This window comes from Pseudochaenichthys georgianus, chromosome 9 (genome assembly GCF_902827115.2).
Source record: "Pseudochaenichthys georgianus chromosome 9, fPseGeo1.2, whole genome shotgun sequence".
Lineage (NCBI taxonomy): Eukaryota > Metazoa > Chordata > Actinopteri > Perciformes > Channichthyidae > Pseudochaenichthys > Pseudochaenichthys georgianus.
Genome location: NC_047511.1, coordinates 27,472,888 through 27,541,580, shown reverse-complemented (window position 1 = coordinate 27,541,580; position 68,693 = coordinate 27,472,888). Strand labels below are relative to the sequence as shown.

The following is a 68,693-nucleotide window of genomic DNA, read 5'->3' as shown; positions in this document are numbered from 1 at the left end:
TACCGAAGCAAGTTAGCAACACACGTTGAACAGCCTTTTAATTGTAAATTCCGTTCTCTTAATGTCATTTCGTCCAACATGTTGAATTAGAGAAGAGGGGCTTCTAAACGGGATTGTATGCGGGGGGGTGGAGGGAGTTAAATATTAGATAAATATAACTTTGGTGCGTGTAAGAGTGAGTGTTTTTAGCAGAGCCATATTGTGTCCTTGTGATTCTGTTGATTATTACCTGTCTGTATAATGTTGCAGCTCAGCTGATTCTGGATTGATGGCAAAGGGAGAGGGACTTAAGTGAGAGTGAAAACACAAGGTAAGTTTAATACTGTTTTATATAAGTAAACACCTTATCTCCCCAAGGCATTTCCCATCCAATAGGTGTGCTGTGTGTATAACCCTTTCTCCTGTCTGTTACTCCCTCTTTCAGCACAAGAACCAGAGGGGGATTCAATGGAGCCTGAATACCTGCACTGAGACCCTCACCCTGCACCCTGAGTCTCAACTCTCAGTGTTTTTCAAGCCTTTCCCTGTTTTTTTGTATTAAACAAAACATTAAGCTTTCCCAATGGTGTAGTTTTCGTTTTGTGAAAAAGTGCAAATGCAGTGTTTGTATATAATTACATCACATATTGTGTTGCTGTTGGTCGTGAAATTGCTCCTGCTGACTTGAGCCAGCCATTTTTTCCTCCGCTCTGTGTCAGTGGGGAAGCCGTACATTCGTACTCCTTTCTCTGAGCGATTTGAGCATCCCCAAGCAGCACAGCAAACCATGGTGGCTACTAGGAGGCAGCACAGCAAACCAGGACAACACGGAGGAAAAGGCACCGACAAACTGCATGATATGCTATTCAATGTTTATTGAATTCCATGTATTTGCAATGGATGTTCCTAAAACAACACATTTAACATCATCATTATCATCATATGCTGCTAGTCCTGCTGCTGCTGCTAGTCCTTTGATAGTCACCTGTCGGTCTCCTGTCCTTTCTGAAAGCCATAAAGATGACATTAGTCATTTAGATAACTTGTGTCCTCAATTACCATGGGATTACTGAAACTACCATGAATTTAAGAAAATGGTAGAAATGAATCCAATCTGAATTTTAAAGCATTACTTTAGATCCCCTCCCTCTAAATGTATCAATAAACATTAGAAAGTGATGCTCCTGACTACCATACAAGTTTAAGAAGATAATATTGGTTTGAAAGAATTCAAAGCTATAAATAAAGAGCAACAGGCTCTTTAACCAAGGCACTGTTAGCCTAACATGTAAACTAGTTGTTCACACTAATCCTAATATTATCACTTAATATTAGCAAATTCTATTTTATTTTTTAAAACATATTGATGTAAATACATACACATATCGATTTGTTGTATAAATATTGCAAATCAAAACCTTTATTCACTAATAATTAACACAAATCGTAGTTCTATCTCCTGTTATCAATGCATTCACATTGCCCGCCATGAACTTCCGGGGAACGATCCTCGTCTACATGAACCACGTGACGATAACCGTTTTTGGACTTCCGGTGTCGTAACTCTTCTATCTATATGGCGCTGATTTAGGTCTATTCCTATATGTCACGTATCCACAGATCATATGTATGGGATGAGGTTTAGGCTTTTTTTGGGGCGGGGGCGATCTGCCTTTAACCACCTAGCAGCTATTCTTTTTAACCTTTATGAACTTTGCTAACCACTTTACAGACTCCAAGATCAATGCTAAATCTATGAGAACAGATTAGCATTAAGGCAGCGTGTAATGGCTAGCCCTGTATCTATTCGGATCTCTGATGTAAATACAGCTCATGTCCGTGTTGGCATAAGACTGGCCAGGGCTTGTGCTTAAAGCCATTATAAAACTGAGGCAGCTTTAACAAGGTCAGCGCATGCGGGCCAATAATAAGACGTGGAGAAGGTCACATGACATAAATGGTGAAAATGACCGGACAAAACAAGACATGTAGGTCAAAGGTGGCACACAGGAGCTTAACTATATACCTTAACTATATTTTCACTAGCAGGAACCACGCCACAACAGTGTGATGTTTGTACGTTTATTGAAGTAACATGTGAATGATATGAGGGGGGTAAAGGGATGATCTGGGAGGACGAGCTATGGTCCGTGCAGTGGGAGACTCAGAGTGGGGGTTCCGTCTCCGGCATGATCTGCGTGGGCTGATTACGGCCCCCCAAAAGAGTCGGATTAAAGCAGCTGATTTAAGCGTGTGCGTGTCTGACGTTGTTTAGATTGTTGCGGATGTAAGCGTGGTACGCTTGGGATGACGAGCGGCCGGGGGCCTAGATGGTTGGATAAGCAACACACTCTCACTCCATAATCGTCCAGGAGCGACGTTTGGTCAGGGTCTCGTGGCGTGCAGTTGTGACGCTCCTAGGCTCCTTCAGCTTCATAAAGGGACGCAAATAGCTTTCAACTGATTGCAATGTATTCCCATCTGCGGCGGGATTTGACGCTCATGGAAGCACGGCATTCGTTTGTGTCGGCTGCCCTTAAAGGCAATGTGAGCGTCCATTCTCATTGGATAACAGAGAATTGTACAACCGGAAGTAAGTATTCCCCTTACTGTCGATTGATTTTACAGTGATATCTGCCCTACTCATCGACTAAAAAACACCAGATTATCCTTGTTAATTACACAACATTGATTGGTTTAAATTGTGTGCAATGCTTTTGTATTTTTCCCCTTCGATTCGGAGAAACACATATTTTTTCGGAGTAAAGGATGGAAGAAGACACTTCACTACCCAGAATCCCCAGCTATCGTTTAGGACTACACCATGTGCTCTGTTTGACAAACCCCGTTTTTTTTCACCATTCATTCCAATGGCTGGCGTCTATGTCACATGATCTTCAAATTTCTCCCTGCAGAAAAAAAAAACATGGCCGAACTTCGTTTTATTCTCGGTGGAAAATGCCTATTTTAAAGTTAGTTTGGCCATTAAAATGCGTTTTGATGTCATTTGATGCGAGAAATATGAGTTGTTATTTCAGATTATGTGTTCAGTGGATGTACATGATCTTTAGTTTGCTAGTTATTACGAAGATTACTTCAGGAAATTGCGTCCATAGAACGTTTTCATTGTTACCAAGGTGGTTGCTAGGGACGCTGCTATCGATATTATTTCTGTTATGTTGTGTAACTGTTTAATGGTGTTATCTTTATTGCTACCCCCTTCTCCATCAATGTATAGTGTTGGTCCACAGCGCAAACGTATTAGTTTAACAAAATCCGCATCTAAAGATACGTTATTTTCCCCTGTGCAATTCCAGTCTCACATCTCACAGCACATCGTCATTAACAAATACCGGAAACAGACCGAAAACATTTAAAAAAAAAAAAAAAAAAAAACTTTATTCCGAGTGTGCTTGCTTTTCTCTTTGAAAGTCATCACATAACGGCATTGTAATACACGGTTCGGCTGCATTAAATAAGACATATCTGCCGTAGTTCTGTATTTATAGAGCCCTGATGAGAAGACTTCTAGACAAACATGAGGAACTGAAAACGTGACGTGGATCATAAATATATCAGCCATTAAACAACATCTTACATTTCTTTTCACACAATACGTCTCCTTGCAGTATCAACACTAATTCGGCTGACTTTTATATCTGATCCAATTGGTAGATAGGCTGTATTTACACCATAAAGGTGCACAGCTGATATAAAGGTACACCTAGTGGTTAAAGCATGTTATTGAATTTCATTATTTTTATTATTAGATATTAATAGGATCCCTATAAAGTATATTCATTACTCGTTATTCTCTACTAATAGTTAATTAAAGACTGTATATAATGACTATTTTGCACATCCCTTTCAAGATTTCAAGATTTTCTAAGGTTTATTGACATATCATACACAACTATGGTGTAGTTATGCATTGAATGAAAAACTTGGGTCGCAGGTTCCTCAAGACATCTATCAATATTTGTGCATACCTCCAGCAATGTTAACTATGTTGAAGCACTTATTTTAACTGATATTATACATAATGTATTATACTCTTTTAAGATCTATGTAGATATTTCATCTCCAGCCTTGTCAGGTATTGAACAATCAATAAATAAAGAACACAGAATTGTTAAATATAAAACACAGAATGTGTGTGATTATACTAAATGATTTACAAATAAACACCACTGCATATTTACAACTGTTACACATGTTGATGTAACGCAAATGTTTCCAACTTGGGATCAATAAAGTATATCTTATCTTAAGATGATCGATGGCTACTGCCATATTTGCAAAATTTGCCTCTGAACCTTGACAAGTGCATGTTTCAGGCTTATCAATTAATGTAATGTAATGTTATCAATTAACAACAGGGTTCACAAACATAAGACCAGCTGTTAAATAAAGCTCTTCTGACCTTAGCTGGAATGTGTGTGTATATATATTAATGCTGCCCATTATGGGCACAAGCAATTTTCACCCATTTATTAATTATATGTTTTAAATTTGAGTGTTTCCTATCCCCTAAACCTCCAGGGATGTACACAGTTTAATACTGGCAACTTCTTATTATGGGAAATACGAAAATGTCTTTTAAAACTACAACTCCCAGTAGAGACGTGCCATAGATAGAGAACATGTTGCGAAACACAATAGCCAGCATCTGGGGACAGGGTGGGGGAGGGGGGGACGCGGTGGACCCAGTCTGCCGTGGTTCCATCCCATTTCAAGTGCTGTTCGAGGCTCGGCGTAACCCTCGGAGCACACTCTCCAATCACAGAGCTTGAGGACTATCACGGGGTTTGTCAAACAGAGCACATGGTGTAGTCCTAAACGATAGCTGGGGATTCTGGGTAGTGTAGTGTGTTCTGCCATCCTTTACTCCGAAAAAATATTTGTTTCTCCGAATCGAAGGGGAAAAATACAAAAGCATTGCACACAATTTAAACCAATCAATGTTGTGTAATTAACAAGGATAATCTGGTGTTTTTTAGTCGATGAGTAGTGCAGATATCACTGTAAAATCAATCGACAGTAAGGGGAATACTTCCGGGTGTACAATTCTCTGTTATCCAATGAGAATGGACGCTCACATTGCCTTTAAGGGCAGCCGACACAAACGAATGCCGTGCTTCCATGAGCGTCAAATCCCGCCGCAGATGGGAATACATTGCAATCAGTTGAAAGCTATTTGCGTCCCTTTATGAAGCTGAAGGAGCCTAGGAGTGTCACAACTGCACGCCACGGACACTGACCAAACGTCGCTCCTGGACGATTATGGAGTGAGAGTGTGTTGGGATAAGAGATGCCCGGTTAGCTGCTGTGGACGCTGCGCCGATGCGGGAGAAATGGCTCTAATAATGTTCTGACAATGCCCCCAAAATGTGCGGGATGTTCTGAAAGTGTTTCTGGACCAGAAACGTGTGGCTTGAAAATAACATGCCCGGAACGAATGACTACATCTTCACTTCTAAATCCAACTAAACATTACCTTGAGGAGTTAGAATGATGCACGCACGGTTTGCCCAGCACCAGGCCTCCGTTACACTCTAAAGGGAAAATAAGTTTATGCCGTAAATGTTAGGTTGGGTTGTGGGGGCGGGTGTGGGGGCGGGTGCTCCTGGTATGAGCGATGCCGCGGAAAGAGCAGATGTGAATTAGGCGGCAGTTAGAGAGAAGCAGCCTAGTTCATTGAAGTTATTACACACCATCCTGCCTCCCTGCGGGTGATAGACGGTTAAAGTCTGAGGCGTTGTGTGATGGAGAGGAAAGTGAGTAAGGTGTTTGAGATGGTGGAGTGCTGAATAAGCATGCTGAGGCCGGGTGGGAGGGGGCTCCGCATAATTGGCAAGAGAGGGATGCGCGTGCTGCGAAGATGCGGCAGTAACGCTCGGAGTCCGGAGCGCCCTGGTATGTTCCCTGGTTGAACTGCTTGATGCGGCTTGGCTAGCGAAGTTTATTTTATTATTTTTTCCAGAGAGAGAGACCGGAGCATCTGCTCACAGCAAGGGTCAGAGAGAGAGAGACCGGAGCGTCTACTAGCTGCGAGGGTCAGAGAGAGAGACCGGAGCGTCTGCTCACAGCAAGGGTCAGAGAGAGAGAGACCGGAGCGTCTGCTCGCTGCGAGGGTCTGAGAGAGAGAGACCGGAGCATCTGGTCACTGCGAGGGTCAGAGAGAGAGAGACCGGAGCGTCTGCTCGCTGCGAGGGTCAGAGAGAGAGAGACCGGAGCGTCTGGTCACTGCGAGGGTCAGAGAGAGAGAGACCGGAGCGTCTGCTCACTGCGAGGGTCAGAGAGAGAGAGACCGGAATGTCTGCTCGCTGCGAGGGTCAGAGAGAGAGAGACCGGAGCGTCTGCTCGCTGCGAGGGTCGGAGAGAGAGAGACCGGAGAGTCTGCTCACAGCAAGGGTCAGAGAGAGAGAGACCGGAGCGTCTGCTCGCTGTGAGGGTCAGAGAGAGAGAGACCGGAGCGTCTGCTCGCTGCGAGGGTCGGAGAGAGAGAGACCAGAGCGTCTGCTCGCTGCGAGGGTCAGAGAGAGAGACCGGAGCGTCTGCTCGCTGCGAGGGTCAGAGAGAGAGACCGGAGCGTCTGCTCGCTGCGAGAGTCAGAGAGAGAGACCGGAGCGTCTGCTCGCTGCGAGGGTCAGAGAGAGAGAGACTGGAGCGTCTGCTCACTGCGAGGGTCAGAGAGAGAGAGACTGGAGCGTCTGCTCGCTGCGAGGGTCAGAGAGAGAGAGAGAGACCGGAGCATCTGCTCGCTGCGAGGGTCAGAGAGAGAGAGACCGGAGCGTCTGCTCGCTGCGAGGGTCAGAGAGAGACCCGGAGCGTCTGCTCGCTGCGAGGGTCAGAGAGAGAGAGAGAGACCGGAGCGTCTGCTCACTGCGAGGGTCAGAGAGAGAGAGACCGGAGCGTCTGCTCACTGCGAGGGTCAGAGAGAGAGAGACCGGAGCGTCTGCTCACTGCGAGGGTCAGAGAGAGAGAGACCGGAGCGTCTGCTCGCTGCGAAGGTCAGAGAGAGAGGGACTGGAGCGTCTGCTCACTGCGAGGGTCACTGAAGGTAGAGAAGAAGGGATGGAGGGATGGAGGGATGAAGGGATGTATATGCAAGGGGATCTTTGTGAAGCCTGTGAGCACAGGGATGAGAGAAAGGTTGACATGAGCTGCGACATGTCAGACACAGAGAGCGGCACGGAGGGCGATACTACCTGGCCCCCGCCAGGCGGTGCTGGTGAGTCGGGCTGTGTCCGTGGAGGAGGACGGAGGCCTGTGACGTCACGACCCGTGGTGTGCACGCGCGATGGTTGGCTCTGGAGCGGGAAGAGCTGTGTGTCTCGTTGTTCTTGCCGTTGTGCTGCTGGGCTCCGTTTCGGAGCGCGGCTCCGTCCGAGAGGCGTGTCGAGTGCGCCGCTGCGAGTGGCCGGGGGCTGCGAGTGAGACAGCCTGCCTCAGGCAGGCCGCCGGTGGTGGGGAGATTGGAGCTAGCTTTGCCTGTTGTGGCCCCGGCTGTTAGCCCTCGCTGGCGGAGTAGACGAAGCCTGGGACCTGTCTGGAGTTGGAGGTATCTCGTTGGGGGAGCTTGAGTGGGAGCGGTGGGAGAAGCCCCTCACTGCAGTGCGCAGTACCTCAAGATGGGCGGGAGCTCAACATGGGCGGAGCCTCAACGCCCCTCCTTCTCAACCTTTGAGGCACGTGACGAGCTTCACAGATGACGCGTTGCATCCTGTTTCCGGGGTAGCAGTTATGTTCTGTTAATCATAACGTCAGAGTAAAATGGAGGTAAGAAACCCTGAATAAATTAACTATTTGTTTTTGCTGCGGTTTAAAATGTGTTGATTTTAAGTCTCACTTATTTGCTGTCAAATGTGCGCTGTCGCTACTAGGACGTGCATGTTCTAGTTATGCAGAAACTAAGTACATTTAATAACTATTAATTATAACTACAAACTACATTTATGTTGCTTCAAAATAGTAGGATTGCTGTATAAGCAAAGTCCTGAAAAGTTTTAATATTATTTTTGCACTACTTGAGAAATACTAATAACTATAGGCTACTAACCTATATTTCAATTCGATTTTTACAAAATACATGTATATGCAGCTTATTTTATTCCTGCCTATTGGCTAACTATTTTGTTTGTGTTTATTTTCTTTGACCAGAAACACATCACACACTGATGAAAGGGATGTTCTCAGAAGGATAGAGCTTGTGCCAGAGCTGGCGGGGCGCATAAACAGTCAATGTGCGGAACAACTGTTCTCAGGAATGAGGAAAAACAATTACTTTTTTAACATAAAAACACCCTTAACACACATATTTCTGCAAATAAATATACTACACCACTACAATGTGACAACAAACAACAAAGCTAAAGAGCAATACAGATAATCTGAAAAGTATCATCCCAGCAGATATGGAAATACAGCTTGATGTCAATGGAAGGATATCATTAGGTGAAGCATTTCTTAGAATCATTATGTTCTTGTTCTTTTATGTGGTTATCTGGAGAACTAATATTATTTAATTTCAACAGCTCCTCCTTCACAAGTTGGGATGGCCACTGCATTTTCAGATCACCACAGAGATGGTCAGGAGCAACAGGAGTGTAAGTTATCTGCTTGATATTGACAACTTGTATTCATACAAGTTGTACTGTATAAAGACATACATTTTGTGTTGTTGATTTGTTATCAAGTGAATGATGCCAAGGACCAGGGAGACTTTACTAGTATCAACACAGTTATGGCAAGCAAAGGTTGCTGGGGACAGGAGCTTCAGGAGGTTCAAAACAAACAAGTAAAGTGAACTAGTCAGCAGTTCAAAATATTGTATGTATGCTAAATATTACTTAAAATGCCGGTTTTCATTTTCTTTTTTCTTCCTTTAGCTGGCACAGGTTCTGGACAAGACCCAAAGTCCAAACACACATCTAGCCTTTGTGAGCAAGATGGCTCTCACGCGGTCAGATTTTTGGAGTTTGGGTTTGGCTAATGACATGGATGGGATGGTAATCAGAGTGATCACGCTCTTTGTTTCTTGTACTCTTTCTAACTGATTTTGTATTAATTGTTGGCATGTTTCATGTACTCTGTATTTTACTGACTGTGTGTTTGTATTCTGCCAGATCCTGAACAGCTGTCTTACAGTTATTGAGAAGGTATTGAAGCTGTTCTAAAATATGTAAATATATGTATAAAACATACTATATTATATCAAACAATTATACGATATTACATTATGAAACTACATCTGTTACAGAGAGTAGATGGCGTGTTTGCTGCCAACAGCCATGTTATAGCTGCCTGGTTATTTTGATCATGATTATCCATGTTGCTGCTCCATATTCTTGTACCAACTCATTACTGAAGTCACATCAACACAACTGTTTTTTTGCTTTTCCAGGAAAATGCAGCAAATCTCCAACGGCTTCTCCTTCCAGTGTGGGAACCTGGACACTCTGTGTAAGTACATGTACATGTAGTTCGGTCTTTGCTATTGTTTGTTTACTGTACAATGCAGATGCCGCAAATAGTGTTTCTATCTTTAAATTCAACGCTTCATTTAGTTGTATAATACAGATCCTACAACTTTATAATATAACGTTTGTATGTCAAAGTATACCTGTTGATATTGGAACATGTGATATTAACAGATACTGAGGCCACAAGCTTGGGAGATTTTCTTTCTAGATCCCCTCCGTGGCACTGGCTGGAGAGATGATAGTCGCACCAAACCATTCAGGTTTTTTGGCGCACAGTTACATCACATCCGGACAGTGGTAGTTCAGTTTTAGACCACTTGTCTATCTTTTTTTGAATCTATAGCCGCGTTCACACTGCGGTACTTTTCCCACAAAGGTTCATGCGAACTTAGTTCATGCGAACTCTTTAGTTCGCATGAACTAAGTACAGATCGCGTTCACACCAGAAAAAGTCCCTGGGGGTGGATTAGGCAAATGAAGCCGTTGACGTCACTTCTTCTTCTTCTGCTTTGGGTTTACTGGCAGGCCGCAAACCACTTCACGGCGTATACTGCCGCCCAAAGTCCCCGGCCGGAAGTCCCCGGAGTTGGGGACTGGCTTCAGTAGAAGCTGCTGGGAGTCCCAGCAGCTTCTACTGAAGCCTTCCGAGTAAATCACCAGAGCGCCGACACCTCCTCATCTCCACCGCTCCCATGTTTTATTTTGTGTTGCCATAAATTAGTCTCTCTGCGTTTCTGCGCTGGGCTAATGTTAATGCTAATAATGCTAATGCGAGGATAATAAAATGGCGGCTTCACAAAACTTTTTGGGAGTTTTACGGGGCGTGGTTTGCAATCCGCCCAGCCAATCAGAAATATAGCTCTTTTCTCAAAAAAGAGCGGCTCGAAAGTCCCTGCTCTCTAGCAGGGACTTTCGAGGGGGTAAAAAGGTTCGCATGAACTACTTTTAGTACCGGCTCTTTTTGGTGTGAACGCGATCATGAACTAAGTTCGCATGAACCTTTGTGGGAAAAGTACCGCAGGCTCTGTTTTATTTGAACTAACATGGGATACATTGTATTAAATAAAAGGCATTGAACAGAACCATAGATGCCACTTGACAGCGGGGCTGTTCTGTTTCACCCCTTAATGACTTTTTTTTTGGAAGTTCAAGTTTGTTCCTGTTCCAACAGTGTTAAAATATTTTCTGCATGATTTTCGAGTACTTATAAAGTTGAATTAAATTGTACTTATTCTTAACTTTCACATGCATTGTGTTCACAGAAACCTTGCTCAGATCTTGTGCCCTGGGCCTTGGGCAAGTCTTGGTGTGGATGATGTCCAGGTTAGATTTGTTAAAATTATTCTACTGAAGACTATGATGTAATTGTCATTTTTGACACTTTTCACACTACAGGGCCTAGTACCAAGACAAGGGTTCTCGAACAACTGTGGGGTGTTTGTTTTGATGGTAAGATACTGGATATACAGTAAACATATAGTAGTCCTATTTTTCTGTTTATAATAATGTATACAAATGTATACTGCTTTCAGCATGCTATGCACTCCATTATTGCTCATAGTTTGAGACATGCTGTGATTTATTTATATCCAAAACAACATTCACGGAGGAATATTATTTGTCAATGAACACCATAGCATCACAACAACCTAACATAATATACTATTTCTTTATTTACGGTACGCATTTTACATTGTGGCAAGAGCCCAATTTGATTTCAATGAGGTATGTAGAAATAAGGGTTTCATATTTCAGTTTTTCATTGATATCACTTGTGGATACAAGACTTTTCAGGACATGTGTTGTTGACTCATCTGGTTGTGTGCTTTTTATATTCCAAGACAAACATGCAGCAAATTAGGCACTGGTGGTGCCTAGTTCTCCTCAAAAACTTTCCCATGCCATATGTTTCTTTAATTTTACAATTTACATTTGCATTCTTGAGACTATTTGTTACACTGTAACCTGACTATATCATTTTTAATGAATATTTTTAATGTTTGTCTTTCATTCACCAAGGTCTGAACAAGAGAGGTCGCAGACTGCAAGAGGCGACGGGAGGAAAAGGCAATGCAGGTAGAAGTTGTTGAATCACAAATGATAAAGTCTTGAACCAGTGTGAGTGTTAAACATTTAACCTCTCTTTGTCAAATATATTTTAGGATGAAGAGGTTGTGAGGTTCCACAAAAGAAGCAGGCCATCATTTGAGATGGGGTCATGAATGACCGCTGCTGGGGGGGAGCTGTTACAATCAGCTGTATTAGGTTCACTAATGCCTCAAAATGTATTAGTTGTCACGATCTGTCTGTGTATTATTTTGTCCTGTCTTGTCTGTTGCTTTCTGTGTTCAATAAAATTGAAAGTCCTGAATTCAAAGTGTTTCTTAAGTAAACGAGTATAAGTATTATCAGCTAAATGTACTCGAAGTATCAAAAGTAGAAGTACATGCGGAATGGCTCTGTTCACAGTATTATATTACCATTGATATTATCCTGTCAATTCTATCAATTTGTCAATACGATGGCACTTTTTTAATATATTTTTTAAAATACTGGTAGGAAATAATGTGATATGATTTCATTTATATCACATGTTTTTCAGTAAAAAGTGAGTAAATATACAATATTGCCTCTGAAATTTAAATTAAATTAAAATTAAAAAGGTGTACGTTAAAAAGCAAACGAAGGCCCTTTCTTGAAGTCATAACTGAAATAATTGATGCAATTAACATGAAAATAGACATTAAAATATGCTTTGAAGGCTGTTAATGTGTTTAATTTGAGTTTTACATTTTTAAATGCCGTTGCCATGGCCACGCCATCATCACAGACCTCAAGGTATCATTATATTACCGGTATCATTATATATATATATATATATATATATTAATAATATAAGATATAATATGTTAAAATAGTTAATACTCTGACGCTATGATTAAGAGAACAGAACTACTACCCCGGAAACAGGATGCAACGCATCATCTGTGAAGCTCGTCACGTGCCTCAAAGGTTGGGAAGGAGGGGCCGTCAGTCACGTGCCTCAAAGGTTGAGAAGGAGGGGCGTTGAGGCTCCGCCCATGTTGAGCTCCCGCCCATCTTGAGGTTCTGCGCACTGCAGGGGTACTACAGCGTTGGCGGCTGGTGTGTGGGACACTGATTGCCGAGCGCACGCGGCTCCGTTCGGAGGTATGGAAAGCCATTTGCACCATTATTCGCGCGTTTATTCGCCCGTAGTTTGGTGCGAATTAACGGGGAGGTCCGTTTAATAAACGGGAAGGTCCGTTTGAGTTCAAAGTTTCAGTAACCAATCAGTGAAGAGCAAAGCCAGACCAAAGCAATCTGTAGATGAAAAGTTCCTGACATTGTGAGGCTGTAAATGGTACGTTATTCCAGATTCAGGGGACTATGTATTCATTTGCCTTTCAATATAATAAATATATAGATCAATATAACCTGCCTTCATTGTCTTTTAAAATAAAATCGCCTTACATAACCTTACTGAAGTGAAGGGTATTTATGCCTCCTTAAATCACCTTTTAAACATTTAAACATATCAAAATGTTCAGTCTCTGGTCTTGCTAGAAATGCAATGTCACTCAGCACTGTCTTATGAGATACTTAGCTTATCAATTAGATTTTTGGAAAACTTAAAAACTCTTGTGAAAACACAGATGTCATCCATTTTTTTTGGTGTTTCAGATTTGGTTTACCAACGTTTTTGGTTCACAAAAGTAGTGAAATATATGAATTACACTATAGGCCTATATAAATGTGTTGTTCATGTCTAAAATGAAAATGTGTAAATTAGAATTTGGAGTAAAATAGTTCTATCACTCTACTTTCACCACAGAAAAGTTACATCAGGACTGATTCATGACTTCATATTCCATACTGAGGTTCATGTGATGTGTACAAATACAAATTAAGCATTACAACTTTTTTCAACCAACTATTTATGTTAACATAAGAAACTGTACAATTTCAATATTTACAATACAGGGTTCATACACTTTTTCACCAATGATTTTCAATGACTTTTCCATGACCAAAAAAAATGACTCTTTGTGGCTAGCATGCGCTGCCTCGCCCATATTCAAAATATCGAATATGTTACAACACAGTTTGCATTTAGCACGTCTTGGGTCAATGTCTTTTGATAACCACAATTGGTACTTATCCTTTAGAAGCCATACATTCTTGAAACTGCACTTCCCTGGCATCTTTATATCAAATAGTAGCTCCTGTAGACTAGAGGGCGTGATTGTAAACATCTCTCACCAGCGAAATACTGCCACAGTTGCCATTTTACGTTTCATTATACGATACAGTATTTATTATCATTATAGTATTACTATTTCGGCGATTAGATAACATATAAATTATATTTGATGCAACTTTAGTTATATTTCCATGACTTTTCCAAAACTTTGGGAAAAATATTGCATTACATGACTTTTCCAGGTTTTTAATGACCGTACAAACCCTGACAATATCAGAACTTTCTCAACCAACTATTCATTATAAATGTAAAGACAGGGGGAGCAGTGCCATGGTCTTTGTCTGTCTTCCAAGACAGTGGGTCTGGCTGCTGTGTAGGTGGGGGTGATGGTGCATGGGCTGCTGGTGGCTGTGTCGGAGGGAGGGAGGTGTGCTAGGCGAGACTTCTTTGCTGGCTGGGTTGATCGTGATGGCTGTGGTGGTGGCCTTTGTACCTTTGTAGACTCTAAAGCAGCAGACAAATATTTTCTAAATTAGCAGAATGTCTTTAATGTGGATACAGTAGATGGACTGGGAGAAGAAAATAGATGTAGGGAATTCAGCAACTTTGTGGCTTTTAATGGTAAACCACAGTCTAAATGTTCAGCCCTTTTTTAACCAGAGCAGTAAACTGACGGCATATTTGTGTTAACAGTAACAGCCACAGGGTGAGTTGGAAAGGAACAATTGGTTTTCTTACAAGTTAACACATACAATACACTTCCTGGGAGTATTTCGGTGATCCAAGTCTGTCACATGAAGGTTCTCACATAGCCTCATAAACAAGAAAGTCACATTTCATTACCTTTGAGACCTGTCATTATAAATATATTGTATAACATTTGTTTAATAGGACTGTGGAATCATTAAAAAATACTTGACATTTTGTATTGATTTATTTCCACGTTCAAAGGTAATTTAATTGACCTGATATGAAGGGTTTGTGAACAATATTGTAAAGAGTTTGGATAAATGCACTATTGCTGTAGGTGACTGCCCCAAATGGCAGAATGCTTACAGGTTAACTAATATGATGAACATTATAAAGATTATACCTGACAGTATATTAGCATATTGATGTTAGCATTTAGCGTGAACTGCTGAGCCAAAGTACAGAGCTGCTAGCATAAAGATTATTATTTTGTTGTCTTAGCATCAAAAAGCTGAAATATTACTTTTCTTTCAGCCTTCTTGCTTTGAGGCAATTAGTTGTATCTAACATTTAAAAGAATCAAAGATAAAGGTTTGCTGTTATTTTTGGTCGTTCATTAAGCAGGTCAGCAGGAGCAGATAAGTCTGAACTGGTTTTCCTGTTACTCTAATTCTAGGTTTTTGTTTTATTGTCACACTACATCAGCACATGATGTGTTAAAACAGAGCTGATAAATGAAATTAATATAATGTTTTAACTTCAGATGACCTGTCAGTGTGTTCGAAGTTATCAAATGTGGCGCTCTTTCAAACGTAATAATTCAATTAACAGGCTAAATCGTCAAATCGGGCTTACAGTCTAAAAATACTTAAGTGTGACCACGCCTCAAGGAATAAATAGAAGAGGCTGACAGAGATTCACTTACAGCCCCTGAAGCATGGGAAGTACTCAAGAAAACCAGATATTCAGAGTTATTCAGAGGACTTTGAAAATATAAATTCTCATTTTGGTAGCTAAAGAAGAAAGTGAGGAAAGAAAGAAAGTATATTTAAATTAGCTATCAGAAATAGGTAAAATATTGTTTCATAAAATATCCCTGACTTGCTGTTTATTGTGTCATCGAAAACAACATCACACATCTATGTTGGAAAAAGGAGCATGGAGACTCGTAGTAAGTGGAAAAAGATGATTATGAACGCCTTACAGTGATTTATCATGCTGTGTTATTGGTGTGACATGACAAGAACATCAAGTCGCTCTGTATGTTTTCTGCAAAGGTCCTTACACAGTACACACCAAGCCGATTTTCGGCATCGAAAGATGTCGGTTCGTCGATGAGCGTCGCGTCACCCTACTCAGATTGGTGTGTCTTGGGGTGTTTCTCAATGTCGAGGACGGCTGCTCCAGAGCCACTATTACATTACATTACATTGCATTTAGCTGACGCTTTTATCCAAAGCGACTTAGAATAAGTACATTCGACCAGGAAGATACAACCTTGAACCATCAGGTTTCATAGAGCCAAACATTTCATGTGCTACTCAACTGGCTATAGATAAGCCAGTCCTTTATTAGTATATAAGTGCTTTGTTAGCAGTTCTTTGTTAGTAATTCTATATTCAGTCTGCGCCGGAAGATGTGCAAGCTATCTGCTGTCCTGATTTCAATGGGGAGCTCATTCCACCATTTTGGAGCCGGGATAGCAAACCCACGTGTTTTTCTGGTGGGAACTTGGGTCCCCCTCGCAGCGAAGGTGCAGCGAGCCGTTTGGCTGATGCAGAGCGGAGTGTACGTGCTGGGGTATACAGTTTAACCATGTCCTGGATGTAGGAAGGGCCAGATCCATTCGCAGCATGGTATGCAAGTACCATTGTTTTGAAGTGGATTCTAGCAGTTACCGGAAGCCAGTGAAGTGAGCGGAGGAGCGGAGTGGTGTGGGAAAATTTTGGAAGGTTGAAGACCAGACGAGCCGCTGCATTCTGGATGAGCTGCAGAGGTCGGATGGCACATGCAGGTAGACCAGCCAGAAGGGAGTTGCAGTAGTCTAGGCGTGAGATGACGAGAGCCGGGACCAGAACCTGCGTTGCTTTCTGGGACAGCTGAGGACGTATCCTCCTGATGTTGTAAAGGGTGTATCTGCAGCAGCGGGTTGTAGCAGCGATGCTTGCAGTGAAGGACAGTTTGTTATCTAGGATCACACCCAGATTCCTTGCAGTCTGAGTCGGGGAAACAACAGAGGTGCCAATGTTGATTGTTAGGTCAAGAGTGGGACAATCTTTTCCCGGAAGGAAAAGCAGTTCAGTCTTGTCAAGGTTGAACTTGAGGTGATGAGCAGACATCCACTGAGAGATGTCAGCTAGACAAGCAGAGATGCGTGCGACGACCTGGGTCTCTGAGCGAGGAAAGGACAGAATTAGTTGGGTGTCATCAGCGTAGCAGTGGTATGAAAAACCATGCAGGCTAATGACTGATCCGAGCGAGTTTGTGTACAAGGACAAAAGGAGGGGACCAAGAACAGAGCCCTGAGGGACCCCTGTAGTTAATTGACAAGGGTCGGACTCGGACCCTCTCCAAGTTACCCTGTAGGTGCGGTCTTTGAGGTATGAGGTGAGGAGGGAAAGTGCAGTGCCTGAAACTCCAAGTTTTTGGAGAGTGCAACGGAGGATCTGATGGTTCACTGTGTCGAATGCAGCAAACAGGTCCAGAAGGATGATGACAGAGGAGCATACTACGTCATCGAGTGCCGCCGAAGGACTGTTCCAATGTCCAGCATACTTGGAATTCTACCGAGGCCGGCGTACTTCGTAACGGGAAATTTCGAGGCTTCACATGTGTAGACTCTGCGGTCTTAAAATCCCCACAATGCTTTGCGCACGGACCAATTTCAAAAATGTTGGCGGAAAGTACAGCTCTAAGTAGTGTGTCAAAATGTTTTGATTTGGCTACCAGATTCAGTTCATTAGTAAAAGTACAAGGAAGGTTTGATTTCTATGGATCGATGCAGAAAAACAGATCAGCTTAAGAAGTTTTTCTAGGAAAAGTAAGGGGACCCAGAGGTAAATGTACCTATGCACCGCGTTTCATGAATACTGGGTTGAGGAGTGGCAGCGTGTTGACTGTCCAGTGACCAACAATCACATGAACACACATGTAAACAGATATCAGACATCTGACTTTAGAGACGACTTTGTATTTCAAATAGCTAAGGTCAATGCAACTGTAACACAATTAAAATGAGACAATAACATGCGTGTTAGTGTTTGTACGTATCGGCAATCATTTCTGCACTGTTTGGAGGACATAAATACCACAAATAAAGTCACACCGTTTCCAAAATTATTAACCAATCAACTGTTGTTTTCTGCAGAAGAGCAAATTAATAAATCTTCCACTTGTTTAGAAAGAAGATTGAGAAAGTTAAGAATGACAGCATCATTCAATCAAGTAAGTGCCCAAAATGACAGATTTGTATTTAATTATTTTTGCATTTTCCCCTGTACTCTTATTTAACAGAAGGCCGTGCAGGAATCGGGTGAGAGGGGATAACGTTTCAGAGGCTGAAATTGAACCAGGGATCATGGCTTCCAAGGCATTCCACAACATACTGTATCTTTGGATGACATAAACTTTGGTTATTTAGTTTATACTGTATGGTACTTCTCTCATACAACCCACATTTTGGGAAATAGACTTCAGATTTGGTGTAAGCTTTGAAGAAGGGATGGTTTCACTAATGGGCTAACAGTTAGTTAGGCATTTGAATTAATTAATGAAAAGAAAAATTCAAATGAACTCTTGTTTTGTAAAAACATTGTGAGGAGTTCAGTCCACCATCTGATAGCTGAAAGCACTTTAGAGGGGTCTGATGGTCGAGTGGTTAGCAATGATGCATGTGACACCAGCAGTACTCAGTTTAAACCCCATATCAGTGAAATTGCTTTTCCACAAACAAAAGAGTACCAAGAAAAGGTTCAGCTCACACAACTGAATGTCTATGCATGACAGAAATCACCATCCCTACACTAACAATTTGTGAGCTTAAAATGATTTGTTTTTACATGATTCTTTGCAGTTCTAACATTTTGGAATCCCAGCTTGCAGAACTTTTTGTGTAGTGAGGTCTGTCTCTATACAGCAGCAGAAGCTCATGTACTTTCACTCATGCACTTTATAATGTTACATAGAGGCATATAAGAAGGCACCAGCAGTGCCAAAGCATCAACGATTGTAAACAAAGGTAATGATTACATTGGAAAAGTTGCAGATTGTACATTAAACCAAATAGGTTTAAAACAAAGGAAAGGGTTTTGCTTTTAAATGTATGAACTTATACACTGGAGAAGAACAAAAAAACGTGTAATCGTCCTGTTAGGCAATGAATCCCAGGTCATGGTTATCTCTTAAGAACAACTGATGGTAATCTTATGACAGCAACATTTCTTATAACAATGTCCACAACTACAGAAATTAAACACATTTATCCGTGCCACCAGGAAAGCTGCTTTTTTTCTGCAGCTGAGTCTGTTGATAACAGTGTTTCTGAAAAGTATCCTGCAGCCCGGCGAGGTGGTGTTTATGATGATCTCTACCACTAACCTGTTATTGCTTTTTAACACAAACATTAATGTTACATTTTTAAGTGTTGCCATGTTTGGTTACGTTTAGGTATGCAAAATAAGCAGTTCTCAAGGAAGGTGTTTCTATCAACAAATTATGATTCTTGTTAATCCTTCATGTACACAACGTGCAAAGGTTAACATGTGAACAATGCTGCTCCTGTCATAGCCACTTAGATATTATGTAAAAGAAAGGAATAACATGATGAGCCTTATGGCAAACAAAGACAGAAAGGGATGACGTCAGAGTCCAAGAAGATATGTTAGAAAAACTAAAATAAACTAAGAAATCCCACTTTCGTTTAAAACATTAAACGGAACATAACTCAAAATAACAATTTCTGATTAGTAACACAATAGTTTTTACTTTTTAATGTTTCTTATCAAACACTAAAGCAAAGAAGCTGCAAAGAAACAAAAACATGCAGGATGATTCACTTCACTTGTGAAAGCAAATCAGCTGGCTTCATGAAGGTGTGTATGTGCACGTGTGTGTGTTTCCCATTTGTGGGTGGGCCCATTAGCCCACAACCTCTCAGAGCTTATGGTTCAGTGGTTAAAGAAAAAATGTTCTGAACCTCAACCACACACACTGACCACAATTCACATAACCATGCAATCTTGCCAAACTATATATAAGGTCACACACACACTGAAAAAATACCCTGATCGAATGACACATCATAGCAAACATTGCTCACATAAACTAAACCCTGTGTGCGTGTGTGTGTGTGTGTGTGTGTGTGTGTGTGTGTGTGTGTGTGTGTGTGTGTGTGTGTGTGTGTGTGTGTGTGTGTGTGTGTGTGTGTGTGTGTGTGTGTGTGTGTGTGTGTGTGTGTGCGTGCGTGTGTGTGTGTGTGTGTGTGTGTGTGTGTGTGTGTGTGTGTGTGTGTGTGTGTGTGTGTGTGTGGTGTGTGTGTTTTGTACTAGTCTTGCTTTATTGCTTTATTTTATGATGAAAAATGAAGACTGACCCTAATTCAAACCATATGACGGCATCAGTGTTTGATCTCCACAAGCCCTCTGAGTCATAGGGGGCTCACGGTGTGTGTGGTCACACGTTCACTTTACACATGTGATGGGTTAATGGTCGTACGTACGTACGTACGTACGTACGTACAAACACACACACAGACAGAGAGAAAAATATGTATTTGGGCAACGTTATGTTGATTGAGTCAACAAATTATTGTTTTTAGCACATTTTAGTTCAATTGAGAGGGGTGCACACAATTTTTTTCTTGATTTCACTACACTAGGGCAACCCGGTAGCTCCCTTGGTAGAGCATGCACACCGTGTACTGTCTGTGTCCTTACTGCAGCGGACCCAGTTTTAATCCGACCCTGCAGCAATAGGCTGCATGTCCTCCCCTTTCTATCCACATCTAATTCTGTATGTCAGAAGGCAATAAAAGATCAAATTCACTCCACAAAAAAAGTCCCTTTGTAAATCATATTGTTCTTTCCTGAAATCTGTTTTCCCATGATGACTCGATGTGATCTTTGGATATGTTCAATGCACCTAACCTTATTAACCATCTCCTCTTTAAAATAGTTTCCCATTTTCGGGAAATTATTTATGAAACTGTGTTTGTTCCATCCAGTCTGAAAGACTAAGAAGCAAAGTGATCCTTAGATTTGTTGTGGTTTTCAGTTCATCTTTGTGTAGAATTATCCTTAAAATCCCCCAAAATAATTTGTAAAAATGAGACAGTCCCAGTGAAAATGTGTGCAGTGTATGATTTGCTCATATTTTCTATCTACGAATGAGGATGTAAAGACAGGCAGCCGTGACACAATCACCATTGTTAACATAAGGATAAGGAACTATAAGGTCACTATACAGTCAAATGTCAAACAAACCAGAACTAGTGCCATCTCAGATCTGTGTGCTGTTGTTATTGTTTGTTCAGAGTCTGATGCTGCTCTTGACCTTTGTTCATATCCTGATACACTGCCCTCACTGATCATGAGCTTATTGCATCTTGCATAGCATTCATATCTTAGGATCTGCTCCACCGTATTCTGAAAGATCACAGGACACCCAAGCTATGGTAAATATATATCAGAAGCTTGACTGTTGCCCTCAATCTAGCATATTTTATATACTATGATACGATTATAAAAAAATAAAAATAACAGAACCATATATCTGTGACATTTTTTGTTTTAATGAGACTTTTGATGATGTTTTTTATTCTAATACTAATAGATGAGGATGGAGGGTAGTAGGTTAATTATTGGAGCACAACATCTTTAAGACGCAAGTATCTCAAAACTACTCCGAACACAGACATTTTAATATGTAAAACGCCTATTTGCAAGCAGCGCTGTGTGGGTGTGTCCAAGCATGTGTGTGTGGTTCGTGTGTGAGGTGACTAGCCCTGGGCTGATGGGGAGAGGCATGTGGTCGCCATTTAGAAGGATTAGGACTGTCAGGGACATCAACCACGACTAATTATTCTGTTAGTACACTACAGGGATGTGTGTGTGTGTGTGTGTGTGTGTGTGTGTGTGTGTGTGTGTGTGTGTGTGTGTGTGTGTGTGTGTGTGTGTGTGTGTGTGTGTGTGTGTGTGTGTGTGTGTGTGTGTGTGTGTGTGTGTGTGTGTGTGTGTGTGTGTGTGTGTGTGTGTGTGTGTGTGTGTGTGTGTGTGTGTGTGTGTGTGTGTGTGTGTGTGTGTGTGTGTGTGTGTGTGTGTGCGTGTGTGCGTGTGTGTGTGGCTGCAGGCAGGGGAAAGATGGAGGGAGAGTAAAGCTGGAAAAAAGAGAAAGAGAAAGATGGAAGACAGATGGAAATGAATAAAGCCAGACAACAGAGAGAAGGAGAAGAGCACTGAGAGCTACTGTTAATACCCAGAGAGAATACACTGTCTGTATGAAAGATGGATTGATAGGAACAGAGTAGAAAAACCCTGTGGTGAAATGAGATGAAGGTATGGAGATTGGAAAGAAGAGTAAGAGGGAGATGTTAAAAAAAAGGAGGAATGAGAGGGAGAGAAGAGGGGTGACCTACCTCATGCCTTCATGGATGACTGCATTTGTATCCAAACATCCCAACATGCACTGCTCTGCCACTCGGGGCGAAATCCGCCTGCAGCACCCAATCAGCCGTGGCCTTTTACCACCTCGCCGTGGGGCAGAGTGTGTGCAAGCTGAGTAAGTGAGTGTATTTGTGTTTGTGTGTGTTTGCATGTGTGTGAGTTCAAGCGTGAGGGCGCACACACATCTGTTAATGTTGTGTGCGTTTATGGATACAGAACTCCGCACTACACTGCCTCTCTGATTTATCTTCAAACAGACAGCTCAGCCATCTCGTCTCCCACACCTCCACTTCTCTCTTCCTCTACTCTCCATCTCTCTGATGCTTACCGCCAATCCATCCATCCTCCAAATATTTCACCTCTCCTCCCTTCCCTTAATCCATCTCTTCTTCCAATCATTTTACTCCTCTATCCACTTCTCCATGCTTCTCTATATCCATCCCTCCATCTGCATTTACTTCCCCGCGGGGAAGACAATTTCCTGAATCCCACTGAAGTGGAAAGATTTCACATTTAATACTTCCCCCACTCTTGTGATGTGCCCAAGCTTCAGAGGAAGGGGTTCAAAGGAGGAGAGGAAAGACGAAGAAGGTGTGAGGAGAGATTTTTGATGAGTAGATGGATGGAAACGTTGGTGGCATTATCTTTATCAAAACATGTCTGTCAGTCTGAATCTTTCAAAAAGTAATTTCTCTGGAAGACTAAGAAGCTTTAATGTTTTAGCGTGCTAATAATTTGATATTTTTGGTCACATTTAGAGTAAAATAGACGGTAAAGCTTAGTTAGTGGCTTTCACACCTTTCACAATGTTTCTTTTTAATTGTTCATACCCATAGCTTTCATTAGCACCATCTGAATATCATGTGAAAAACAGGAAATTACACTTTAGATGTGAAGTTTTTGTCATTTCTCGAATCACTGACAGAAGATTACCAAGAAGATATGCTTATTGCTAGGTAATACGAACACTTTTAAAAGTAGATGAATGACTGTGGAGCAGCTGGCAGGACTTGATCATAACAACACAATTTAACTCAGGCCAAAGATTTTCACAGCATAACAACAATAAAAAGTGAGAATCTGTCGTTGGTTGGAGTGGAATTTCTTTACAGTCTCTACACTGATAGTGCTGAGATGGATCAGACAACTCTTACCTTGACAGCCATCAGTCAGAGGCGAGACACATGGTGTGGGTGTGATAGTTATTAATGAGTGCCATGGGACTTACAGCGTACATCCATCAACAGTCACAAACATAAATGAACATGCAACAGAGGAGCGTAAGGGAGGTGATGTCTCTCTGACAGTCTTACACAATAAAGTGATAGCAGCTTTCTGACTAAAAACACTTCTCCACCTTTTTTTATTTACTCTTACTTCTCAGAAAGTTCCATCCCCACCTTCCCATCCCTGTTCTCTTCCATTCGTTATTTCCCTTCTGCTTCATCACTCCTTCCCTTCTCGTGTTATGTCAAAATGAAAATAATGCGATTGGTTGACTCTTTGATTCTTATTTACAGTTGTAACCACAGACTTTATGTATACCTTCGAGGGTTAAGCTGAGTACAACCTGAACACTGACAAGAGTTTTACGCCACACAATTGTTAAAATGGACTGTTACTGCCAGATAAACATCTGCATCTAATGCAGGATGAATGGCAGTCATGTGGAGAACAGTCGCATTTCGCTTTATGGTCAGTTCAAGCTAAATACAGTAAATAAATGCATCTTCTTCCTATAAGTTTGTTCTTAAAGCATGCTGGGAGCTATAAGCAATCAGCCAAATTCAATTCATAGGGATATCACCAGAAAGTACAGCCATTTATTCTAGCTGTACAGGGATTTAAAACTACCTCAAGGTTCAAACATGAACTGTATATTGGATATCCTTTTATGAAAAAATTACATTAGGAAGTGCAACACACTTCAGTATTATATGGGTGAAAAGACTGCAGAACACAATTAAACATTCAAATAGAGCAATAGAGATTTAAGAGTATATTTAGCTTGAAAGCCTTTTTGTTTTGACGTTTTAATCTTATTTACTTTTACATATGGTGTGTGATTTAACTCCTTTTTTGTAAAAGGGTTATTACCAGAGCACGTCATATGTTTGATTTAGGTTCATAACTGATGCATTATGTTTTGACACACAAACTATGGATGGAGGTCTGTATCTTGAGTTTGCTTGATTTCCTTTTGGCTATGCTTGCCTCTTACTCATTCAGTATAGGCTCAATGTTTGATTAAGTCAAAAGTGTATTCACTTCTGTAACATCTTGAGATCTGGTTTTATGAAGATGGAATGGGTATTACAATATATTTATCACAAGGTTCAGCCTGTAAGGTATAACACAATATTAATACCATCTGATTTTTGAAATCGACAGTCTGTCAGTACCGGGCAGCGTTTAAAGCCTGGTGCGTACTGCTCTCTGTTGGTCAGTATGTTGTATTACACTACAAGTGAATGGCAGTCAACTGGGTTCCTATCCCATTCATCAGTGTGTTCATGCAAACACATGTGATAATGATGAACGCTCATTGCTCCCATGTGACTCCCCTCACTTAATGTTCGTCAACAATATGCCTCTATCTTGTTTATGTTAGTTTGTGTACTACTTATTCTGTCACATGCTTGCCGTAAATAAGAAATGGGAATAAAGAACACACAGAATCAAAGGAAAAGTATTTTCTTTTTATCTTTTTCGATGGTGGATTTTAAAGAATTAAAGGGAGAATAGAGAGCTAAACGATGCAGAGAAAAAAGGGAAACAAAGACAAAAAGCGTAGACAATTAATGTCAAATTATGGGAGCATGCATGGAGCATGCCAAGTACATTAGCTACCAAAGCTGAAAATTAATCATCATCTTGCGGCTGTCAACGGATAATATTCACATCTAATTGGGACAAAGTGATAACCAATGGGGCATTTCAAGTGTGTGTGTTTGCTATGAGAGAGAGCATTTTTATATTCTCTTTACAGTCGAGAGGTTACAGCAGGTGGCCGGTGGCACATTGTGGATACTTCTACTTTTTAGACCAACTAAATATCACTGCAACAGATTTCAATGCATTAATTAGCACCTTGTTAAGTGCATTGGAGAAAATAAATGTATAAATGAGTGGCATGGTGTTAAGTTAAACTGAAAACTGAATCATTTATCAATCTACTTATTAATAGTTTTCTTGGTCTTTATATTGTAATTATATCAAACTGATTACAAATACACAATCCGTCTGTGGTTATAGCCTACATGTTATGGTAAACTGATAGACACACATGCCTCCTAATTTCATGCAAGGAATGTCAAATCTGTTCATGACAAATCAGTTGTTAAATCAAAGTCATAAAAGTGGGATAATAAATCACTTAATAGCCGGAACAGTATTAACGATAGTAGTTTATATATATGAACTCAAACTCAAACTAAAACTAAACTAAAGCTCAAACCCCTTTCCTATGGTACGCATGCGCAGCGCGCCATTGAAGGAAACAGTGTGAGAAGTGCGTGAAGTAAGTCGGGACTTGACACGAAATCTGAGATTTTACTTGATCCGCGCTCCAGTTTTAAGGATGTAAAGCCACAGGTTGCGGACAAGGACTTAATCAATCATGTTTTTGTAAGCAGCTTGCAGAATCGATGAAGATAATCCAGGAATTGTACAGGATCTGCACACCCTACTGCTCGCCCCGTCGGTAACTTCGGACAGAGGCAGGGCTCTGCTGCTAGCTGCTACACCAGCTAAGCTAAGGTAGCTATTTACAAAGCCTTATGTCGTTATTAATTGAGGGAATTTATACCAACCAAGGGTTTCACAGTAAAACTGTACTTTGACATTACATATCGACCTGTTTGTGCCGCGGCGTCCCTGCTCACCTCCTATTTGCATGCTATATTTGCTACTGTGATATATCAACATGAATCGGTGTTAGCTGATATGTTTAGTAGCAGGAAGCTAGTCAAGCTCACATCAAGCTAACCGAATGAACGTCTGTTTCCGGTCAAAAACCGAAAGCGAGCAGTACAAGTGTTTAACTTGTGAAATTAATTTGACAACAAATATATAAATATGTTAGCCAACATATATTGCACTAAGGTTTGATTAGTATTGCGTTTGAGACGTTTGGAACTTTTTTGTTTTTACAAACAACACCTACAATAAACTTAAAATAAGTACTTAAATGGTTAGTACATGCATGTAAAAGGGGTAGGTATAATACGTTCAAGCTTCAGCCTACACTCGTTAATAAGACGTATTTGGGCATAACATGTCAATTAATTTACTATCACAGACTAAAATGACACTATGTGTATAACTTGTAATAGTTATCTAATGTCATGGGGTTTAGGTTCTTATCGAGCTCAACAGTTCTTATTAAAAGCACATTTGTGATTTTTGTTTTACATATTGAAAAAAATAGTTCCATTGCGTTTTGTTAAAATGTTAGCTTTTATTTTGAAGAGGGCGATTATTTACTTCCGGTGAGTTGTGTCCGTATGCAGTAACTTCCCGGCGGGGAGACGGCAGCCAGAGTGGCGCCGCTAGCTTGCTACAAGAGGCACGCAAAACAACTTAACCCTAACTTCTATCCTAGAATGAACAGTTCAGGGGTTTTAATTCAATTAGACACATGTGCATACAATATTACTTCGTCAGGTGATGAGGTAATTGCTTAGCTAGCATGTTATTATACTGATAAATATTCTGTTAAATCGTTACAGTAGCGTTTCTGATTCATGCCTCCTGCCTGCTCCTCAGATTCAAATAGAAATATCATGTTCATCGGTTTTACCTAAAAAGCTGAAATGTTAACCAGAATTAATCTCTAGGGTGGCAGTAAATTACAGCCTTTATTTAAAAAATGTACAATACATAAAACACAGGCAATTTACAGCCTGACTTTCTTGGTTAGTTGCAAGTTCCTTAGATACTCCAACTAATACAACAGCAATACAACTTTTCATACAAACAAACAAATTAACAGCACAACAAACTACAGCCTCATAAACGACTATAATTTTCAATCAACATACTTCTCAAACAGTTTGATCACAAATTTGCAAATTATCCTTTTTTCAGATTTTGTCCCCTTCCTTCCTGATGCTGGGGGTCTTGTGAGGACACACATCTTCCTCAACTACAGCTGAAGTTCTGTGAAGATAGTCTCTGCTGAGGCTCCCTGATTGAGTGAACCACATATAGATATATTCTCAGAAAGTGCAGTGAGAGAGAGAAGTCAAGATGTCTATCACCAACACACCTACCAGCAATGATGCCTGTCTGAGCATTGTGCACAGCCTGATGTGTCACAGACAGGGTGGTGAGAGCGAGACGTTTGCCAAGCGGGCCATTGAGAGCCTGGTGAAGAAACTGAAGGAGAAAAAGGATGAGCTTGACTCCCTCATCACTGCTATCACCACCAACGGGGCCCATCCCAGCAAGTGTGTGACCATTCAGAGGACTCTCGATGGACGACTGCAGGTAGGAACACACAGTCACCTGGATCATAGATTTAATAAACACAGGGTTATGAATAACATTTATTTTCTACACGTTAGTACATCTGGCCCAGGGTGTAAAGTTTGGTGGGCCAGATGCACTTGACCATGGTGTTTTTAATCTAGTCTGAACAAACTGCTCTAGTGGAAAACGGGTTGCGTTCATTGACACTGCGTTTGACCTCAGCTGTAAGGGCAGTGAGTATACAAATGATTTAATGCTTTTTCCCTTTATTCTTCCTCTATCTTTTTGATTTTTGTTGTTCCCAGGTGGCGGGACGTAAAGGGTTCCCTCATGTAATCTACGCGCGGCTGTGGCGGTGGCCTGACCTGCATAAGAATGAACTGAAGCATGTCAAATACTGCCAGTTTGCCTTTGACCTTAAGTGTGACAACGTGTGTGTCAACCCCTATCACTATGAGCGAGTGGTGTCTCCTGGCATAGGTGAGTAATAGGGAAGCTTCCAGTTAGTTTTTTTAAATTGGTAACATTTTTATTGGGCTCTTCAGAACCTATTAAAACTAAACAGAACTTCAAAAAAACACTGTCTAAAAGATGTTGTTCTGGCTTACTGATCATTAAAATGTATGTAAAACGATAAAGAAAAGGCCGTTCAATGCAATTTAATACAGTCTCTCTTAACTGTGACTCTTAAATAAAGAAGAGGACATCAACAGAATAAAAATTAATAATAATAATAATAATTATCTATTCAAATTGAAAACACAAGTTATTTTGTTCACAACTACTCTCTTTATTTATACATTTACTATTACATAGTCTATTTGTATTTTTAAGCAAAAGTCAAAAAGTTCATCGTTCCCTTTCTATTCATCTTTTTGTAAAACACTGTGGGACTGGATCACATGTGTAAATTGTCCCTCACTAACATGTTCCGCCCTTCGATCCTGTTCCTCGTGCACAGACCTATCAGGACTGACTCTGGCCAGTTCTGGCCCCAGCTCCGCTCTGATGGTGAAAGATGAGTACGACTTTGATGGTCCGCAGAGTCTGCCCTCGATCGACGGAGGGCACTCCATCCAGACCATCCAGCACCCCCCCTCCACCAGCCACCCGGCCCCCTCTGAGCCCTTTGCCACTCCAAACCTTCTCCCCCCTGCTGAGGCCTCCACCTCCGCCTCTTCGTCAGCTTTTCCTGCCATCTCTGCTGGATCAGGAGGTTAGTACAGTTGTTAAATATTCCTTTATGTATCATGATGTCTGCATTTGTTTATACAATACAGTATGCGTGTGTAATTTGAAAGTTACTGTAAACATTTTACTGTCTCACTCAAAAAATATGACTTCAGAAATAGAATGGATTAAAGGTGGGGTAGGTAAGTTTGAGAAACCGGCTCGAGATCGCTAGAATTTGAAAATACACAACCGGAGAAAATCTGCCACTTCCTTATAGAGCCCCTCCTCCAACACACACGAACGCGCACATGACCAATGAGGGCACAGATAAGTTTGTGCCCAGATGGAAGGCTGACAGGCAGGTAGGTTGTACTTTTATTACGGCTTCTACAGATGAAATTTTTGTATGGATTTGTTGTCAAAGCACTTAAGATATTCATTGCTATCGGGATGTTAAGAGCATTCCATGGAATATAACAAAAAGTGTATCTCGAGCCGGTTTCTGAAACATACCTACCCCACTTTTAAGTCATTTCAATTTAAATCATGAGTAAAAGCCTAGTGTTCTTTGTTTTGTGAATTATTGATTCGGTTCTCTTTATCTGTGTCTGACTTCTGTTGTCCTTTTCTCCTCAGGTGCCAGCGCCAACTGGTCGAGGAACAGCAACTTCAACCCCAACACACCCCACCACACAAACGGCCATCTACAGCACCACCCCCCCATGCCACATCCGACACACTACTGTAAGTACACTGTCACTACAGCTTCAAGTTCATCTACAGACGAATAGCTTTATAGATTGCATTTACTTCAAAGTGGGTGATCACTGACATTTCTCTCTGTTTCTCTCAGGGCCGTTGCATAATGAGCTCGCCTTTCAGCCTCCTATATCCAACCATCCAGGTGAGAACACAAAATCCAGAAGTACATCGACCCTGGGCTATTTTTTCTTGGTGTTTTAGAAAACAGTGTGAATCAATTTGACTAACCGCGCATCGATCTTTACAATTTGATTCATAGAGTGATGTCCTTTTTTCCGCTATCATTCTTCATTGCTAAAGCAGTATTACCCATTTCAACTGTTGCTTCAAGTGGGTGACTACATTAGATATAAAGCTTTGTTAATATGCTGGGTTTGATTGCCTCTGGGTCAACTTTTGATTGTCATTACATCAAATGTACAAGTTACTTTCAAAGTATACATATAGTGCTGAAACAATGAAAATAATCGATTCAAAATATCCTTGTTTAATAATGTTTTTTACAAATGTATCAAATGAAAACGTGGGTTGTTTGTCTTCATATCTGTACTACGAAGATATACCTTTTTATAAATAGCTTGACAAGGAAAAATGTTCATTCCTGAAATGAAACCGTTGACATTAGTTTTCTCCCATCTGTTTCAGCTCCTGACTACTGGTGCTCCATTGCCTATTTTGAGATGGACGTTCAGGTCGGGGAGACGTTTAAGGTCCCCTCTTCTTGCCCCATCGTGACAGTGGACGGCTATGTGGACCCCTCTGGAGGAGACCGCTTCTGCTTGGGTCAGCTCAGCAATGTTCATCGCACTGAGGCCATTGAGAGAGCAAGGTAGGAACCTTGATAACTTAATAAATAAGGTCTTAAATGTAACTAGATGGGATCTAAAATGAATGCTCTACTGTTGTGTTCACTGCAAATAATCAAGAGATGTATCACTTAACACGAACAACCTTGTCTGTTTTTCTGTTTAGTCCCAGCATGTTCTGTTCTGTGTTTTGTGTTTCCCTCTGTACAAGCGTCCTTGGGTTTATGAAAGGCGCTATATACATTTAAGTTGTTATTTTTACATCAATAATTTACAAAATAGAGATTCTGCACCCCGGTTAGAATTGCTCAAGCTGCTGATCCATGAAGCACTATTTTGATGCTGACTATCGTGCTATCCTACCTGCTTCTTAAGATTGATATTTATTTAGGCTTAGATTAAATTCTGCTTCACTTTGCTGTGGTAAGGACATGCCAAATCAAACAAATATGGATGGGAAACACTACGTTTATACATGATTAAAGCCAGATCAATACATTCATAAACATACTTTTTTTTAGGATTTATTTCATTCATAGTAACAGAATACACATTGGTATAAATATGGTCTTAAACTCATATTGTAACTTGTTGAAACCTGCAGAAACTCTATAATATAATCTTTAGATGTGTGTTAGATGCAGATATAAATATCCCAACATATTAAGGCAAAATACATTTTCTTAGGTGTATCTTTGGTTAGAGTATGCACTATTGTTCTACCCATTTCACACTTACAAGCCCTACCACAATGTCATCTGTTAAAAGCTCAGAAGCACATGTTGATCCAAGATAACATCGCCTAACCTTCTTTACATTTGGTTCCTTTTATTTCTTCCTGTTTAGTTAAAAAATAAGCTGAGAATATTCTTGTCAAAAGGATGTAGAATAATGTTTCATGACTAGGCCACCAAATTGTTTGTATTTGTAATTCTAACATGACAAAGGCATGCAAAGGATTAAAAAAACATATAAAGCAACTTTGTGAAACCAATTTAAGTTCTGCATATTTTGCTGATCTAATATGTCTAGGTGAGAATCGTTGAATGCAGACAATAAATGGCTATGTTTACTAGGGCTGTGCATCTTCACTGGTCTCACGATTCGATTCGATTACGATTATCCTGTCAACGATTCGATTCGATGTCCCGATGCATCACGATTCATACCAATGCGTTGCATCCTCAATTTTCTATATTACTGCACATGGCTTATTTTTCATCAATGCATACATGCAGTAAATACATATGAACTCTCTTTTTATTATTTAGAAAGTGCTTCAGAAATCAATAACATAAATGTCTTGACATTCATTTATAAACAAAAATAAATGAATATAGGTCTAGCCTCCCTATATCTGTGTGTGAAGTTGTTCCATCCTCAAAAACAAAAAAATAATTCTTCTGCAGTCTAGCTGCAGCTTCTAGCAACGGTCTTCTGTTAAAGAAAGGACACTGAATGTCCTGAATGTGGCATCACACACAGGACTTGAGTCTGAACACAGCAGACAACAGGAGTATTTACAATAGCATATACAAACTAAAATACTGCATGTAGGTGCACACTTACATTCTCTGTCTTACTGTTACATAAATCCCATGAATGTATGAGATTAAGTTAGCTTCATTATATCTCAGTGATTAAGTGAATCATAAAGTTTCTATCGGGTCACTGTCAGCCTGTCACTCATTATTTTCAGGGAGGGGGCGGGGTTTGGAGGAACAGAGGAGACGGTGATCGCGGAAGCTTTTTTCCTCCTGCCTTCACAAACTTTACACACGTATATATCGTCTGAAAATTGCTAGAGGACATTCATACTCTGCAATCCAAGACTTAATTAAATCCACCAAAAACCTGACATGATTGTAACGCGATTATCTTTGAAAAACATAAATCCCTGTGTGTCTGAGCCGCAGCGACACGGAGTGATTCAGAGCGGGTCCTCCTTCTGCTGTTGGTTCTGGACTGGTGTTGTTGTGTTGGTGGATAAAGCAGACTGCTCCGTGTTTGGTGTTGCTGTGCCGCTGTCACGTCTGTTCCCTGATCCCCTGCGTCACCGACCGATTTGATATTAAAGTGACAGGAAAAAAAACGTTATAGTAAAGCCGCGGCCGGAAAATCAGGAAGCAACGTTACTACGCTATAATCGATTATCTTCCGTCACTGCATCGATACCGAATCGTCCACGTCCGCATCGTAGAAACGATTATTTTCAACACCCCTAATGTTTACTATGGATAGTATACTCAATATGGCAATATTATAACTCTGCTTTATTCCCTTCCTGTTGTCTCCTCTCTTCCAGGCTTCACATTGGCAAAGGGGTTCAGCTGGAGTGTAAGGGGGAGGGGGATGTGTGGGTGCGATGCCTCAGTGACCACGCAGTGTTTGTTCAGAGTTACTACCTGGACAGAGAGGCCGGCCGAGCCCCTGGAGACGCTGTGCACAAAATATACCCCAGCGCTTACATCAAGGTCAGCACATAGTCACTGGACTGTAGAAGGAGGACATCAAAGATCAAACCGTCTCTTTCCATGCCCCCTCCTCATGCATTCTGCTCTGACATTGTTTTTTAAGCTGTTTTCCCCATGCTGCCACAGTCTTCATTTACATTTCTGCTGGTAGTAGGTACTTGCCGCTGAAGGACATTTGTTAACGTCTCCTCTCTCCGCCAGGTGTTCGACCTCCGTCAGTGCCACAGACAGATGCAGCAGCAGGCCGCCACGGCTCAGGCCGCCGCTGCAGCTCAGGCAGCCGCTGTGGCTGGAAATTTACCTGGCCCTGGATCAGTTGGAGGAATTGCTCCAGCTATTAGTAAGAAACTTTACTCTATATATACCGATGCACATTCACACAGACACCGGGCGCTGTACAATAGCTGCCCACTGCTCCTAGTACTAGGATGGGTTAAATGCAGAGGTCAAATGTCACTGTGTGTTTAAAGAGGGTTTCCTCCTCCGATTCTATCGGGGTGGTAAAGGCAGAGTGGGTGGATGTTAACAAGCAGTGAATGGGAGCTGTGTACTTGCATATGACGCAAACATAGAAATGCTCAGTGAAAAATAGTATTTTACATTTTGATTTAGTTACATTTTCTAGTGATTTTTCTTCTACGGTGTTGTTTTAGTCTTTTAAATCTTCAGAAAATATTTGGCCCAAAACCCAGATACTCAGTTGCCTAAAAATTGGGAATTGATTTCAATTATTCGATTATCATTTTTTTAACTCAAAATAATAGTTATCACTTGAAATCTTCGGTTAATACAATTCACTTGAATCCTATTTCAAATTTTAAAAGTTTTTTTCACACACAAACTTATCCCACTCACCTGATCTCTCCTGTCCTCCAGGTCTCTCGGCAGCAGCTGGTATCGGGGTGGATGACCTGCGGAGGCTGTGTATTCTCAGGATGAGTTTTGTTAAGGGCTGGGGTCCCGACTACCCCCGGCAGAGCATCAAGGAGACCCCCTGCTGGATTGAGATCCACCTGCACAGAGCCCTCCAGTTACTGGACGAGGTTCTGCACACTATGCCTATAGCAGACCCTCAACCTCTGGACTGAGATGCGCCCCCACCCCCGCAGCATCACACTGCAGCATACAGCGGCTACGGAGAGTCGTCCTCAGTGAACCGTGTGGAGAATCCAGTGAAACAGCTGTGACACTGTAGCTGTCTCACATGACAAAATAAACATTCAGGTGTTTTTGAGGTACCTTTGTGCACTGTGGCCCCTACTTTTGCTTTTTTTCAGCATTAGTGACACTACAATTAGCTAAAGCCTTATATTAAATAAAGATATGTTGCTCTTTATTTTTGATATATGGCTTTGATTTGTTATGACTGGAAAGATGAGTAGACAGTTACAAAGCAACACATCATGATGATAGATGACCTGAAGATCCCATGAAACTGGAATGTACAGCGACTACTCAGTCCACAACTACTGACAGACATCAGACTCACTGAACAATGGAAGAACGCCTGAGGGCTGTACAGCTGCGGGATGAGTGTCTGAGCACCAGGAGAGTGCTGCTGGTTTCTATTGTGTCAGACTGCTTCACACCTGGCATGACAAGCAAGTCTGGTCCACGATCAGCCATCCACGAACATCACACGGAACGAAAGGACAAGCGCCATGCCTCAAGCCGACTCACTCTCTGAACTGAAACGAGGTCAAGTCTAGGGGCTTCTCTGTGATTGGTTATGGGTTTTATGGAGGTCCAATGACAAATCTTTTTTATTTCCTCTTCTCAATTAAACAAGATCCCCACTTTCACAAGACAATATTGTCCTTCAGTGGCGTCATGACATGCAAAGTTAAATGGCAATATCTGTTTTGACCAACTATCTGTGAAAATATTATTTCTCCACTCACTCAAATATTGTGATGACAGGAGGCTCGTCAATCATTCGTCGTTGGTAAATCTCCACCCTGGTCTCCTCTCACCTGTTTCATGTATGGTTACTGTTTTGTTAAGTGCCCTGTTATTTTGTTCAGTAAAAGTGGGTAAGAGGCAGACAGCTGGTCTTAGATGTATGAAGTTTAATCATGGTAAAAGCAACAAAGTGTATCAATGTTTGGGAAAACCAAAGTATTCATTACTCAGAAGCAGTCTTGTGTGATCATGAGAGAAGTCCAGTGGACGTTCATTTGGAAATTAAATTTTAAAGGGGATTATGTTTGTTTTCTTTTCAATTGTATGTCTCTTTATCTTCAACCATACCCGACACTCTCCACACAGTTGAGAAATATTGAACTGAAATATCTTATGACTTGCAGCCCGCCTACTTGATCAAGGTCTCTTGTGTATAGTTTACTGACACAAATACAAGACAATTTCACAGCAATATTGACTCTTTTTTTGGGTTCTATTTTTGTTACTTTATTAACTGATTTGTATTGTAATTTTAGCACTTTCATTTTTTCAAGTTTTTAATTCAATAACCCTAATTTGAGTTGGTTGTCCTGCAATGTGGAAAAGGGAGTGAATAGAGTGGTTTATATTTGATGTAGGATTGTGAAAAGACGCATCTTTGTGTACATTAGTATTAAAAACGTATAACACTAAGTCACATTTTTAAAAACTGTTTTTGCCCTTTCACTTTTACACACATTTGTAGTTTGGAGTTGCATTTAATTTTTTGGGTTTGCAGTTTTCTTTCTTTTGTATGTCAATGTCTGCATGATTTGAATGGCAAATAGACCCTTTTATATCTAACCCTTTTTTAAATGGAGTACTTCACTTGCCCTGCTTTAAACAGGGAAACTGGACTCTGTGGAGTGTAGAAAACTGGAGTGCTGCTGGTTTATGACAAAAGCATTTAAGGCAAACCGAGGGAATAACTAAGGGAAAATATCCAAATTTAAGAACATAAACTCAAATTGCTGGAACCTAAGCTCCTAAAGAACTCTGAGGCATAATTTGTTTAAATACTACAATAACTCTAAAATTAGAAGACACATTTTTCTCACAGGTGTAGAAATAGGTGAAGCTAAATTGACACACATAAATAGATATGAAGTCCCATCTCATCTGCCCGTGCATCTTTTGTTTTCTTTGGCTTTTTTTCACAGCAAATCGCCATACAGTAAATCCTGTCTGAACATATGTATCTGACAAGACATTTAAAACATGTATTTGTGTATTTGTCCCTTTGAACAATGCTGTCTTTGTGGGTTACAGATAACATGGAAAAATACACACTGCATACTCAGCTGTGGTTTCTTTCCTTTTACTCATCTTTGATAATTCACTATCATTTGAAAAGCATTGTTTTTTTTCAAACAGCACGAATAAGAGTCAGGTTTTTGGATTTATTACCATAATTATGCAACTGATTATTCAGAAAGAAGTGATGCTGAATTTTGTCTGGAGAAATAATGTTATGTTTGGTCGTGCTTTAAAGGTGGGGTAGGTAATTCACTTCAGAAACACTTTTTGTTATATTCCATGGAATGCTCTTAACATCCCGATAGCAATAAATATAATAAATGCTTTGACAATAAATACATTAAAAAAATGTCATCTGTGGAAGCCGTGGCGCTGTAAAAAGCACTACCAAGCATTTTAGCCAGCCCGGCTAAAATAACTGGATGGCCTACCTGCCTGTCAGCCTCCCATCTGGGCACACATTTATCTCGTGCCCTCATTGGTCATGTGCGCGTTTGTGTGTTTTGGAGGAGGGGCTCTGTGAGGAAGTCTGAAGGAAGGGGCATATTTTTTAGTGCACTCGAGCTGGTTTCTCCATGCATTTCTTACCTATCCTACCTTTAAGGTGGACAGATGTTTTTATATTATTTGCAGTTATTATAGGAGCCTAAAGACACGGCTCAAAGGAGTTGATGTTGACTACTATGATGACAGATTGCAGATATACATGTTACCTGCATTTCTTATGTGAGAGTCTTTAATTAAACATGGCCGGATATTCTCTAAATGGTGACCTGTTTATTTTCTATAAAAACACAACATGAAATAAGAAGACATACCCAACATGAAGAGGTTACAGTATTACGTTTTTTTCAAAGATAGATTTTCCTCTTGAGAGCTGGTGGCTCAATTGAACACATCGCACCATTTAATATAATGTTTTATTTCAAAGAACTGCAACCCACACGTGTTTTCAGTTTTTGCCCAGGTTGAGGGTAGGTCAGTGTACCAAAATACATCTTGGTATGTCATAGCATGAAAAGCACAGCTGTATTAAATGAAATGAAAAGTGCACTCAGTGGAGAGCAGTCCTCCGCCAGGTGTTGTATCTCCATAGTTGTTGACAGTCAAGACAGAAAAATGTAAATAAAAAAGGATTTATTTATCTCAGCGTGAAGTTAGTTTTTGGTTGTTATATTTGACAGACTTTCACTCTCCATCCAAGAGTTTTCAATTATAAACCTGCTTGAGTATAATGGAAGCCATTGAAACAAAATGTAGACTTTTCAATTAAAAACAATTGTAGAGTCAAAAAAGTTACATTTTAACATAAGGGGTGTGTCGTCTTTGTTTAGTGTAGTAACACTATCTGGTATTGATTTGGACTCACTGGGTCACATGACATGGAATCTCATGAAAAAAACTGAAATTATTTATTACATATTTTTTGTTTAAAATTAAATTAAAGGTGTACATTTTAGTTGTTTACCAATTATGGGCACGTTGACCCAATGCTATTGAAAATATTGTTATTACAATGGTAGTTTATTGATTGACCCCAAGTGAAATCCTGGGGTTTTAAATTGCCATCCATAATCTAAATGATGTGGTGTTTAAACACCGTCACAAACCTGAGAAGATGTCTCGTCAGGCAACAGATTAACGTCTCTTGTATGGGTGGCTACTCACCAGTCCATAATTTATTTGATCAAATGCTTTTCTGCTGTAAATGAGGTTCAGAATCCCCCTAATTCAATACCACATTGAGTTAAGAACAACTTAAAGGTCCCCTATTATACTGTTTTTCATCAATATATTATAGGTCTCAGATATACAAAACATGTCTCTGAAGTGTTTGGCTCCAATTACCAAACTGATCATGTATTGTAGCATTACCCATAATCCCCTCTGTTTCAAAAGTGCTGATTCTCTGTCTGTTACTTTAGATCAGGGGTGGGGAACCTTTTTCCTCTCAAGGGCCATTTCAATGTTTTCAACATCCTCCGAGGGCCGTACAAATGATTGACCTCTGCTTCAAAAAACTAAAATCACAGCCCATTCATTTCGCCTTTCTTTCATTCTGTGCAAAGAAAAAGCAACCTCTTAATCCAGATATCTTGCCATGACTCACGTATGCATTCACGTGCACGGTTGTGGCATGACCACCAAAACAGAAAGATATGGGCACAAGATGTGTGCAAATGTATTTAGTTTCCTATCCATGTGAACATGATTTAAGTGGGGGGGGACCTAACCTCCTCTAGGGGGGTATGCTCCCCCGGGAAGATTTGTTTTTAAATGTTGAAGTTAAAAGCATCAATCTGGTGCACTTTGAGATCACAATTAGGAGATCTATGAATACATCTTTCAACACCCATATGAAACAGAACTGGAAGCAGATTTATTTTTCTTTATGAATATTTGACAAATCACTCCCCTTTCAAACTGTGTTCTTGTTTATTAATAACAACTTTTTTTTACTGTCATATAGTATTTTATACCTGTTTACTTTATTCACATACTTAGTGAGCAAATCTTTTTTCCTGAAACTTTCAGAATCTCTTTGCAGAGAGGGGACACATGTTGATGTATAAAAGACAGAAACACGTGGATTTTGCATAATATGTGACCTTTAAGACACTGAGGTTATTTGTGTGAGTTTCAAACAAATATGCTCAAGTTAAACCACATACTCATGAGATTACTTTTTTTGGCTGTGAAATGCTTACACTATCACACACGTTAATGCTCTTTACCCATGATAAAGCCACATTGGTGATTTTAAGAAGTGTGAGTGTGTGGGCAAATAGTTTACTGCAAATGTATGACCCTGTAATTGCCAGCCTATACAAAACAATTAGTCTCACTAGTTTGATGTTTTATTTTTGGTTGGAACTGATCAAAACTAGAACTAGGGGCCTGTTTATCAAAAGGGGTTTGCAAAAACCATTTACAAGCAGATAGAAATTATGAAAAGTAAATGTTTATTATTACGGAAACCTGTCAAAATCAGGTAACAAATGTGGTGAAATATTAGAAATGCAAAACACGTTAAAAAAACATTTGACTTAATGAATCACACCAGTCAGACACTTCTTAAAATGAAACCGTCTTTATTAAGTAACTTTAATATCAGAAAAATAAAACTCTTAAATTCTCTTTACAGCAAATATATAATATCAGTGCTTTGGCCGCAATAACTTAAAAGGCCGTTATAAAATATAGTCTGCTTTTAAACTCCTGACTTAATTTGAAGAATTTATATGCCATAAGACTCCTCCGACATATACATAACAAAAGTGTAGTAAAATTAGCAAATACTTTGAACTGTTGGTACAGCTTAACAATATATGTATTTATATATAGATAATCTAAGTATACCGTTCTTAATTTGGTGGCGTACAGACATGACAGGCAGCTTGAATCCTTGGCCTTTTTACAGTTGCAGTGTTACATTGGCTGTACATGTATATGAAGACATGCTTGTGATGCACATTCCATTCTCCACTAAACGGCAGCTATCAATACGATTATCATCAATACTGTAAACTAATAACTAGACTACAAGCAGACAGCATTGACACCCTTCTGCAACATTTCTGGGTTTCCAACTCTTCATTCAATTGATCACTCAGAAAAGTAAAAAAAAAATTAAAATCTTATTGTAAACATTTTAATATAGATATATTTGTGTAGATATATGAAATGTAACAAAATAAAAATAAGTTCTGTATATTCATCAGTCACTAACAGTAATATCATATAATACATACACAAAAATGTCAATAAACTGAGGGCTAACAGTGTATTGCATTCCCTCCGAGAGAGAAAGAGAGATCCACCCTTCGTAGAGCTGAGAGAAATAAAATAAAAAGGACGGAGAGAAGACCCAAGGGGCAAAAGCAGATGGGTTTTTTGCACTTTTGGGACTCCTTTGGTTCCATTTCCTTGAGAAAGCTCAATCACCCATGAAAGATGATATTTAAGAAACGGAAGTATAGAATAACTCCCAAATACCATTTACAGTTGGAATGCTAGACAAAAAGTAAAGCAACAGTATTGACCTCATGTAGTGTCAGTCCCAGATTAAATCATGCCAGCTGGCTCTCCTTCCAAATGTCCCTCAACTCATTTAATCCTGTAAAACTCAGTCGAGAGACACTGGAGTTTAAAGCTAAGATTTGAGATGATTTCCACCTATTTGTACCTTTTTCCATCGCTTTCCAGGAGGAGGAACAGACAGATGCACATTGAAAGGGGGTGCACAAAGATCAGACTGTGTTTTGGAGGCCGTACTTGTCAAAAGTGTGATAAGATATGAGGAAGGCTGTGCTAACTAGGGCACAAGAGCAACAGCAATTGAGCTGATGAGACGGGTGAAGCATCTTGTCAATGCATTAGCATGGTAATGAAAGCTGACTGAAATGTAGAAACTGGTCAAATCAGAAGGGAAATGTCTGTCTGCAGGTTTACGCCCAATATAGTTCAGTTTATCTCCTTGGGTAGTTTACTGAGATGATTTTTGCATAGTCCTGGTAGACGAGACATTGATCGCTGCTGTCTTAATTTAGCATCCTAATATAATTATTTGCTGTCTGCTAACCAACCAGGACACAACCTGGCTGTGAGGAGCAGGGTAAGTGAATTGTCAAAAAAAAGTAACTGTAATACAGGGATGAGGAATGTTTCCAAAGGGACAAGATGTGCATATATCTCTGGCAGAAAATCAGCACATGGTTTCCAAACAAGGATATCATTGAGAAATAAACAAAAAACAATGAGTGGAAATGTAAGTAAAGTAAATGGGAGTGTTTGGTGATAGCAAATGGATGGTAAATATTTGGGAAAGGCTCACTAAAAATGGGAAGCAAAAAAAACCCCATCCCTGTTAGATAACCTTTGATCAACAGAGAGGCATTTAAGAGTTTAAACTTTGAAGAATACATTAAGACCTCTGTTAGCGTGATCTGAATTGGTAGATAGTGTTGTCAGTTAGTTACAGGCTCTCCAAAAAGGCCACAAGTTTGTTTTAAGACAAACAACACTGCGTCCACTCGGCACTTTTTGTTCAAATTTTGTTTTTTCAAACATCATTTTTGTTTACTCAAAATGGAATTAGGCACAAGTTTACCGTAAACAGTTTTTTAAAAGGTAGAAACGGAAAGCAACGTAACATCCTGGTACTCAACAAAGGGAAGTTAACCACTTCTTGGTTCTAGTCTGGGAGAGAAGGAAGCCTGAGGCAACAAGAGGTTGCCCCTGGAGTGTGAACCATTTACAGTTGTGGGTTTGACCCACTTGGTTTAAAACCCCTTTGTGGGTGTGTCTACGTGCTGCGTCACTTTGCTTTTGATACAAGCAACTCAAAAACTCAGATTTTTCCACTGGAGCCTGTAAACATCATATTCTGTTTAAATATAACAGACACACTTTGCTCGATATTTACACACATTTTCAAGGGTAGTGTGGCATTTTCCAGGATAATGTAGTAGGCATTCAAATTCTGTGGTAACCAGGAGAATACCATTAGTTTAATCATATTAATATATGGGGCTCATATGTAAACATGCTCACTTCTGTTTTCCTTGGAGCGAGCACAATAATTGGGAGGCAAAGGGGCTTGGCTCTACTTCAGATAAAAACAATTTGTGGCAGCGAATTAAAAAAATAAAACAATGGCGAAAAACTTTTGAGATGTTGACAAAAATGAATCTTGACCTGAAAGCATTATGTTTCTAATATAATTCAAAATACATTTAAAAAATTGATAAAAAATATAGGTAGGCAGAAATGCTTCAGGGAGGAGAACATTTAAATCAAAAATCATGATGAGCAAAATATATATATATATATATATATATATATATATATATATCCCACCCCACCTAATGCTACACAGAGGGTTTCCAACCCTCCCATTGATCAATCAATCAATCATGGAAGAAGACTTCACAACAGCAGGCACATGTACGGGCTGAACACCCTAACCCATGCCCTAAATATACATCATTCCTTATTCACTTATTCTTCCTCACCTTTGTCAACCGAACACCAGCTTGGACAAATGTGAGGATATACCTAAACAATGAATTTCCTTACACTTTACAATTTGGAAGTGTTGGGGAGGCTGATCCCTCATCAGCCGTCAATAAATGGATTAAAATCAAATGTTGCGCAGCTGAATGGCCTGTGTGACCGGAGACATGCACACAGGGCAAACAGCGTCTGGACTCTGGCATATATGGGTGGCACAATCTAAACAGAAGAGGTTATGGCCACAGGGAACCAGGGCAGCGATCACCTGGTTATCCATGCAATGCATGCATATTTCCTGTCCCCTCCCTGCTGGTCCAACCCCTGGGCGGTGGGAGAGGGAGGATTCAGGAGGGGAGGAAGAGGAGGCTGTGCTTTCACTGGAAGAGGAGAAGGCCGAGCTGTAAGAGGGGAACCTCTGGACATCATGGGCCCCGGTCGAGACAAAGGGCCCTCGGAGAACTCTCCTGGCCTGAGGGTGCTCCAAGGCTTCTGTTGGAGAGAGCCGGGGCGTTCCTGGCAGACTGTGCTGGAGAAAATTATCAAAACAGGCATTGGATTACATGAGCCTTAAGCAAGTATTTATTACAAAAATCTGTTTCTGATTTAAAACAAGATTCTTGAATTACTTCATCATTATTGATACTGAGTTTCCTGTTCTCTTATTGTCACTTTAGACGTCCTTGTTCTTTTCACAATAGGGGCAATGGTTAGAAGTACAGGACAATAGGCAACTGCCGTAAGCCAAATGTCTTCATTAAACTTGAAAGGTTGGGAGTAAGACAAACTTAAAGTGGACCTATCATGCTATATTTGAATAATATATTGTAGGGCCATACCTATATAAAACATGTCTGTGAAGTTTTTTTTTCAAAATACCAAACAGACCATGCATTTTAGCCATGCCTCATTTCGCTCTATTTGCTGTATTCCAGCCCTGTTTTTGCAAGGGCTGATTCTGTGGCAAATGAGCTGCAGCTGACCACGCCCCCCTGCAAAGGAGGCACGAGCGTCATGTTACCATGCCATACCTCTCATTCCCCTGATAGGTGGAGAGTTGCCCATATAGGCGGAGCTCCCAGTTTCTTGCGTCAGAACAATTTCAAATCTGTATCAGTGGGTATCAGATCCGTTGCAGCCCCGTTTTTAGAGATTTGGGTATGGAGGAAAAGAGAGAGGGTTGTGTTTTCTGACACTTAGTGAGTTCCCTGACACACCGAGTACAAAAGTGCATTTTGCATGATAGGTCCCCTTTAAATAGTGGGATGGTCATAAGGGAGCCATAAACTGTGTGCACCTGCTGAATTTCACCTACCTGAGAGTGACGAGCATCGAAGGCCTGTGGGGGCTGGTGGTCCACATAAGCGCTCCAGATAGGTGGCTGTGCAGCAGGGTGCGATGCTTGGGCAGTGGAGATGGTTAACGGATCGAAGCCGGAGGAAGAGCCTGCACCACCCAGGCTGACCAGCTCCTCAGGAAGAACGCTGTCGCCAAACCAGAAATTTGCACTGCCACCATTACTGTTGTTGTTGTTGTTGTTAGCATTGGCATTAAACTGACAAGTCGGGCTCAGATCTGCCATTCGGTTACCATTACTGGTGGCGTAGACAGAGTCAGCTGAGCTGGAGCCGCTGCCCAGGGAACTGGAGCTGTCGTTGCGGTAGGTGGAAGACATCCTGATACCGCTGTTGATATTGCTATTGATTCGCGGAGTACCGTTGAGACTCATTGGCAACAGGCTGCCGCCGCCGCCGCCACCATTTTGGGATGATGCACCTGCACGAAGCCATCCGGCCTCCCCCAGCGCAGCTGCTGCAGCATGCTCAAAGCTGACATCTGTCCCATTGTACTGAAAGTCATTGTTGTCAACTCCAGGAGCCTCAATACTTCCACAGGATCCTGTACGTATGGCGATGTGCGCCTCTATCTCATCCTTCGCACGATCCACGTTCTCCGGCATCCCGGTGACCTCGAACACCGGCTCCTTGTCCCGACTTGGCGTCACAATGTACGTGTGGGTCTGTTGCTGAATACGTTTGATGGTTGCCCCTGAAAGATATGAGCAGACCAAAAACCGTATAATATAACACTAAGTAACTACTCTGGTCACATGGCAAGAGGAATGGCAAGCGCATTCACATAAAGTTTGACGCATTATACTTAGGGCTGTGCAATTAATCGTATTTTAATCGCGATTACGACGTGCGACGATTATGAAAACAGCATAATTGACAAAATAGGATTATTTTGCTGGGTGCGCTTTCGCCCCTCCCTAAAAGCCCACTCGGCCACTTGGGAGTGACATATGTTGTGAGTGTTCAGCGCGAGCGAAGATGTCAGAACAAGAGCAGCAACTCGTTAAAAAGAAGGGTAAAACTATTTCCACTATTTGCAAGTACTTTGCCATTACATTTCACATCGCTAAAGATATGTGCCCAGTTAGCACTGTTAGCAACCAGGGCTTTAAGCAACTTGTCAACACGTTGGACAAGCGTTACACGATGCCGTCTCGGTATTATTTCAGCAGGTCTGCGCTGCCTGCACTATATGACAAATGCCGTGGGGAAGTTGAGAGAGATGTGGCTTCAGCTGACTACTTTGCTACCACAACAGACCTATGGTCTAGCCCAGGGGTGCCCAACCAGTCGATCGCGAGATGTGTCTAAAAATAGAACAACAATATTCTGTTTTATCGTTAATGTCCTGTAACATAATCTTCCTGTGCCAGAATAATGCACTTGAACGCATCAAAGCTTTCTGATTGGCCGGCGTCACCCCATGTGTCGGGGCATGGCATTTGCCATGGTGGCCTAAACATTTTTATTTGGTCTTAAATTGTAGTTCAACATTTATTTCCTGTTACTTCTGGACCACGAGGGTTGGCCAGCCTTCAACGTTTAACTGAGTGGAATATGTTGAATATGGTTTACCAAAATGTTGGCTATATGTTAAGGAGTTTTCAGTAGGTTGTGACAGTGCACTGCATCATATTTGATTTAATTTATTTTGGTCTAATTTATTTTTATTGATCATATTAATAATATATGTTTAGTATGGTTTTGGAAGTGCGCTCCAACATATTTGTTGATCTTGTTTATTGGTAAAATATTATTTGTTTTAAAGTTCAATAAATGGTCAATGAATAATCGTCAAAATAATCGTGATATCAATTATTGACCCAAATAATCGTGATTATGATTTTTTCCATAATCGCACAGCCCTAATTATACTGTATGCATGACCAATTCTTAGAAATATACATCCGAGGATAAACAAATGGAACATTGATGTAGAGAATCAAATTGTTTGTCGTCGGGAATAAGTATAAATAGGGCTGAGAACATTAGCTAAAGAACAGATCTCTGTGTACTTCATTGTTGACGCCTCTTAACTTGGCCGAACCAGGGTTCGTGGAGTTGACAAAGTCCAGGAAGAGCTATACTAAAGACTGCACAGTCACATTTACTGAGTCATATTTTCAGTAAATACACTTGTTTTTTTCTAACAATAGCTGGCATTGAAAAAGGAGGAAACACGGCTCTGCAATAATTATAGCACCTGGTGACTCAGCTGGCTAACACGACATGTTTCAGTTAGGTTTAGAAAACTTTTCAAATGTCATTCCTATATATCTTAAAGGGATAACCAGAGAGAGCATTGACAAATATCTAACTGTGAATGTTCAAGTAACAGAAACCTTTCTCGATGATTGTAAACATCAAATATTGAAAGGAATATTTTTCATTATCGTCACATTTTTATTTCGAATTTGTTTTCATTATGACCCGTTGCCTCACCCTCTCCAGTCTACTGGCACATGGTTGAGAACTACTGCACTTCAATTTAAAAATCAACCCCAGGAGTTTCTGACACTGTCAACAAGGAAAGGGGTTGAAGTCTTTCCCAGAGCAAAATTTAGCCAGCGTAAAGCTGAGCATATTACAACTTACAGAATCTGTAAGCAAACTTAAAAAATCATAACAAGTGTTTTTGTACAACACTTGTATGATACACAAGAATGTGTAATTTATTTTAAAAGCAGCAATATCTCCATATGAAAATATAAATATAAACCACCTTCTGGGAGACAATGCTTATCTTAATAATGGATAGTTTCAAAGACTCACCTTTGGGACCCACGACCAGCCCTACAACACGATATGGTACTCGCACCTGTAGAATTAAAATGACACGGGGTAACTTAGACTACAATGAATCAAACACACAGAGAGCCTCCTATATAAAAACAAATGTGGGAAACATGGATGGTACGATACATAACAAGTAATGTAACTCACTGCATAGGTATGGGAATCTTTAACACAGAACAATGCTATGATTCATGATCACATGTTTTCTGACCTGAATGGTTGTCTGTCCAGGTAGAGAGGGGGTCCCTGTACCCGTCGCAGCAGACAGAGGGCCCGTCTTGTTTCGAGAGGCTCTGATGAGGGAGAAGTGCTCAGCTGCAGAGAGGATCTCCCTCTTAGCCATGCCCACGTCTTCTTTGCGCCCCGTCACAACAAAGACAGGCTGCTCTCCCCTCACCGGTGTCTTAATGTAGGTGTTGGTCTTGGCTCGAAGTGCCTTAATCTTACAGCCTGTAATGAACAAGGGAGTCAAGGAGAGAGAAACAGAGTACTGTTGGATCATTGCTGATTCACGTTTTAAATGTACCACACACACACACACACACACACACTGCATTAAGTCAACATATTAAACTTTGATGATTACCTAATTAAAAGGTTATGCCATATGCAATTTCCCTTTCCAGTCCTTAATGCCATTTCAAAGTTGCATAGCCTATACATTAAATAATCCTTTCAGCTGTGGTTGAGTAGTCCAGCATCATTACCAGAGCCATTTCCTGTTGTTGTCAACACTGCAGTCTGTGCACCCTCCCCCAACAAAGACGACATAATAACACTATCTCAACCCTACTATTGAGCTATGTAAAGTGTATGTAAAAGACCAGATAAAGGCGTTCGATATCTAGGAAAGGGGCAGCGTTTATTTGAAGTGAGGAGTCTTGGTTAGGTAACAGAGCTAACTATAACCTACAGCTGATGTGGCAAAGCAATGCCAACCTACACACCGCTCTTCATGTTCTCCTCCGAGACAAAGCAATGCCTCGTTTAGCTCGGCAAGGCAGGGGACATGTTCGTTGTTCACTCTCCGTAAAGAACAGACAAAACGTCCAAAATACAGACGAGCTGTCAGAGCGAGAAGACATCTGCTGGCTTATAAAACTTGTATTGCAAACTTTTGCTGAGGGTGTTGGGCGAGTGTGATGTTGACCCAGTTAGGAGGAGTGCTAAGCTAGCTGAGCTAAGTGTTGCTGAAAAAGACATGGTTTAATAATGTCTTATTTATGACTATACAATACTCAACAGAAATGTTAGATGTCCCACATAATAATGTAGCTTGTAAAAATGTTTGGTATTATTTATCATAAACAGCTTGCAACAATACTCGTCAATGCTGGTGACAACAATAAGTTTATAGCTAACGGTAGCGTGTTGACTAACGTTATATTCTTACTTGCGACAAATTAAAGTACAATTTAGCTAAATGTTTGATTGTAACTTTGAGTTTACTTAATATTGCAACATTCTTTCGAAATCACATAATTTATTACATTTACCATCCTGTTGTATATCTTATTTCGCTTGATTTACTACAGCATGAACTATCTTCCTGCCAAGTTTGGACCAAACTCACATTAGCAACTTAGCTTTGAAAAGGATTCTACCAAAACCCTCCGAAACACAACAAAGACTCACCCTGTCTGCCCACAATCTCCGCGACGTGCTCGGAGCTGGGCACCGACACACACTCGGTTGTGTTGACGCTCTTTCGCCGAGCCAAGAGCGAAGACTCGGCCTCGTAGCCCGACTCCCCGTACATGCCGGGCGGTAGTATCGCCATGCTGCCAGCCAGTGGTAAGGCGCCGCCGAGCCCGATATCATCTCCGTCTTCGTTGTACAACAAGACCGTCTCGACGTACGGAGGCTCCATCCCCGAAGGCATCACTGAGCCTCCTGGCCCTGATGGGAGGTGTTGCTGGCGGTGGGCCTGCGCTAGCAACAAGGAGTCGGCTCCAACTTCTAGCTCATCGTCCTCGGGCGCTATGTTCACTTCTTCTCCCGAAGGCGGCCGATGTACGGGCTTCAAGTCTAGGACCGTACCGAGAAGGTTAAAATGAGAAACAGAGGGAAGCTGGTGGTGGTGGTGGTGGTGATAGTGGAGGCTCTCGTCTAATTGTTCGGGGTTCTGGCTCTGGGTGCCGTGGTGCTCCTCAAGGCCCATACCGGCGAAAGCGTGCACTAGAGGCGGTGGGACCTCGGACTCTCCCTCGTCGGCCTCCAGCAAAGATGTGCTACTCGGCATTATGCAAAGCTTGTATAATACTGTCTTTAGACGGAAAACGATACAAATAATTAATCAAATAGTTTTTGGTTCAGAAAAAAATAAAAAGCGACCCGCGCCTGTTGGTTGAAATGTGTGGCTTTTGTTTTGTCTTTCCAGCTCTCCATGCAGCCCTCCTTACACTGTAATCTCGTAAAGCTGGTTCACGCGATACTTGGTTTTGGGGTCAGGCCAGGCGTGTATTCACGACTATCAGAAAGACGCACTCGCCGCACATCTTGCAGTGGTTCTGACTTATGTCATGAGACTGATTCATTATACTATATTTGCCAATGGGCTACACATCCCGAGGTATCGGGAGAATAATTCCGTAAGGCCCCCTCAGAGTCGACACAATTATTGTGGCATTAATATAGCCTACCCCTTTTTTGGTGAGATCTAGACAAAAAAAAAGTAGGGATAAGTAACATGTTATTAGAAGGCTTAGATTAAGGGCAAGGACAGTATGTTACCTAATAAAGATGCAACCAATATGTGTTGAACATCAATGGTCTGACCCTACGCAAGCCACCATGTATGTTTTCGCAGGCCATTGTAAGATGCCAATTAGGCTTTTCCTCAAATTGCAACAAGATGGTGGTTTGATAAAAACTAGTAGGGCCACAATTTTTTGTAGGGCAAACTATTCCCTAACTTTTAAAGAAAAGTAACTTTAATACAACTGTGATCTTCATTCACAAGTACATTCATTTAGATATTGGACATTATTTCAATTAACTGGCTGTCCAGCTCAACAACAAGCTAGAGAAGTCTGACATCACCACTCCACTGCTATCTGCTGTCCACAATAACCAAGTCAATCACTCTAACGGTTAATGTAACTGCACCACACACTTCCCGCCGTGGCTAATATCATCAGTATCTTCTACATCCAAGAAAACCCATGTTATTGTACACTGACTCTAATGCATGGACAGTCTTAGGTTAGGGACTCACCAACAATATATAAACGTACACCCATGAATAGCTCAAATACATGTGCATACAAAACCCAACAATTCATTAAATGAATAGTAGCCTACATGACTGTCTCTTATGACATGTATTGGTGATATTGCAGTGGACATTGTTGAAAGTGTTTTCACATTTTATAGAGAAAACACATGAATACAAAACAACCCTCTGAGAGCAGAACCACTTACATAATCTTGGTCAATGCCAATAAATGGTTTCATCACTAAAGGCTACATCAAACTCTATTTTTTATTCTGGACTTCTATGAGCGGATTTTGTTGTAGTGGATTTTGGTGATAAAATATATTTTGCAACAAGCGAGCCTTATTAGTAAAGTCACGGCATCTCGTTAACTGCATACAATGAGACAATTTTAATTGCATACATACAGTACATTTGTATTTAACCAAACCCTGTTTAGCAGCAGCCACGTTGGAGTCAGCTGGTTGGAGTGTACTATTGACCAATGAGAGTGCGCAGAGTGCGGGCTTTCACAGTTGACAGCCAATGACGTGTCACGTTTGTGATACGTTACTTAGCATTAGTTGCATCCGGGTGAGCATTTTGAGGTGAGTAGCTAATGCTGATTGAGGCAAAATAATGAATCAAGAAATGCTTATCTTTGAATTTACTTTGGCTTCAATGATCATGAATGCGCCAGTAATACAGAAATACGCAATAATAAATTGTTAAAAGTTCTGAGAGGCTTTCTCTCTCTTTATTATACAAAGGCCACCCAGCTAGCTAGTTAGCGTTAGCTTTAAGCTAACAACTTGTCGCTAATACCAATGTCCGGGTTTGCTTTGTCACTACTTTTGCCTTATTTCCTCCCTTGGTATTTTAGTTTGTTGTCTGTTATGGTCTATTCCGGCAGGTTTGCTCAGGTTTTTGCTTTGAAGCTTGGCCATCGGTCTTCAGGATGTACGGATCGTTTCGGCTGGTATTGCAGGTGCTGTCGGCCCAGCTTCTCTGTGTGTGGGTGCTGGGCTCCGAGCTAACTTTCGAGCTGCCAGACAACGCCAAGCAGTGTTTCTACGAGGACATCACCATCGGCACCAAGTGTACACTTGAGTTTCAGGTGCGTGGGTCAAATGAGAAGTTCCTATATTTGAAATATTGATTAATTTCCTGTCAACAGCGTTATATCAGCAGTTCTCTGACTGATGACAATGTGGTAAGCAAGTAAAAACAACACCTTTTAAAAAATCGGTTTTTAACACACTATCTTTTGTCTGTTTTCAATAATTGTGTTTATTAATGTAGTCAAGTCAGTATTATTACATATCCTAAGATCACACATTTGCTCGAAGGGGTTTTATCATCTGTACACCATACGATATTCTCTGCTTTTAGACCCTCGATTGTGACGTGCAGTAGATATGATATGTACAGAATAAACAACGTTAATAAAGTGCAAGTAGACAATCCATACAATAAACAAATGATGTATAGAATTTGAATATATGAAAAAGATGAATCCTGGAAGATCTTAAGCAGCTTCCAGGTGTCCCCAACAGCTAAAGACGGACCTCCTCTCCACCATGTAACCTGGAAAGAGAACAGGCAACACGGACATACAGAAACAAAACTAATACACTTGATCAACTTAGATAGTACGATATTGAAACAAACTCAGAAGGGGTATATAAATAGATGTCTTTATGTTTTCCCAGGTGGTAACAGGCGGCCATTATGATGTGGACTGTCGTTTGGAAGACCCAGAAGGCACTACACTCTACAAGGAGATGAAGAAGCAATATGATAGCTTTACCTTCACCGCAGCCAAGAACGGAACCTACAAGTTCTGTTTCAGCAACGAATTCTCCACTTTCACACACAAGACCGTTTACTTTGACTTCCAGGTCGGCGATGACCCTCCACTCTTCCCCAATGAGAACAGGGTCACTGCTCTCACTCAGGTAAGCTCCAAGAAAAAAAAGACTAATATCTAAACGGCATGTGGTTTAGTGAAAAATGATACACCTTCAACATCTCTTTCACTCTACTGTTGGTTTCATTAGTAAAACACCTTTTTTGGTATCTATCTGTGCATGTAGTTTTGTGTTGTCTGAAAATTCGCAGCCAAGCTCCATACCATTTTAAACTGACAAGCCATACCTACTAAAAACGTTCTGGTAGTAAACTAATTATTTTATATCCATAAACTAGTTGGACACTTGCTTTTTATTCCTACAGGTGATGGTTATGGGGTCAGATTGTCTGACTAACATTCACTTATGTCTCCTCATTTTAGAAGTTTGAGTATATTTTAACACTTTTTGCTCACAAAGGTCCTTCTAGTTTGTGAATCAAAGTTAGAATGTTCTTGTAATAGTCAATATATCTAATGGGCGGCTTGGCTTTTTCTTTACCCTGTGCAGATGGAATCAGCCTGTGTGTCTATCCATGAGGCCCTAAAGTCGGTCATTGACTACCAGACTCACTTCCGCCTCCGTGAGGCCCAGGGACGCAGTCGGGCAGAGGACCTGAACACCCGTGTGGCTTTCTGGTCCATCGGAGAGGCCCTTATCCTTCTGGTGGTCAGCATCAGTCAGGTGGTGCTGCTGAGAAGCTTCTTCTCTGACAGGAAAACCACTACAACACGCGTAGGATCGTAACAGTCTCTGAGCACTGGGATCTGATACAGCATTTTTGTGTCTGTTCATTGGCTAGCGTGCATAGAGTAGGTCTGAATATCAGTGCTGATCTGAAATTAGATCATATCAAACTGCCAAGTCGTACAATCTGACATGTCATCCTGATTCAGCACTGGTATCCTTACAAACGTTATGCAAACGAGTCTTAAGCTAAATGGTTACGTATGTGTAAAATGTATTTGACGGGTAAAAATAGAGAACCTGAAAAAAAGGATTGCAATGATCTGCTTGGAGGCAGTTTAAGGTCCTATAGTTGAAGTAAACTTTACAAATGCGTTTTAATTTAATTTGTCTTTCTACCCCTGGCATCTCAAATTCTCCACACCTTGTCTATTTCCTCTTTCAGCAAAAAGTGTGCACTGAATTTACCAAGAGGGTTGAATATGTGACTAAACCTACTCATAATGTAAGGGTTGTGACTGTATATTTCCTTATGTGCAGAGCAATAGGTTTCTTAAACCACACTGGCATGGCAAAGAGTGTTTCCCCATAAAGGTTGCATTTGGTTTTGAAGAAAATGTTGCTTCTTTCTTTATTAAACCTCACTGTGTTGAGTTAGAAACAGTAGATATTGTGTTGTTTTATCATCTTTGTCATTTAAGATGAGTTGGTGTATGTTGTATAGATTATAGCCATCTTTTTATTTTGATACGAGTTTGAAAGAGTTTGTATTTGGGCCAGAGGATTGAATTTAAAGATACATATAATTTCTCCTAAATAACTGCAGACTCAATTTTTAAACAAAAAAATATTTATTGTTTTTTTAATTTTGGATACTATTTGCTTGATTACACATTTAGGTAAAGGCATGTTTCACTTTGAACACATCTCGGTGAATGCTCTACTGCAAATGTTATAATTGTCTTTGTGACTGTGTGGAAGGTGAAAAAGAAATAACAGATTTTAGAATTTTGTTTTAAAAGGACACATGTTGTGTGTTAAGTGGCAATGCCAGCAATATCAAGTACAGCAACTTGTTATAACAAATGTGTCTTTCACTGGTTCCTCTGCAATGTCCTTTATATAGTTTTGCCTTTGCTGTTTAAAGTGTAACAACTCATTTGTAATGTAGGCTAATTTTGCTCTCCATTATAAATTAAAGTTGTTCTGCAAAATATTGCTTCTATATATGATGAAAAATACTTAAACGTTAAATCTATGATCGGGTCTGGATCTGAAACTTTGAGCCTGCAGAAAGTCCTGCAGGTGGTGTAGTAAATAGAGGCTTAGTTACATCTAGTGTGGCTTAAGCCAGGAATCATGTGAAAGTCGGTGGGTCATTCTTTTATCCACGACTTAAACACAACATCTGGCAGCTCTCAGCCAGTGGCATGAAGGCCTGAAGGAAACATTAAATATCTGAGTAAATTGATTCATTTTAAACTCCACCTGCAAAGTAGACAAGTTCAAAACATCACCTGGCAAATCCAAATCATCACTGTTGTAATGTGAGATCAATATGACCTTTATGATACTTTATATTTGACAAAGACAGACTTTAATATTTAAACCACTGAAAGAAACCAAAAAACGCAACACTTCAGATAGTGCTACAAGTCTTGTTAAACTGTCAGAACTGATGCTCAAAACAACTATACAATTGTATTCTATTGATTTATTATTGATATTTTTGTGCTTTTTTGGTGTGCAAATGTTAATTGTCTGTGGTAGGTGTTGCAGTGCTGGCGTTTCATTTGAAGGTGTATGCACTGTAACGGCTCATCTTGAACACAACATTTTTTGTAAATCATTCTGGAAGCTTATGTTAGTTGGGATGGCTGAATAAACTTTCTTTTCAAATGTCGTTGAATGCTTTTATGTAATATTCACCAATAAAATCGCTTTTCAATGTGGATGAAGGTTTTGGAAACATCTTGTCATGCTTCTCTTCGTCCTGTAGGGAGAGATATAACCAAAGCCTTCACAGTGAGCTGTGCACCTATACAACATTAAGAAATATCTCTTAATCTATCAGATACATATGATATATTCTACCAGTTTTTGTTTGTTGTTTAGTTTCCCTTTACATAGTATTTATATCTTTAAAAAGTCCCTAATCATGAATAGCAGCAATCGCCTTTGTTGTTTTTTGTCGACTACGTCACAGTGTTCCTGCTCTGTGATTGGTGGTCAAACATTTCAATCATTTACGCTAGTCAAGAAAAAAGACTGCGCTGGGTTTGCAAATTGTCGGAAACTGAGTCGTGATCATCCGGTCCAGCCGTGGGTGGAGCCTTCCCTATTTACCTTCCCCTCCACTGAGATTATAGTCGTGCCAGCTTGCCGAGTGGCTCCGTAGACGACGGTGTTTCGTCGTTTAGCGGGTAACGTCTCTCGCTTGTTTCTCGACAGTTTGAAAAGAAACACGGCTAGGACTCCGGGGAAATCCCCCGAGTGATTGGCCGAAGAACGACCGTCTTTTCCAGGCTAAGCTAACAGAAGCACGGCATTACGGGTGGGGGAGGATTTTTTAATATTTCGGCCCTCGGGAAGCTAATATAAATAACAGGCGTGGGTTGTGAAACAATGACAAGCGCAGAAAGTATACCTAAGCGAGGCGAGGTTATCGGAGGGGAAGACATGTCAGTGGACGAATATCGGTTTAACGTTCAATAAAGAGGTGTAAAGTAGATCAGCTAATGGAAGCTAGTCGCTAAATTGATCAAGGAAGTTGACTAGCCACCTTGCTAACTCGGCGACAAATGTATTACTGGACCAAGGGTCGCCTGAAACTCTGAGTTATTCATATGTTTAACATATTCACATAGTGGTGATGACCTTTTTAAAGCCGGAATTAATACAAGTCACACATTTCTGTGGGCTTTTAAAAAAACTAAAACGCGTCAGCTGGTTTACTGTTGGCTAGTGATTCATAGCTTGTTGTAAACAAAGGGTCCCCAGCTCCACCTGTCAACAGAGGCGCTACACCTCGAGGTATCGTTGACCCATTGTGTCACGGACATCGCTACCTTTTTATTGAACTGTGACACTAACCCTTAGAAATGGATTTAAAGACGGCAGTATTTAACGCAGCCAGGGACGGTAAGCTCCGGCTCCTTCAGAAACTGTTGGAGAACAAAGATGGACACGAGGTTACTAAGTTGATGGGCGATAAAACAAACGGGGCCACCCCGCTGCTCATGGCCTCACGGTACGGCCACCTGGACCTGGTAGAGTACCTGATGGAGTGCTGCAGCGCTCCTGTGGAGGTCGGGGGGTCCGTGAACTTTGACGGGGAGACCATCGAGGGAGCGCCCCCTCTCTGGGCCGCCTCGGCCGCTGGTCACCTGAAGGTGGTCCAGTCCCTGTTGGGCCACGGAGCTTCTGTCAACAGCACCACCCTGACCAACTCTACACCCCTGAGGGCAGCCTGCTTCGACGGTCACTTGGACATTGTGAAATACCTGGTGGAGCACAAAGCTGACCTGGAGGTGGCCAACAGACACGGCCACACGTGTCTAATGATTTCCTGCTACAAAGGACACAAGGAGATAGCTCAGTACCTGCTGGAGAGAGGAGCAGATGTCAACAGGAAGAGTGTCAAAGGTGAGAGGCTAGCACAGATAATTTAGCATAAGAAAGTTAAGTTGTCTCATTTAAGTCTGAGAAAAGACACTGAGGGTTGGTAGATGCATTTTCAAGGCTCTAATGTAGTTTGAATCACCTATTCCACAGTAAGTGTTTCCAGACATATGATGGCACATTCTCTCATAGCAGCCATTTCAAATAAAGAAACCCTGATCATATTGTAAACAGGCAAAATGCACTCATACATTACAAGTGAACACAAATGATGACTCAACAAAATAACATGAACTGGTTTCACAATCAGCTTTTCTTTGGGTGTGTAATGGAACTCTTTTTATTGGAAGGGTTTTGTGAATAGGCTAATGCAAACCAGTGTCCATCTGTATTTATGGCTATTGTGTTTTATGAAATAAGAGTCCACAGGATTACTTGCAGTGAAGCATTAGTGATATCCTGCATTTTGTTCTATTACTATCGATGTGTAAAAAGACTAACCCGTTTTCATGGTGGGAAAAATAATCAACAATCCATATTGGTTTGTGCACATTTGATGGGTCAGAATCGTTTTTGCTTATGTGGTTGGCACTGAATGTATTGCTGTCAGAACAAAGTGGAGTCACTAAGTTATCCCGACCAGCAGAATGCAGGTGCTCTATTGTGCTCCGACTAACCCAGGTGTTTTGTATTGTGTGTGTGTGTGTGTGTGTGTGTGTGTGTGTGTGTGTGTGTGTGTGGTGATTGAGGTGGTGAGGTTTTAGTTTCCTTCTCTTCAGACTATTGCATCTCCCATAATTAGATATGAAGTGGATCATTTTCTAAACAGTAGACGTTGTGTTGATGGAGCGAGACGAGCCAGCAAGAAAGAACATAGTGAGGACACCATCTGATATGAACTGCTAAAAGTTCTGTGGTCAGCTGGCTCTCTTCCTCTCAGACAAAAAACCACTGAGTTTATAAAATTCCTTTAGCCCAACACCTGTTGTACTGTCCTCACTTGGGCTTACGGCTCCTTTTGGAAGAGCATAATGAGTATTTAGCCCAATAGCTTGTTTTGGAAGAAATTCCTAGATTTCTGGATTACCAGTTTTTTTTTTTGTGAATTTCATCCTGACGAGCAAAGTGGACAAGGCGTCAAAACTATTGGCAACTGGTTTTCAGGAATCTCCAAAAGAGCCATTGTTGCAAATGTACGTCAACTTGTAGATGAAGGGATATTATCCACTGTAGTAGACTGTATTTAATATTTTTGAAAAATGTAAAAACATTGACGAATCTGAATTCCTTTATTTGTTGTCAATTGACAGTTTTATCAATTGATAGCATTTAGCCACCCAAAACCGGCGCAAAATATTTTCTACAATGATAATCCTCTCTGATAAAGCAAAGGAGACCCTGCCTTGTGGCTGTCCTAAAATTGTCTTTTGTCGTGAGTACGATTTAAAAAAAAAAAAAAAAAAAAAAAAAAAAGATTCTAATCCGTGTGGTTTTGTCAGTCTCCTGAGAATATCTAAAGGTTAATCCTTGACTCGCCCTGTGTGGTCTTGTCTGCCTGAAAATGGATTAGCCTTAGTCTACTGAGAGACTACATGCAAGTGAAAGCAAAGCGCCATTTCACAAGTGTTGCACTCAAATCATATGTTAAGGATGGACATAAAGTGTTATGAGGTCTGTTGAATGTATTTAGTTGAAGACTTTTACTGTGTTTTTTTTCTTTTAACTCTATTGAATCATAAGCACCGCTCACAACACTGTCTGCTAATGCTTAACTCCCAAGGTTTTTTCGGTTGATGATTGACTTTGATCACCAGGTCTCAGCAATCTATTTGAAGGACAAGGATAGGTTTACACCCATTTCTTTATAAACTTTTACATTAATGTCACTTGTTAGTAAAGCATGCACTCAAGTGTCTTCAAAAGGGTTTGTCTGGATGCATAAAGGATGTCAGTGGGCAATAAATGTACACTTTTCTTTTAAGGGAAACTACAGCGGGAGTCTACTGTTTAGAGTTTCTGTATATAAAGCGCCCCAAATTCAGACAGTTTGTCATAACTTGGTTGGATCGGGTTCCTTAAGATATACCAATACATATTTATTTTGTCTTTCAACTTAGAAAATTGATGAGTTTCATGTTTTCATTAAGGAGTTTTCAAAACTTGGCAAAGACATGTTTTAATCTTATTTGAGGAATACTGCCATTGTCAATACACCATCATATTGGTTTTGAAGAAGAAAAAAAGACCATATCCACCAAGTGTAAGCAAACAACAATAAGATTGTTTAAAACATTGCACAGTCAGCATTAGAAAAGTACATATTCTCTAACCAATAAATCATAGCAAAGCTTTTTCACTCTACACCTGCATATTTGAGCAGCAGCTGAGCGTTAATCCCCACTGCAAAGCTTCCATTCATCAGGTGTACTTCCTGCAGTTCCACGACAGGCAGCATGACCTGTATTTCCTATCTGAAAAAGGGGTGTTAAGAATCACATGTTGTTCGCATGCTGTTCGCATGACAAGTCGCACCTTAACTGGTAATCATCGGTGAGTGAGCATGAAACAGACAAATGACTTGAGGCAAGCTTCCACAATACTCCTGACATCAGCTGATTTACTGCCATTTTGAATAAAGATAAAGGACAGTGTACGGGGTGAACAGCTGCTCTTCTGTATTTGCCATTACTGTCTATCTCTATGTAAAAATAATACATTTGCCAGACCAACTATTCCCAATTAAACAGTTTTGATTTATTATTATTATTATTAAAAGGCTATGGCTCGGCTGGACGTTTTTAATGGTAATCTAGCAACAGATATACCATCATCAATTAGATGTATCTGCAGGTCAACCAGCATGACTTGTTTGCACTCACTACCTCTGTAGCCGGTCACCATGAATGTTCACTTGTTCACAGGCAACACAGCGCTCCATGACTGTGCGGAGTCGGGCAGTCTGGAGATCATGCGGATGTTGCTGCAGTTTGGAGCGTCCATGGAGCAGGACGGCTACGGTATGACGCCCCTGCTCTCCGCCAGCGTCACAGGGCACACTAACATCGTAGACGACCTGACGATGCACCAGCAGGTCAGGGTTTTTTGTTGACATAGATGTGTTTGTGAGGATATTTCTATGATAATTTCAATCTAGTGAATATTTGTCTTAAATCCATATTTAAAAAAAGAACAAATTATTTCCTTCTGCAGACGAGCCCAACAGAGCGCATTGATGCCCTGGAGCTCTTGGGAGCCACATTCGTTGACAAGAAGAGAGATCTCCTCGGAGCTTTAAAATACTGGAAGAGAGCCATGGACCTCAGGCACCTCGACAGTCACTGCATTGTCTGTAAACCCGAACCAAAGCAGCTGATCATGGCATACGACTATGCCAGAGAGGTGAGTACTATTATGAGCCAGTATTTTTTTTACTAATCACTGCCACCAAAAGGATTCTGCATAGCATTTAATGCTCTTAAATAGTTTTTTTTTTTTTTTTTTTAATGCTGATGTGGTCATAATTTGGTAAAGGCAGCACAGTGTTAAGCAGGGTGACTGCTTCAAAGATGTAGCACAAAAAAGGTAGCAGATTGTATTCGCTGTTAAGAAAAGCAGACATTAGGTCTTGTTTCTGTGTAGATAAGGTTTTTGAGGCACTAATGAACCAGAAAATACTGATATAAATTCAATTAAATAAACGGAGAACCTACTGCAGCAGTCCAGTGTCAGGTCTTAATGCAATTTGCTTCTGAAAAGCATGATTTATCGCATGTACTAAATCCTGAATTGCCCTAATTGCTGCACCCTTCCCTTTTCTTGATCCTGTAATCCTCTTCCTAGGTAACAAACGGAGAAGAGCTGGACGGACTTATATCTGATCCGGATGAGATGCGCATGCAGGCACTGCTCATCCGTGAAAGAATCCTCGGCCCACAACACCCCGACACGTCTTACTACATCCGGTACAGAGGGGCTGTTTATGCGGACTCTGGGAACTTTGAGCGTTGTATCAATCTGTGGAAGTATGCTTTGGACATGCAGCAGAGCAACCTGGACCCGCTGAGCCCCATGACGGCCTCCAGCCTGCTGTCCTTCGCTGAGCTCTTCTCCTTCATGCTGCAGGACCGAGCCAAAGGTCTCTTGGGGACATCTGTGTCATTTGAGGACTTGATGGGGATCCTTTCCAAGAGTGTGTTGGAGATTGAGCGGGCAGTTAAACAAAATGGGCCGATGCCTCCTGACCCTGCACAGCTCAGCAAGGCCCTGTCAATCATCCTGCACCTCATTTGTCTTTTGGAGAAGGTGCCCTGTACCGCAGAGCAGGACCACTTCAAGAAGGAAACCATATATAAGTGAGTTTCTGATTAAATGGTTGTATTTGTTTAACAGTTTGTCTTCAGTGAGGAAAATTCCTCTGTACTCTTGTAGTGTGCGGTTGTCGAAGCGAAACAAATAATAGTAGTTTTGTGGAAAAACCTATATTTCTAGCTGGCAGTGGTTAACTTGCACCTGTTGGGCCACTTGCCTACCTTTTTTCAGCACATAGAAGTCTTAGTCTCCTTTTCTTCCATTTTATTTTTCTTGAAAGATAAAACATTTTTTTAAATGGTTGGCCATTTATTTTCCTGTCTGTTTGATTAGTTGACTAATCAAACCGTCAGTTGGGTCACAGTCCTGCACTTAATGCTGTTACCTTGACGGTTGTAGTTTTTTGTCTCCTTGTTTCTGGACAGTAAAGTTGACATCTTTCCACATCGTACAGATTCCTGAAGCTCCAGCCGTGTGGTAAGAACGGCTACAGCCCTCTACACCTGGCAGTCGACCGCAACACCACCTGTGTGGGCCGCTACCCCGTCTGCAAGTTCCCCTCCCTCACGGTCGCCTCCATCCTCCTCGAGTGTGGGGCAGACGTGGACTGCCGCGATGAAGATGACAACAGGTTGGTTTTTCTTCTTCTTTAGTTTCAGCTCTCATTGTTCTTTGACGTGGCTGGTTTTTGTTTATTTTAATATTTCTGTTCAAAAGTAACAACAACAGTAAGGGTTAATGAAAATACCTAAAATGCTCCACAATTGCACTATTATGACAGCCACCAGTGAAATGCCATGCCACAACATTGATGACATGTTTTGTTATAAAATGATTAAGTGGATCTATTGTCTTTTCCCACACACCAGCCCACTTCACATAGCCGCATCCAACGGCCATCCTGACATCATGAACCTGCTGATATCCTGCGGGACTCACTTTGACAGCACCAACGCCTTCCAACAGACAGCCTGCGACCTCCTGGACGAGAAGGAGCTTTCCAGGAATATAATCCAGCCCATTAACCACACCACACTTCAGTGCCTAGCCGCCAGGGCCATCGTCAAGCACAGCCTCAGTTACCGGGGGAACATCCCTGAGAAACTAGAGGCCTTTATCTTGCTCCACAGATAATGATGGTGAAGAAGAGGAGGGGAATGGTTGGATTAAAACAGGAGGGGGTGTGATCACATGACATGGAGCTGACAGACTGAGGAGCACTATAGTTCAAGGCCTGTTTGATGATCTGAAAGACACCATTTTGTAGGTTTGGAAATTCAAACCATTTTTAAAGTATGAATTTGGAAGATTTGCGTGCACCAAAATGTCCTCATTCAACCAGGATAAAAGTGAGAAGTGATCGGAGTAAACCGAGGAATGATTTACTACTTCGTTCCTCCGCTTGCTCTCTCATGGAGCCGCGGCTCGGACTGGTCACAGCCTGATCTGTGGGGATGTATTACGAGTTGTTTGCGACATGGACAATTGTATCTCCGGATGATTTAAGCAAGGGGTTTACACTTTTTTTGCTTTAGAAAAAATAAAAAAGTTTTTTTTTTTTGCATATTACACTATGCTATTTATTGAATGAAACTTGAGAGATTTTTCTCCATGCTGGCTCCAACCCAGCCTCAACTTTGCCTGCTTCTCTCTTCTCAAAGCAAAGACTGAGGCGTTTCTACATATGCTGGGACTTCAGGTTATTTTTGTTTGTCCCATCACTGTTGCCAACAGTCATGGACCCTTCCTCAGTCATCATTATTTTCTTTTGTACTTTTACATTTAGTTATTGTCATGTAACTCTGGACCACCAAGTGGTGTGAATCCTGGACTCATTTGTCACTAGTGTATAACAAAGCTTTACAAGAAGGGTTTAATGTCTGCGAACACCATAAGTGCTTTATTCTTCCTATGCACAGGCTAGGCTGTTGGAGAGAGACTGTTGTATGCTGTGCCGGCACTTGTCTGTGCAATATCTCATGAGTTTTTGTGTTTACCTCATTGCTGCCGTTTCTTTCAGTATCCCCTTACTTCCACCAGAGAAAGAAGGGGGGTGCAACACCATTGTACTGACTGTTGTAAGAAGAGTGAATGGATTTGAGTGATCGTGTTTGTATGTGTGTGAGTGCCACGCAGTGTGTTTCTTGTATGCAGAGTTTTTTTGAGCTTACACAAATGATTGAGGACTAGAGTTTGGTGGAGTGGCACTCATGGAGATTCCATAATGCACATGACTGCCACTAAAAACCACAGTGGCCAAACTGGCCGGAGTGTGCAGGCTTGTACCCAGAAGTGACCTCTTAATGTTCATACACGGCCGACCTTTAAATGCCATCATTCTTTAAAAAAAAAAATCGTGATCAAAAAGAAAACAAATCTAGGTAGGATACCAACATTGGCCCACTGTGCATGTGCAGCAGCATATCAACCAATCACTCCAGAAAACCTTTTGTGAGGACTAGACTACAGCGGGGAGAGTTCTTCTCATTTGGTACAACCGTCGTCCAATTCCATAAGAAGTGAAGACACAAATGTGTGGGAGGGCGCCTGACGTACAGAATAGTAAAGCTTTGTGAATTATCTTGTTTGCACATTAGCTTTAGATGTGTGGGTTGAAAAAAGGGCTTTTCATAATTCATAGGATTTCACATTGCAGTCTATTTAACCTGACAGTTCAATCCCAGACATAGAAAATGAATGAGGACTCCCAGGGCAACTTCATTTGAATCTGCACTTTACTACCGCGGAGTTTAAGATTTGATATGGCATTAATCAAGTTCATGTCTTAATAACCAGTTTGACAATAAACCCATGTTGCACTTGTGTCCTTGTCAAAATGTCTTTCTTTCGTCATTCTGTCTATTTGTGGAAATTTTGCCGATGGGAATTCCAGTAAATGTTTAGGTTGGATTGGATCGTGTCTATTTTAGCCTTTTTATGTGCCAATTTCCCATGGCCTAATTAGGATAAAGGGCACTAAAACTACATTTTATTAAGAAACGGGCTGCTTTAAATCCGGTCTTAAGGGTACTATAAAACTCCCCAACTCAAGAGATGATTTAATATTAACAGGTTGGGTTAGCTGCTTCAGTATCTGTTGTCTTTTCTAATGTATTTCAAGTTGCTGAAGCTACTTTAACCTCAGTCACTGAGCGGTACTCATTTCAGACACTTGAGCCGGGGGTAAAGAGAGGACCCTCAGACTGGACTGGAATGTGTCCAGGGAAACCTTTGACATTGCTGGAGGGGTTATGTTATTCATCCAGTCTCTTCCATGAACTGTCCCAAATAAAAAAATGCTGATTTGTGACTTGTTTGTTCAGTAGTTGTTGCTTGAAGCAATACAAGAACGACTGTTGCTAACTGGGTTCTTGGCAGAGAACTCGAGCTGTTTTCCTTGCTGAGAGGTTGCCTGAGGTTATTTACCCACTCGGACATAGCAACTAACTGATGTTTGCTTCTGGTCGTATAACAAGAAATTAAAAATGGTTGCCATTGAGCACAAACATCACAATTGCTTGTTTTGGTGACATCCACCATGGAGGTTATTTGCTTGTCAGAAGAATTATGGATAAACTACAGGCCCTTTGTCATGAAACTTGGTGATAGAGTGAACCATTTTCTCAGAAAGAACCCATTCTTTTTGGATCCAATTCACAAATTACATTTTCCCTACTTCCTTCTACTCTCATATAGCAGTTCTCACTTCCTGTGTCCTCCACATTTAAAACGGCAGCTGAAAAAACGTGACACCTGTCCTACTGTATGTTCTCCTATGAGTCACTGCCAGGAACTAAAGTGCAGAGTGGGAAGTTCTTAATGAGTCACCTTTATCGTAGGTATGTGTGTCTGTGCTTCGACTGGGCGGCTGAGGTAGAACAGAGCAGGTTTGGGAAGATGTTTTTGATGTGATCTGTGTTTACAAGGATTTAGCAAAGCTTAGGTTATTTTTTCAAAACTACTAGGAACCATATTGTTACTTTTACATAACAGAAAGAGGGCTATAACTACCAAATGATTAGCCTACCTGCTAAACACATTTTGAAAGACACAGGTTTACACTGGATATTTACAAGATTATTGAGGAAAAATAGTTTACAGGCTTTGAGGAGTGTCATTGAGCTGTTTTGAAGATAATGGCCACACCCAGGATTACCTTGCAAATATAGCAGCCTAGTGTAAGGAAGGTCACTAGGAACTGTATCAGCTGAAAGTAGCACAGAAAGAGACATTTATATTGTTGAAATAAGTGTTAGAAGGAAGAGTGGGTGTTTAGAAAGCCAGATTTTCTAGAAAAATCCCTGGTCATCTCAGTAGGGAGGGGGTGTAGTGAGTCAGAGGGTTGCCCATGAATCCTACTCATGAAGTTGGTAATACAGTTCCAAAATCCTAAAAGAAATATTTTTGGGTTAATGTGAGTGGAGTTTGTAACCCGAACCGAGTACAATCGCTCTGTACGATAACATACAGTAACATAAACATATTTTTATTTAATTGGTGTAACAATGCTTTATAGAATACTTTATGATTTTCCATTACCAGCAGTGGGATCTGTACGAGCCTTAATGTTGATAAATTAAAGTTAAGAAACACAAGAGTTAAATGTACGAGTCCTCACTCACCGGCTTTATGGCTTATTTTTCGTGGCCTTTTTGGCAGTGCTCTCAGCTCAGCCTACTTCTGTCCTGTCTATATTTAGGGCTGCAGAATGCCCTGTTGGAAAGCTGTCCTACATTAAGCATGCTCCTCCATCTCTGAATACCTGCAGGTGATCTAGCATCCATCACCAAATGCTTTTCTTTTCCCCATGCTCACATCTGTCTCCACGGGCCACTCAATCTCAGGTTTTATCACATGACAGACAAGTCAAAATAATGCCAGAGAGCATTTGGGTAGACTATAATGAAAAGCGATTGTGCCTAATGTATTACATCTGTTCCCCAGTTTAACCTTTATCTGTGTGTCATTGTCTGCAGCTCTGTGTCTGCCACCTCCTCACTCCGTCTCCTTTTCGGTCCTCCTCTCTCTCTGTCCTTGGTAGCCACGGCATCATCACAGACTAAATTCTGCTCAAAGGTTGAATTTTCAGCTTTTTTTTCTTGATTCATGTATTGGATCATGACACAACAAAAAGTTAACTCCAGCCTTCGTTTTTACAAAAAGCTGTGCAAACTAACCAACCAAAGAAGATTTATTTGAATGTGCTCTTTATACAAGAAGAAGAAGAAGAAGAAGAAGAAGAAGAAGAAGAAGAAGAAGAAGAAGAAGAAGAAGAAGAAGAAGAAGAAGAAGAAGAAGAAGAAGATGCATCTTTCTCAATAGGAAACATATAGATATATTGGAGATTATAGCATACATTCACAAGGTTTAATCAGTACTTTAGATTTTTGTTTTAGAAACTTGCTTGGATTCTGTTCATTACAGAGTAAAAATGTTTATACAATGTATATTCTGTCTTTTTTTATTTACCATTTTGGATAACTATGCAGTTGCATGGGTTTACAATAATGAGTTTTACTGTCTGTACAGCATGATGGCAATTTGTTGTCATGTTGATACCAAGAAACATATATTTTTCAAAGATGCTGTAACTTTGTAAACTTCATGAACTTCCATGCCCTCTCTATCTTGAACTTTCATGCCCTCTCTATCTTAATTCACCTTCGGAATTAAGTTATAAAACAACCAGTTGATTAATGTATAATCCAATGATTATATGTGGGAACAACTTTTATAATCATGTAATAATTGCTGTTGGTAATCATCAAAACATGTCCACCATTCTCTGTTTATAACATATTTCCAATCCAAGTTTAATTGTAGGGGATTACAATCTAAAATATTCTAATTTTGGACTTCCGGTTGGTCGAAGCAAGGCATTTGATAAACATATAACTTGTGATTGCCACGTTTGTGTTGTGTTGTGTTATATTAACAATTCACCTTTATTTTTGTTGGACTTTCCAAGAATTAATAACTGCTAGCTTTCATAAGTCAACATCTATCTCCTTAAATGTTTTGCTGCTGATTACTGTACTTTGGATGAACTATTCCTAACATACGACCGTTGTTCAAATCAGTTCCCAAATGTTCCTTATGTGAATACACGCTGAACTCCGCTTCATTTGTATTCCTCTAGGCCCTTGAGCCTGGTTAATCAACACGGTCTTTCTTAAACAGAGTTAAGATGGAAATGGATCTGCACTTGGATTTTCTCATTTAGTGGGAATGCTGACACAGCATTCCAACTATCTGTTATGCTACGCACGCAATTCTTTATTATTCCGCCGGGTTATTTTGCGCTGCTTCTTCTCCCACATTGAACATCGCAGAAACTCCATTCAAACATCAGAACGTTCAGGTCGGGAACCGATGGCTATTACTTTTATCATTCATAACTTTCATAATTCCAGAGATACATCCCATAATACATCCCATTTTTAACATGGAAGTCAATGGAGAACTCTTCAGACTTCAACAATCTTCATGCAACTTCAACTGCTAACTGCTCCTTCATACTTTCACTCAGAAACCTCATTCTAACTTTAAAATGTCACACATCTTTCTGACATTATTCGTGTAACACGACTTTTAAATCTGATTCTTACTTTTACAGATATTAAACATTGTTCAGACCTTGGTAAAGAAGCCTTCTTCAGATTTAAAGGCCCGGACACACCAATCTGACAACAAAGAACTGACACAGACGGACCCGACTGTCGTGTCGCCTCGCGTCTCTGCGGATTGGCGGTGTGTGCAAGCTAAGGATGTTGCTATGTTTAAAATTGCAGCACTTTGTATATTATGCATTAGCAGTGGTAGACAAAGTACTTATACATTTTACTTCAGTAAAAGTAGTAATACCGCAGTCTAGAAATACTCTGTTAGAAGTAAAAGTCATGCATTAAAAGATGTACTAGTGTAAGTACAACACCAAATGTACTTAAAGTAGCCTACCAAAGGTACTGCTTGGTAGCTTCATAGCAACTAAAGTAATCAACTATCTTGTAAACTATAACCTGTAGTTTTGTAGCTAATGAGTGTTTTGTTCAGCTCCTTGTGTAGATAACTCAGTTATGTGTTTGTTAATATTTGCAGGGGAAAGCTTCAGGAGCCTTTCCTACCAGTTCTGAGTGGGAGTGTCATTACTGTGTCAACCATCCGGCAATTCGTTGCTGAGACCTGTACAGACATTTACGAGGTTTTAAAAGAGAAATACATGAAGGTATGTGTGGATACTTACTGGTTATACTGTGCAAACTGTATGTAATACAGTGAGGTCTGTAGGCATTTGAACAGCAAATGTTTGGTCTGCCATATGAAACATGGGTCTTAAAAAAGATATTTGTTGTTTTTCAGTGCCCAGACACAGTGGAAGAGTGGCAGCAAGTAGCTGATGGATTCCAGGCTCAGTGGGACTTCCCAAACTGCCAAGGTGCCCTGGATGGGAAACACATCAACATCCGCCCCCCTGCAGGAACTGGACCAACCTACTACAACTACAAGCATACATTTTCCATAGTGCTAATGGTGCTGGTTGACAGTAACTACAAGTTCTTGTATGTAGATGAAGGTTGTAAGATCCATCTGAATAATGGCCACTTCTTGCTAAATTTACATTCCCATGTGATGCTTTTATCCCAGGCGACTCACAATAGGTAAATGAACAATGAACAGTGGTAGACAGTAGCTCATCTACGTATAGGCACTGTACTTAAGGACAATCTTGAGGTACTTGAGACTAATCCGGCAACTTTATACTTCTGCTCCACAAAAGTTCGAGAATGAAGAAACCATCACGTATGAAAGGGACATGTGAATAGAGGGGCAGAAAACCGTCTTGCACATTTACATTTCAATCTTGAACAATGAACAGCGGTAGACAGGAACAAAGTACATTTACTTAAGTACTGTACTGCTCCACTCCCATTCAGGCAAATAGTGTACTTTATACTGCACTACATCTATTTGATAACTTTAGTAACTTTGAAGATTCAGAACACTATATATAATCAAGAAATAGTTTATTATTATAGGTTAAGATAAAATGTTATTGGTCCCATGGTGAATTTCATAAGCTAGCCAGCAGTATATAATGTAATTTAAATCAGCTCCTCCACTTCAGCTCTCTGAAGCAGAAAAAAACTATTTAAAGGATTGTGGATGGCAACAACAGTAAAGTATTGCTGCTATCACTTTTATTAATATACAACATCATAACACTGACATGAAAATTATGTATCATCATGTACATCTGTATCTTCTGACCTGTATTGTATTATAGCTAATTGTATCCTTATTCTAATGTTGTGTTATCTAATGGCTGTAGTACGAAGGTACGAAAGAAAGTTTTGCATTTTGCAGTATCGGTAAAAAGTGGTTTATTATCAAAATAACTGTACAATGTAAACAATCAACAAAAATACAATACAATAAAACAAATTATGTCTGTAAAAAAAGTAGCCACATCTTTAAAAATGAGTGAACTGTCAGTACAAAAAAATTAGCCACATCATTAAATAATTTACAAAGTTTAACTGTCTAGAGGTTTCCTTTTCCTCGGTTAAATACTTGAAGAAGGTATTTTCCAACTCATGCAGGAAGTGTGGCAGCCGTTCACGTGGCACCCGCCGCAGCCTGTGTTCAAAAACGTTTGAATGGGCCGTGATGTCGTCATTGTCGTCATTATGTCCATTATGTCTACCCGGGGAAAACTGTGCCAGGGTCAGGCCAATCGACTGCAGCAATGTATTTGTCTCCTCAGGGGGGTACTCGTCTTGCATCATCCTGCTGCGCTTTGCCTGAGGCCTTCCAGTGTAATTACCGAGTGAGCTTGGCCACTCTGTGAGCGGTGCCGGTGTGGTGCAGATGGTGGATTCTGCCAGGGGC

General features: G+C 40.8%; 4 protein-coding genes and 1 long non-coding RNA gene across 8 annotated transcripts; 4 read left to right on the top strand and 1 right to left on the bottom strand.

Annotated features, from left to right (window-relative positions):
* The first annotated feature begins 25,491 nt into the window (after positions 1 to 25,491).
* LOC117452470 (mothers against decapentaplegic homolog 4-like) lies at positions 25,492 to 35,963 on the top strand. Of its 3 annotated transcripts, XM_034091132.1 has the most exons (11): positions 25,492 to 25,554; positions 25,670 to 25,793; positions 27,123 to 27,524; positions 27,812 to 27,986; positions 28,468 to 28,722; positions 29,316 to 29,423; positions 29,533 to 29,583; positions 30,087 to 30,270; positions 32,553 to 32,721; positions 32,923 to 33,061; positions 33,598 to 35,963. In XM_034091132.1, exons 3-11 carry the CDS (start codon positions 27,285 to 27,287, stop codon positions 33,807 to 33,809), a joined length of 1,533 nt encoding a protein of 510 aa, XP_033947023.1. In that variant the 5' UTR covers positions 25,492 to 25,554; positions 25,670 to 25,793; positions 27,123 to 27,284; the 3' UTR covers positions 33,810 to 35,963. The 3 variants fall into 3 exon arrangements, with proteins under 3 accessions (XP_033947023.1, XP_033947022.1, XP_033947024.1); XM_034091131.1 differs by having other exon boundaries at positions 25,525 to 25,793; XM_034091133.1 differs by lacking the exons at positions 25,492 to 25,554; positions 25,670 to 25,793 and adding an exon at positions 26,569 to 26,707.
* Positions 35,964 to 38,938: 2,975 nt separating this feature from the next.
* Positions 38,939 to 48,493, bottom strand: LOC117452449 (RNA-binding protein MEX3B-like). Of its 2 annotated transcripts, none has more exons than XM_034091095.2 (5): positions 47,718 to 48,493; positions 46,294 to 46,532; positions 46,059 to 46,104; positions 43,247 to 43,980; positions 38,939 to 42,460 (listed from the first exon to the last, which is right to left on the bottom strand). In XM_034091095.2, the coding sequence occupies exons 1-5, from the start codon at positions 48,322 to 48,324 to the stop codon at positions 42,062 to 42,064; spliced, it is 2,025 nt and encodes a 674-aa protein (XP_033946986.1). In that variant the 5' UTR covers positions 48,325 to 48,493; the 3' UTR covers positions 38,939 to 42,061. The 2 variants fall into 2 exon arrangements, with proteins under 2 accessions (XP_033946986.1, XP_033946987.1); XM_034091096.2 differs by having other exon boundaries at positions 42,272 to 42,455.
* A 1,295-nt stretch (positions 48,494 to 49,788) lies between these two features.
* Positions 49,789 to 53,778, top strand: tmed7 (transmembrane p24 trafficking protein 7). The gene is made up of 4 exons (XM_034091391.2): positions 49,789 to 49,886; positions 50,192 to 50,395; positions 50,991 to 51,236; positions 51,699 to 53,778. Exons 2-4 carry the CDS (start codon positions 50,237 to 50,239, stop codon positions 51,933 to 51,935), a joined length of 642 nt encoding a protein of 213 aa, XP_033947282.1. The 5' UTR covers positions 49,789 to 49,886; positions 50,192 to 50,236; the 3' UTR covers positions 51,936 to 53,778.
* A 382-nt stretch (positions 53,779 to 54,160) lies between these two features.
* fem1c (fem-1 homolog c) lies at positions 54,161 to 62,627 on the top strand. The gene is made up of 6 exons (XM_034091390.2): positions 54,161 to 55,520; positions 58,418 to 58,587; positions 58,707 to 58,895; positions 59,337 to 59,848; positions 60,259 to 60,435; positions 60,674 to 62,627. The coding sequence occupies exons 1-6, from the start codon at positions 54,977 to 54,979 to the stop codon at positions 60,936 to 60,938; spliced, it is 1,857 nt and encodes a 618-aa protein (XP_033947281.1). The 5' UTR covers positions 54,161 to 54,976; the 3' UTR covers positions 60,939 to 62,627.
* A 2,470-nt stretch (positions 62,628 to 65,097) lies between these two features.
* LOC139434420 (uncharacterized) lies at positions 65,098 to 68,302 on the top strand. Its single transcript, XR_011643770.1, has 3 exons — positions 65,098 to 66,554; positions 66,903 to 67,029; positions 67,164 to 68,302. It is a non-coding gene; the product is annotated as an uncharacterized lncRNA (long non-coding RNA).
* Positions 68,303 to 68,693: the final 391 nt, after the last annotated feature.

Excerpts from the sequence above, each read along its gene's own strand:
- LOC117452470 (XM_034091132.1), top strand. The coding sequence starts at position 27,285 with ATGTCTATCACCAACACACCTACCAGCAATGATGCCTGTCTGAGCATT. Across the intron at positions 27,525-27,811 it reads CTCTCGATGGACGACTGCAG|GTGGCGGGACGTAAAGGGTT; the intron begins GTAGGAACACAC and ends TGTTGTTCCCAG. Across the intron at positions 29,584-30,086 it reads TCCTATATCCAACCATCCAG|CTCCTGACTACTGGTGCTCC; the intron begins GTGAGAACACAA and ends CATCTGTTTCAG.
- LOC117452449 (XM_034091095.2), bottom strand. The coding sequence starts at position 48,324 with ATGCCGAGTAGCACATCTTTGCTGGAGGCCGACGAGGGAGAGTCCGAG. Across the intron at positions 46,105-46,293 it reads CTGGACAGACAACCATTCAG|GTGCGAGTACCATATCGTGT; the intron begins GTCAGAAAACAT and ends TTAATTCTACAG. Across the intron at positions 42,461-43,246 it reads TCGATGCTCGTCACTCTCAG|CACAGTCTGCCAGGAACGCC; the intron begins GTAGGTGAAATT and ends AATTTTCTCCAG.
- tmed7 (XM_034091391.2), top strand. The coding sequence starts at position 50,237 with ATGTACGGATCGTTTCGGCTGGTATTGCAGGTGCTGTCGGCCCAGCTT. Across the intron at positions 50,396-50,990 it reads AGTGTACACTTGAGTTTCAG|GTGGTAACAGGCGGCCATTA; the intron begins GTGCGTGGGTCA and ends ATGTTTTCCCAG. Across the intron at positions 51,237-51,698 it reads GGGTCACTGCTCTCACTCAG|ATGGAATCAGCCTGTGTGTC; the intron begins GTAAGCTCCAAG and ends TACCCTGTGCAG.
- fem1c (XM_034091390.2), top strand. The coding sequence starts at position 54,977 with ATGGATTTAAAGACGGCAGTATTTAACGCAGCCAGGGACGGTAAGCTC. Across the intron at positions 59,849-60,258 it reads AAGAAGGAAACCATATATAA|ATTCCTGAAGCTCCAGCCGT; the intron begins GTGAGTTTCTGA and ends CACATCGTACAG. Across the intron at positions 60,436-60,673 it reads CGCGATGAAGATGACAACAG|CCCACTTCACATAGCCGCAT; the intron begins GTTGGTTTTTCT and ends CCCACACACCAG.